Source organism: Tripterygium wilfordii, chromosome 12, assembly GCF_013401445.1.
Source record: "Tripterygium wilfordii isolate XIE 37 chromosome 12, ASM1340144v1, whole genome shotgun sequence".
In the NCBI taxonomy this organism is placed as follows: Eukaryota; Viridiplantae; Streptophyta; class Magnoliopsida; order Celastrales; family Celastraceae; genus Tripterygium; species Tripterygium wilfordii.
In genome coordinates, this window is record NC_052243.1 from 8815851 (window position 1) to 8887383 (window position 71533).

At 35.6% G+C, this 71533-nt stretch overlaps 7 protein-coding genes and 2 long non-coding RNA genes across 14 annotated transcripts in view; 5 read left to right on the plus strand and 4 right to left on the minus strand.

Annotated features, from left to right (window-relative positions):
* Nucleotides 1-5432: 5432 nt before the first annotated feature.
* LOC120010526 lies at nucleotides 5433-5981 on the minus strand. Its single transcript, XM_038861315.1, has one exon. The coding sequence runs from the start codon at nucleotides 5979-5981 to the stop codon at nucleotides 5433-5435; it is 549 nt and encodes a 182-aa protein (XP_038717243.1).
* A 5584-nt stretch (nucleotides 5982-11565) lies between these two features.
* LOC120011069 lies at nucleotides 11566-13521 on the plus strand. 3 transcript variants are annotated; one of them, XR_005470981.1, is made up of 3 exons: nucleotides 11566-12629; nucleotides 12791-13303; nucleotides 13496-13521. It is a non-coding gene; the product is annotated as an uncharacterized LOC120011069 (long non-coding RNA). The 3 variants fall into 3 exon arrangements; XR_005470982.1 differs by having other exon boundaries at nucleotides 13504-13518; XR_005470980.1 differs by lacking the exon at nucleotides 13496-13521 and having other exon boundaries at nucleotides 11573-12629; nucleotides 12791-12902; nucleotides 13114-13284.
* A 100-nt stretch (nucleotides 13522-13621) lies between these two features.
* Nucleotides 13622-14894, plus strand: LOC120011068. 3 transcript variants are annotated; one of them, XR_005470979.1, is made up of 3 exons: nucleotides 13624-13731; nucleotides 13929-14398; nucleotides 14616-14894. It is a non-coding gene; the product is annotated as an uncharacterized LOC120011068 (long non-coding RNA). The 3 variants fall into 3 exon arrangements; XR_005470978.1 differs by having other exon boundaries at nucleotides 13622-13731; nucleotides 13981-14894; XR_005470977.1 differs by having other exon boundaries at nucleotides 13929-14894.
* Nucleotides 14895-18260: 3366 nt separating this feature from the next.
* Nucleotides 18261-21639, plus strand: LOC120011067 (protein NRT1/ PTR FAMILY 5.6-like). Its single transcript, XM_038862099.1, has 4 exons — nucleotides 18261-18674; nucleotides 19666-19883; nucleotides 19977-20524; nucleotides 20600-21639. The coding sequence occupies exons 1-4, from the start codon at nucleotides 18539-18541 to the stop codon at nucleotides 21465-21467; spliced, it is 1770 nt and encodes a 589-aa protein (XP_038718027.1). The 5' UTR covers nucleotides 18261-18538; the 3' UTR covers nucleotides 21468-21639.
* Nucleotides 21640-22045: 406 nt separating this feature from the next.
* Nucleotides 22046-23831, minus strand: LOC120011295 (E3 ubiquitin-protein ligase rnf8-A-like). Of its 2 annotated transcripts, none has more exons than XM_038862379.1 (6): nucleotides 23568-23831; nucleotides 23409-23482; nucleotides 23172-23314; nucleotides 23026-23075; nucleotides 22755-22829; nucleotides 22046-22665 (listed from the first exon to the last, which is right to left on the minus strand). In XM_038862379.1, the coding sequence occupies exons 1-6, from the start codon at nucleotides 23780-23782 to the stop codon at nucleotides 22182-22184; spliced, it is 1041 nt and encodes a 346-aa protein (XP_038718307.1). In that variant the 5' UTR covers nucleotides 23783-23831; the 3' UTR covers nucleotides 22046-22181. The 2 variants fall into 2 exon arrangements, with proteins under 2 accessions (XP_038718307.1, XP_038718306.1); XM_038862378.1 differs by having other exon boundaries at nucleotides 23409-23491; nucleotides 23568-23828.
* A 983-nt stretch (nucleotides 23832-24814) lies between these two features.
* Nucleotides 24815-27638, plus strand: LOC120010527 (protein FAR-RED IMPAIRED RESPONSE 1-like). The gene is made up of 6 exons (XM_038861316.1): nucleotides 24815-24906; nucleotides 25453-25543; nucleotides 25626-25682; nucleotides 26063-26636; nucleotides 26756-27175; nucleotides 27361-27638. Exons 1-6 carry the CDS (start codon nucleotides 24815-24817, stop codon nucleotides 27636-27638), a joined length of 1512 nt encoding a protein of 503 aa, XP_038717244.1.
* Nucleotides 27639-48676: 21038 nt separating this feature from the next.
* LOC120010528 (secreted RxLR effector protein 161-like) lies at nucleotides 48677-49174 on the plus strand. Its single transcript, XM_038861317.1, has one exon. It carries the CDS (start codon nucleotides 48677-48679, stop codon nucleotides 49172-49174), a length of 498 nt encoding a protein of 165 aa, XP_038717245.1.
* Nucleotides 49175-56992: 7818 nt separating this feature from the next.
* On the minus strand, nucleotides 56993-65410 carry LOC120011486 (AUGMIN subunit 6). Its single transcript, XM_038862611.1, has 13 exons — nucleotides 65133-65410; nucleotides 64985-65041; nucleotides 64790-64884; nucleotides 64131-64281; nucleotides 63072-63197; nucleotides 62816-62972; nucleotides 61808-61868; nucleotides 61395-61716; nucleotides 60135-60260; nucleotides 59302-59463; nucleotides 58820-59072; nucleotides 58191-58664; nucleotides 56993-57592 (listed from the first exon to the last, which is right to left on the minus strand). Exons 1-13 carry the CDS (start codon nucleotides 65346-65348, stop codon nucleotides 57552-57554), a joined length of 2241 nt encoding a protein of 746 aa, XP_038718539.1. The 5' UTR covers nucleotides 65349-65410; the 3' UTR covers nucleotides 56993-57551.
* A 3964-nt stretch (nucleotides 65411-69374) lies between these two features.
* Nucleotides 69375-71533, minus strand: part of LOC120010169 (prohibitin-3, mitochondrial) — a 2765-nt gene continuing 606 nt past the window's right edge. The window contains exons 2-3 of the mRNA XM_038860880.1: nucleotides 70714-71254; nucleotides 69375-69630 (exon numbers count right to left, since the gene is read on the minus strand). Of these exons, the coding sequence (XP_038716808.1) occupies nucleotides 70718-71254 (537 nt within the window). The 3' untranslated portion in view covers nucleotides 69375-69630; nucleotides 70714-70717. The remainder of the gene's footprint in view (nucleotides 69631-70713; nucleotides 71255-71533) is intronic.

Sequence of the window (71533 nt, forward strand, 5' to 3'; positions counted from 1 at the left end):
TTTAAAAATGTGGCTTAAGATCTCTCTCACTTTCTCACCACAAACATGAAGAAACTAAAATTTAATTAATTTGGTTATTCACATTATAAGATGAACCCACTAAGCATCTATGCTTAGCTAATATACATATAGGTTTAATGCCTTGAATATATTTTATAGAATGCACAATGAGGAGTGGAGTTTTTAGTCTATATTTAATTGTTAGAATAGTTGGAAAGGTAGATATTAAAATTTTAACAATTAGAGCTAAATGGGCCATTAACAATGGTAATGATTTAAGCTTTTACTAATTGCATCAATTGTCATTTTTGTCAAGTTGCTTAATGTAATAATTATATGCATCAAATCATGATATGCAGCACAAATCTCACAGCGCGGGCATAATCTAATCTCTAAACTAGCACGAGTAAAACATTGGAGGCCACAATAAAACTCATATATATTGGAAATAAAAATACCCCACACTACTAAGGGCTTGCATGGATTGAAAAATGAAGATGAGAGTACGTGCGTTCTTTCTCAAGAACTATTAGTCAGATTATATGGAAATATGCGGAATATAAAACAACAAATAAAACATGAAATTAATGAGGAAATCCATCTGAAAAAAAAAATTCTTGAGTCTATCAAGTGACCAACCTTCGAAATAGTTCACTATGTGAATAAGATTACAAAGGTTTTATCCTCACTAGAAAAACACCTTAGTGCATTTATGATTCAGAGTTTGTTTGGATAAGTATAGCAAGTACGTTCGCTTCACGTGCTTTGGCACCTAGCAAAGACTTTAGCTGAGAAGATGTCATATGGTCGCCCGCCAACAAATGATCCACTGCTCCAATAGCTATATCATGCCAACACTCTTCCTTAATTGGATTGCATATGCAACGGAGATTTCGAAGCAACAAACGACATGAACCTGTTTATGCAAAAACTTTCGATACACTTCACAACAGCTCTCGATCAACATATATAGGGATAAGTATGGATTTGGCCCCTCTACTTTACATCTTGGATAAAAAAAGCCCCTGAACTTTATTTTGGATCAAACAAGCTTATGTGGACTGTAATATCTTATGTGGCTTTGACTTTTTTTTTTTAAAAAAAAATCATGTGTAAATGACATGTCACTTAAATCAAAATACCTATTAATTTTTTTTTAAAAAAACTTAAATCAAAAAACATGCCAAACAAAAAATTATAAATTAAAATTTAAAAACCCTCAATATTTTCCCCCCACTCTACTTCCTCCTCCTCCCTCCGTCACTTGTGTTTGCACGTGGCAGCATAAAAAATTCAACTTTAAAATTAGCAATTCTTCTCAATCAATTTTCAATCCCAAAGAAACCACTTAAATTTCAAGGAACTAAAGGAATTACAGTTTGGCTGAGTGTATGGTTTGTGTAGTTGAATAGAGAGATCTTCGATCTATAGAAATTGTTTGCAAATATTGACTACAAATATATGTTGCAGGTTTGAAGAATCAAGAGAAATGGGGGAGAGAAGAAGAAAGAGAAAGCATAGATGGGAGAAGAAGAAAAAGACGTTAGACAGAGATTGAATGGAGAAGTCTCTGCAAATTAGAACTCTGCACAATATATATATTACACCAGACAACGGTCACAATGATGCGACCTCATAAATGTAAAAATATAAAGAATAATAAAAATATTATTTGGTTTTAAGTGAAACGGTGAGTATAGGCAGTTGACTAAATATCAGACTTTGACATTAACTATGGTAAGTTAACATCAGTTAACAAAAGTGTAAAGCCAGGCGCGAATTAGGTCACGCACGGGATCGCAGCGGGAAACCCAAATTCTCTGAACTTCGTTGTCTTCAATCCATCATCAACCCATTATCTTCAACCTTCTATATCTCTGATCTTAACACCCCCTTGCAAGCTGAACATGATTTTCGATCAAGTTCAGCTTGGAGAGGAGATGTTGGATTCGATGAGCGGGAAGAGACTTTGTAAGGAGATCAGCCGGCTGATCAACAGACTTCAGGTAAGCTAATTTGATCATCCCTTGTTGAACTTTCTCTCTAGTATAGTGTAGATCGAGTTCAATATGCTTCGTTCGCTCATGAAAAACCGGGTTAGTAGCTATATGCAGGGCTGCCTGATTGTCACCGTAGAGCTCCATAGGATATTTTGTTTTGATCTTTAATTCCTTGAATAAGTTGTGAATCCAAGCCAGTTCAGCTGTTGCAGAAGCCATGGCTCTGCACTCAGCTTCGGCTGATGACCTAGAAACAGTTTTCTGCTTCTTTGATTTCCATGCAATGAGTGCTTCCCCAATTTTAACTATGTATCCAGTCACCGAGCGTCTCGTGTTTAAGCAAGATGCCCAGTCAGAATCGCAGTAAGCTTTGACCTGCAAAATGTTAGTGGCAGGATAGAAAAGGCCTTTTACAAGAGTGCATTTGACATATCTGACAATTCTTATAGCTGCATGCATATGGGTGTCTGTAGGATGTTGCATGTATTGACTTAAATTATTTACTGCATAGCTAATATCAGGTCTTGTTATTGTAAGATACATTAATCTACCTATTAATCTCCTATACTACATAGGTTCATCTAAAGGTGTTCCTTGCTGTGAAGTTAATTTGATATTTGTGTCTATTGGGGTATTATTCTGTTTTACATTCATTAGATTTGCATCTTTAAGCAAGTCCAGGGCATATTTTCTTTGGCTTATTGTTAAACCCATGTCTCTGTAATGAACTTCTATTCCTAGAAAATATTTCAAGGGACCTAAATCCTTGATCTTAAAGCAAGAACCTATGTATGTTTTAACCTTGTTTATTAGATCAAGATTATTTCCACCTATGGCCATGTCATCCACATATAGTAATAGAATTAATGTGTCATTTTTGTTGTTAAAATAAAACATAGAGTAATCTGCTCTACTTTGAGTGAAACCAAATTCAATCAAAGCTTTTCTACATTTTTCATTCCATTGTCTTGAAGCTTGCTTCAAGCCATAAATTGATCTTTTCAATTTGCAAACTTGATTTTATTTTGAGTTTCATATCCTGGAGGAAGTTTCATGTAAACTTCCTCTTCTAGATCTCCATTAAGAAAAGCATTATGAACATCCAAATGGTGTATATGCCATTTGTTCATTGCTGCCAATGCTAAAAACAGCCTTACTGTGGTGATTTTGACTACAGAAGCAAAGGTTTCCTTGTAGTCAAAATCCTCACTTTGACTAAAACCTTGTGCCACTAAACGAGCTTTATATCTTTCAATGGTGTCATTAGGATTGTATTTTATTTTGTATATCCATTTACACCCTATAGCTTTTCTATCTTTAGGTAGAGTTGTTAATTCCCATGTATTATTGTCCTTTAAAGCTTGCAATTCATTATTCATGGCTATACACCAATTCTTATCTTTGAGAGCTTCTTTATATTTTGTAGGTTCTTGGTGACTGTTAATTGCAGCAGTAAAATGTATGTCAAAGGCTGTGCAATGATCATGATGTAAAGATGAAGCTACAGAATCACAATAATAGCTAGACAAATAAGAAGGTCTTTTTCTAATTCTTTTATTTTGGTTGTTGTCACTCTCCTTATCTTCAACAGTAGATTGTGTTTCACTACTGTTATTAATAGTATCATTGTGATTGTCATTCTCTTGACGTGGAGAATGTTCTGTATTGTGTTGTTTCTTGAAAGGAAATTCATCTTCAAGAAAATGCACATCTCTAGAAATAAAAACCTCTTGTGTTTTTAAATCCAGCATTTTGTAACCTTTAGTACCTATGGGATATCCCAAAAAAATATAGGGAATTGCTCTGGGCTGAAATTTAGAACTAACATATCTATTATTTTTGGCAAGATAGTAACAACCAAAGACTCTAAACTCTTCATAATCAAGGGCTTTGTTATATAGAATTTCATATGGTGATTTTTTGTCTAAGATTCTACTAGGAATTCTATTAGCAATATATACTGCAGTTTGTATGCAATATGTCCAGAAACTTTCAGGTAATCCACTGTGGATTCTGAGAGTTCTTGCAATGTTCAATAAGTGTTGATGTTTCCTTTCCACCACTCCATTTTGTTGTGGTGTGTAAGGACAAGATTTTTGATGCACTATTCCTTCTAAATTATAGTAGTCTTGCATGCTGAATTCCTTTCCATTATCTGTTCTTAGTACTTTTATGGTTTTGTTAAATTGTGTCTTCACATATGTGATAAATTTTTTAATATGTATTCTTGTCTCATCCTTAGAGTGCATTAAAAAAATCCATGTCATTCTTGAGTAATCATCCACTATTGTTAAGAAGTATTTATAGTTCTCCAATGACGTAGTTGAATTAGGACCCCAAATATCCATATGGACCAAATCAAAAGTTTCATTAGATTTTGTAGTACTAATACAAAAGGATTTTCTTTTCATTTTCCCTAGATGACATTCAACACAGTTATGAATGTTTTGATCCACTGGGAATGGTAAGAGCTTGGATACACTTTCTGATGGATGTCCAAGTCTCTTATGCCATAATCTAGCATCTACTACTAAATTTACACTCCCAAAATGCCCTAAGTGTCTTCTGACATCTTCATTGAACAAGTAAAGTCCTCTAAATGTGATTCCCAGCTCTCTTCAATGTGGCTGCTTCCTGCAATACACATTGATTTTCTGTAAATATTAATTCACATTTATTTTCTTTAGTTAGTTTGCTCACTGAAAATAAGTTAAAGTTAAAACTAGGTACACATAAGACCCCCCTTAGTAGTATGTTATCAGTAAGTTTTACTTGTCCTATGTGTGTTATTTTGTGTTTATCACCATTAGGCAGTGTAACATATGCATCAATGACTATATGAGATGAATCAAATAATGCATGATCACAAATAATATGATCTGAAGCTCCACTATCAATTATCCATTTACTAGCAGTTTGTTTAGAATTAGAAATTCGATTACCTACTACTACTGCTGCAGTAGCCATTGTATGTTGGTTCTCTGTTGAGCTTTCTCCATGGTTGACCTTGGCCTTGAAAAAGTCTATTATTTGTTCATATTGTTCATTTGAAAGCTCAACAGCAGCTGGTTGATCATTGATGTTGCTGTCCACCTGATTTGCTGAATAGGACTTGTTGTTTGACTGATTTGACTTGAACCTTTTTGATGAGTTAGGAGGGAAGCCATGTATTTTGTAGCATTTGTCTATTGTATGCCCCTCCTTTTTGCAGTAGTTGCAAGTCAAGTTCTCCCTGTTGGTTGGCAATGGCCTTGATCTATTATCAGAGTCCCTCTTTTGCCTGTCTGTGTTCCTTGGTTGGTTGTTTCTGTGATTTGGTTTGAAGCTCTGATTTTGAGTAGCATCACAAGCAGTAAATTTCTTGATTGCCATGGCAATTGCATCTTCTGAGATAGGATTCTGATTTGCAGTAACTTTCTGCTTCCTTTCTTCTTAAAGCAGGGCATTGTAAGCTTTATTTGCCTCAGGTACAGGCTTCATCATGAGTAGCTGGCTACTAATATGGCTGTAAGTATCATTCAACCCCATCAAAAACTGCATTAACCTTTCCTTGTCCCTCTTCACCCGTAGTAACTTGTATGTGTTGCATGAACAATTTCCACACTTATTACAAGCAGGAATTTGTTCATATTCTTGTAACTCATCCCACAGTGCCTTCAATTTGGTGTAGTATTCTGTCAAAGACAGATTTTTTTGCTTGATATTTGTTAGCTCTCTATAAATTTCAAAGACTCTGGTCTCATTGACCACTGAGTATGTATCCTTGAGGTCCAGCCATACCTCTCTTGCTGTCTTCCAAGATGAAATGCTTCCCAGAATTTGTGGAGAGACAGAGTTTGTTATCCATGTCTTTATCAAGCTATTTGCTTGATTCCATGATTCGTAGAGGGGATCCTCTGCTTCTGAAACAGGCAGTGTTCCATTTACAAAGCCTTGCTTGTTTCTTGCCCCTAGGGCATTGAGAAAATTGTTACTCCACATGTGGTAATTTGTGCTAGTTCATTCAAGAGATATTAACTTGCTGATGGAAAAATCACTAGGTAGAAAATTATAGGGATTTGAGAATGGATTCTGTATCAAAGGGTTTTGTATATATGGATGTTAAGGTATGGTGGGGTGAGTAGAGAAAATTGGTGGTGGGGTGGGTAAAAGGGGTTGTGAATAGATCTGTGATGTTGGCAATGTCTGTCCTTCACATGACAGTGTTGTAGCAGGAGGATTTGAAATTAGTGGAGGCAATGTTGCCTGATGATTTCCCTCAAATGGCACTGTAGCCACTGGAATGTTTGATGTCAATGGAGGTAAGGTATGAATCCCCCTCATAAAATTTGTGGCCTCAGATATAGCTGTGGACACCAATGTAGAAGTGGGTGTGATAACACCTGAAGAAGCTGGTGGAATAACACCAGTATGATCATGCTCCGATACCATGTTTGCAAATATTGACTACAAATATATGTTGCAGGTTTGAAGAATCAAGAGAAATGGGGGAGAGAAGAAGAAAGAGAAAGCATAGATGAGAGAAGAAGAAAAAGACGTTAGACAGAGATTGAATGGAGAAGTCTCTGCAAATTAGAACTCTGCACAATATATATATTACACCAGACAACGGTCATAATGATGTGACCTCATAAATGTAAAAATATAAAGAATAATAAAAATATTATTTGGTTTTAAGTGAAACGGTGAGTATAGGCAGCTGACTAAATATCAAACTTTGACATTAACTATGGTAAGTTAACATCAGTTAACAAAAGTGTAAACCCAGGCGCGAATTAGGTCACGCACGGGATCGCAGCGGGAAACCCAAATTCTCTGAACTTCGTTGTCTTCAATCCATCATCAACCCATTATCTTCAACCTTCTATATCTCTGATCTTAACAGAAATCAATGTCCAAACAAGTCCGTTGTCGGGTTAATATCGTGATTTTCCAAAAAAGTATATGGATCCTTTTCGAAGAAGAACAAGTCCACTAACATCGTGATTTTTCTGGCACAGACCTACCTATCTCTCCTGTGTATTTGATTGTGCTTTCTAGGCGAGAGGTGGTCCGATTTGAAGAAAGCCTTTTTGCAGATCTCGCCAAAGATGGAGCTGGACATTCTTCGCGCCGGAGAAGATGAATGTTGTTTATTATTTTTTCATTTTCAAAATCATAAATTAAAAATTGTCACGTGTCACAAATTGATAAGTGACATCCACATATACACCACATAGGAAATGAAAAAATTGAAAAAAAAAATCACTTAACGGCCACGTCAGCATTTTTAACGATTCTTGGACGGAATGACTAACATGTACCATTCTGATAAGTGCAGGGGCTTATTTGACCCAAAAAAAAGTTCAAGGGTTTTTTTGATCCAAAATGTAAAGTACAACGGCTAAATCCATACTTATCCCATATATATATAAGTCTTGACTTGTTTTAAGAGATATATTCAAGAAGCAGTTGTGATAAAAATAAACTCAACCCTCAGGACATCTAATTTAATCCAACTCTTATTTTTTAGATTCTATCTCATAGTATTTTATCCCATTCCAAATCTTAGATAAAGTATATCTAATTAAAGACAATTCTTAACAAGACTCTTAATATAATATCGCAGCCATACAAGAGATAAAACACTTTTTATCCACATCACAGTTGAGCTTGAAACACAAATGTGTGTTTGGATCTAATTCAAAATTATGACTGGAGTAACCTACCTTAGGTTTACATATCAATGTAGGCTTCATCAAGATACATCACAGCACAGAAACACAGAAAACACAAGTATATAATCAACCAGTCAATCTGACCACTCAAACTATCATGCACTAATAGGTTAAAAACCAACAAAAGAGTTAAGTAGAGTTAAAGGTGGGAGAGTTAAGTGAGAGGAGAGTTATGGGAGGAGGACTATCTTTACTTACCCATAGTTGGATAGAAGGTATAGTCAATGAGAATTAAGGATAGTAAAATATATGAGTTACAAAAATACCCATATTAAAGTTGAAATGATTGAAAAAAAATTTGAATGACTTAGGAAATAATAAACAAAGTTTTTTCTCACCTCACAAACTCCCAAATTGGAGAGTACAAAATACTGAGTTTGAGAGTTAAGTGAATAAATACTTCCTCCCTCCTTCACCCCACTTAACTCTCTCATTCAATCCAAGCAATGTGAAGTTACTCTTTCCTACTTAATCGTCCATGCTTAACTCTCCAAAATATCAGGTCTGCCTAGATTATTAGGAAGGTGAGTTAAGGAAGAGAGAGTTACGGGAGGAGGACTATCTTTACTCGGCCTCACTTGGATAGAAAGTAGAGTTAAGGAGTGATCAATTACATAAGTGAAAAACTTTTATGGATGCTTTTTAAATAATAAACAAACTTTTGGAGGTTACAAAATGTTGAGTAAAAGAGTTAAAGTAGGGGAAAAATTCTCCCTCCTTCACCCCAATTAATTCTCTCATATAATCCAAGAAATGTGAAGTTACTACTTCTTCCTTAACCCTACTCGTTTAACTCTCTAAAACATCAATCCAAGCAAGCCCTAAGACTCTATATGTATTGAAAGATGAAGACTTAAGTAGAGTTAAGAAGGAAGTTAAAGAAGAGGGAGTCATGGGAGGGGACTATCTTTGCTAACCGTTATTTAGATAGAATGTAAAATTAATGAGTTAAGAGATGTGAGTTATAAAAATACCCTTAAAGTTGAAATGAGTGAAAAAAATATTATGGATGATATAAGAAATAATAAACAAAATTTTCTCTCGCCTCACAAACCCCCAAATTGGGGGTGCAAAATGTTTAGTTAGAGAGTTAAGTGAAGTGGAACGTCCTCTCTTACTTCACCCCACTTAACTCGCTCTCTCTTAGAATTCAAGGAAACGTTACTCCTCCCTCCTTAACCCTACTCAATTAACTCTCTAAAATATCGATCCAATCTAGTCCTAAGTGAAAAAATAAAAAACAAAGCTTATCAGACTCAGTAGAACAACCTCTAGAGTTTCTTTGTATTTATCACACATAATCATACCACTATCAATGAACTTATACATTTACATACATACATACATCAACAAGAATTATCCATCCAACATCCACAACAAGAGTGCCTACTAGGCTAACAATCACAACAAAACCCACTAGACTAATCAATAAAAAGACCCACTAGGCCATCATCAGCAACAACAAAGACCCATTAGGCCATTCAATAATAACAAGGCGCACTAGGTCATCCAACAGCAATAAGGCCCACTAGGCCATCAACATCACCAATAATAACCATCGACAAGCTCTACAAATACCTCAATCAAACAAAAAGTATTCTTATTTAATTTAATCATAAATTTTTCACTGGAGGCCAATAAATATAGAACCCCTACCTCGATAGTAATATGAAATTGAGCTACGCGTCTACAAATTCTCCTCGTTCCCTTATAAAATATCGGTTTATTGCGGGTTATCAAATCTTCTAATCTATTAAACTGTTTAAAATAATTTTCTGGTGTCCTAATTATTCTAATAATTTATCCGGCCTAAATTGACCCACTAGGTGGTAGACCCACTTATAAAACTAATTAAACATCCTAGTAGGGGTGTCAAAAAAACTTAACCGACCAACCGATTGGCCGATTCTAATGTTAATGTGTTAGAGAAAAACAAATCGATTTTGTAGATGAAAAATCGATTGTTTGGTCGGTCTTTGAATTTTATACAAAATCGATCGGTTAAAATCAACCGACCATTATTAATTATATATTTATTAAATTACATATATATGTATATGTTTAATATTTATAGTTAGCTTAAGTTAAAAAGTTATTGGCTATATTTGATTATTTGTACTTAAGTAGTTAACTTATAGTCTTATATTTAGTTCTTAGTTTTAATAATTTCTTTACTGTTTTGTTATTACTGTATTTGTTAGAATGATTTGGACTTTACAAGTAAAAGTGTGATTAATATTTGTTTTGTTTGAGCTTTTTGCCTTTTAGTTTTTAGGGATCTGTAACACATTTAGGTCCTTTTTGAAAGAGATTGATAAAAGGTTGAAAATGCCACTTTTATAAAGGCTTGGTAAAAAACCGCCTAAATCGACTATAACCAAATGGTCGGTTATGACCAAAGTTTCTAGAAAACCGTCGGTCATCGATTATTAGAAACAAAAAAACCCAAAATTTCTGCCCTTGTGAAAATATTGTCAAAAACCGATCATCAACTTTACAATTCTGGTCAACCTTCTTAAAATCTATTCAATGGGTCAATTTATTTAAGATGGCTAAATTAAACAACGTGGGTCAAAATATTTAAACGAAAACACTACACTTCCTTACACTTTTGGTCCATAAGTATCTTTACACTTGCCACATAGATAAATAGGCAATAAAAAATTTCCATCAAGCCCATGCAAGAAATGTATATTGAACTTACCTAGATCCTCGTTTCGAAAAAGTTGAATTTCTTTATTTTTCTCTCTCCTACTTATCTTCATCTCATATTTACTTTTTTCTCTCTCATCCACGAGAGCCATGACAATGCCTACATAAATGTGTAAGTATGACCACAATAATATAATTAGAAATTATGAATGTGTAATTCTGAATTGAAATAATATAATTATCCTCTATTGTTTTGTAATCATCCAGATTGTTTATGATATATAATTAAAACAATATAATGTGTAATTATAAATTTCTCCAGTGTAATTGGACTGCAAACAATGTAATTACATATATATTGCCAAGGGCATCAAAACAAAAAAAAAAAGGATTCACATTGATATTTTTATGTTATGAACTCAGTCTTTTCGATGATTCAATATATTGTCATATAATTCTGAGAAGACAATTTTTAATTATGACATTAGAGTAATATATTATGAACTATGTCATTAAACTACTATAATATAATTATAAATTATCAATGTGTAATTACGCATTGGAATAATGCAATTATCACTGTTGTTTTGTAATTAAAAATTATCAATGTAATTACGTAATGGAATAATATAATTAAAAAATTTAATGTGTATTTATGCATTGGAATAATGTAATTATTTACTTTGAATAGAGTTTTGAATGTCCAGAGAAAGAGGAGAGCACCCCAACCAACTCTGAAGCGAAAACAACACAAACACCAAAGATAAACAAACCTACAACATGAAAGACCCCAAACACCAAAGCCATAACATGGAATACCCCAAACAAACAAACCCAAAAACATGGAAAGCCCTAAACAACAGCCACAGTAGCTGAAGCCGCCCTCACTAGCGGCCCACAAACCTAAACAAATCAACTTATGAAGATATAACTGTCTCATTTTATACAGCTCCTAATTACATTGTTTTGGTTGATAATTACACAGTATATGACCTTGATTACATTGTTTAGGTTGATAATTACACAATATCTGGCCTCCAATTTACAAATCGATTCCCAAACAAAATCAAATTTTTGTAAACAAAATCAAGGTCTTCACCCTACAAAATCAAGGTCTTCACTCTTCTCAGTGATAATCCTAAACAAAATCAATTTTTTTTGCGCTCTTTCCCTTGCTTTAAAAGGTCTCACATTTATAAATCTTCAAGACCACCACCAACCTCCACTAGTGTTTCTCCACGGCTTCCTCATCACCATCTAACAGTAGTGTCATCCTCTTCCTCGTCACCAAATTTACGGCGTTGTCTGCAGAAGATGAAGAGAGAGAGGTTGCGGGTGGAGAGTGGTTGGAGAGAGAGAAAGGCTGCAGATGGAGATTGATTGGATAGAGGGAAGGGAAAGAAGGAGAGAAGCGAGAACGACGTGAGAGAAGTGAGAGAAACTGATCCATTTTTTTTCTTGATTTTTGTTTGGTTTGAAATTGTCATGTCACAGTTTAATGTGTCATGCCACATGTGCTTATGTACACTTAGGGATGTGTGTTTAAGTATGACTAGTGCTATCGACATTTAAATGGGCATTGTACGCATTGGGTTCAAACACTTAACTAACGGTCAAAATCCAAATTTTAGTCCATGGATTAAAATAAGTCAAAGCCCACCCAATATTAACCTATTATTATATATAAATATGTTTTTAATGAAAAATCAAATTTATTATAGACTCTAAAAACTGAAGATTTCGCGCGATACTACGGTGAGTCCGACCCCTTTTATCTACTCGCGAGAGTAGTTAGTTTGTTGTGGGGTCCTTCGTGACCAAAATGACATCGTTTTGGTGCCGTTTCCATTCTGTTTCTAACGAAACCGACGTCGTTTTCAATTATTTTTTACCAAAAGCTTGAATAAGACAAAAGAAAACGATCAAAAGCTTCACGGATGCTCGATCTATAGGTGCATGTATCTGCTTTTCATGTATTTGTACGGGTGAACGACGTGGTTTCCACATTTCCTCAAGCTCTCTCTTCTCTCCTTTCCTTTCGCTTTCTTCTTTGGCCAGATCAGATTATCGATTTTGAGGGTTGATGCACGAGTGTACGCCGGAGCTGGGCTTCATCATCGAGAGGCTTCAGGTGATAATTTCGGAATTAGATTTCTTTGTGGCAGGTAGCTTACCAAAGTCTCTGGATCTAATCGATTTCGATCTAATCGGTTTGTGGGTGTGCGGCGGAGGGAGGGTTTGATCATCGTTGTTCTTGGAGGTGAGTGGGGACTCGACCATGCCATTAATTTCTCAAATCGTTGCTTAGTTGTTGTCCCTTTTTGTCTAAATTCGTAGATGTAGACGAGATTGAGTGGTTATTGTGATATTTGGACTGCTTTTGTGATATTATTGGTGGATTTTTTTGTTTTTGTGTGATAGATCTTCTCTACAGTAGCATAGGGGAATCAAGTATGATCCAGGAGGAGAAGTTGTTATTCGCTGCTGCTTTAGAGAATTCGGCAAACCAAAAATTTGTTCTGCTCTCTGACAGGTTGGTTTTCTTCGCAACTTCTTTGATTTAGTTTGCAAGATTAAGCCATCGCAACAATATTTTTGAAATTAAGGCTTCTTAATGCCATAAGATTGTTATATTTCATCAATAATGATTTAGTATCGTAACTCCATTTGGTGTTCTGCCTTAACAAATTTTAGCTGTTTTGTTTGTAAAACTAATTTTTCCATTGCATTTGTCATCAAATCAGCTAAGGTGCTGTGAATTTTTCATCATGGCCTATCTCTGTTCTTGGTTGGGTTTTGTGGGTCGGTGTTCAAATTCCTATTGATTGTGCTTCTTTGTGTGCTTGCTGAGAAGGAAATCTTAAAGCCAAAAGATCAACCACAGAGTGCACTACGAAAAATCACTTAGCAATTCACGAAAACAAAATCACCCAGGTAAGCTTCTGAATTTATTGGTGTTGTATTGGTTCTTTATTTTGCTTCATTATTTTTTTGCTCTGCTTTTTGGCCCGCTGAGATCTTCATCTCTGATTTTCTGAGACCATGACTTTCTATTGTTTTGATACTTTTTTCATCTATCTAATTTTGTTTCATGTTCTACTGGGGACTTCACTCTTCTTATTGGAGATTGGTAGAAGACTAATCACTCGGTAGGTTCAAAATATTGTCTGTCTGTCTTTGATAGTCTGTCACGTGTTTGTTGCAATGCTTAAGAGAAAAATTACAAATTGATAAGGAATGATGTTTTATCGTTGCATATATTGAAGGCTATATATTAGTCATATGAAAATCACATGCTTCCTTCCCTTGATGATGTCCTGATTAAAGTGACGGCAGCGCTGAATCTTTCACTTTTCAACAAGGTATGATACAAACTTCTCACACTTGAAGGTTTTCTGATTGTCATGAACACGTTTGCCTTTTTTGTGCATTGTTTTTCTATGCATGTCCCTATACATATGTAGCTCTAACTGTGACACCTTCCCTCTCATTCTATTGTTGTTGAACATTTTTAATCCTAGCCACTCTACTCATTCTTTTGTTGTTCAACATTTTTTAGTTGCCTTATTCACGAAGATGGGCCTTTCTCATTGCCTCATCGGTTTGTGTAGGCAGTCAGGCTTCTACATGTTTGGAGGAGATGGTTCCAGCACATGATCTGTTCAGAATTCCCCATTTATGCACCTTCGAAGGTAGGTTGAGAATTCATGTCTGTGATCTGAATGTTGACTATACCGATGATGCTTTGGATGCTTGGAGTTGACATCTTGTGTGCTTTTGTTCATCTCAGGTGAGTCTCAATGTTGTTGTGTTGTTGTCATTGGATGCATTTACTGTGTCTTTTGGAATTTTGCAGGACTGATATGCTTCTTTGGTTAGAAGGAGGTATGTTTGTTATCGTTCCTGCATGATGATTTCTTTCCTCCCTGTTTTGAAATCAACATTATACACACACAATAAATCTAAGAGCTGGTACAGATGATGGAAATTAAGCTTCGCAAGAAACCGATTCTGCAAAAATTGTTTCAAGTAATTTCATCCTTGCTCATTCAAATGATTGACCAATTATATTCGTTCAATGCATTTCGTATATCCTGAAATTTTGTGAAAAGATGACAAAAATGAGATCTCTATGCTGTAAAAAGGAGTTAGATGAATTTTCGACTTTCTTCTGCAAAAAGGTTTTGTTCCTGGACTTTCATAATGGATCATTAAAATCTGTTATTTCTTTTCTTTGCTTTTGCAGAAGATCAATTCATTTTTTCCAGCAAATGTGAAGCCATGGGAATTTCAAGTATTGTGAGGGTAGAAGATTTTGATGACAGCTAACTTTATCTTTGTAACTTTGTATATTATATCAAGATGATTCACATATCGATCCAAAAATCTCTAAACTTGCCCCTCACTAACCTCTTTTACATGTCTTCACTTCAGGACAAATTTTGGTTTTGATTTCTTTATCAAAGAAGCAGGTCTTCAGCTGAAGCAATGAACTTTTAAAATAATAATTTCTTAGTTTTAATTGCAATTACGTTGAATTCAATGCATATAACTTCTGTCTCTGCATTTTAGTTGATAAAATCAGCTCTTCAGAACCTTACTATTGAAATTTCAAGTTCAACTATGTTCTCATGCCAACAGTAGACAGGAATTTAGCACATTCACTCGATCAAACAAGAGTATGACATCTCTCCTTTTCATATCAACAACAAATGACAATGTGAAAGACAACATTGAAACACCCCCCAACAACTCGTGGGTCCCATCTAGTATAATATATTAACAAAAGTTATACCGGGTCAAACGCGTTGGCAATCGGGTAAAAAATGATCGTCTACTCCCGGTAGCTATTACGACCCAAGAAGGGCTGGGTTAGGTGCTACTTGCTCCGGTGAATCTAGTGGTGGTGTCCGTTTACCGAAAAGATGTCGGAGGTGTCCAGATCGTGCGTTTGAAGCTACGGTGGGACGCTGCTTTGTGAGAAGATTCTAGTTGCTACAGTGGTCCATAGAGTTTGTTGAGGGTCGGGTTGTGATCGGGTTGTGCTTGTGCTTCATTTGGGACCAACGGCGGCACAGACCGTGATTGAACATCGAAGAGGCCATAGATGGCCATGAGAAGGGTCTGCATTGGGAGGAAGAGGGAAGGAGATTTCTTTTTGTGCACGAATCTCTATAGAATGGTATAATTTTATAAGGGTTAATTATACTTTTAGTCACCGAAAGATCGGCTTTATTCATATTTAGCACCGAAATATTTTTTTGTTACAAAGTGATCACCTATTGTTTCAAAATGAGACAATTAGAGGATTCGGTCAGGTTTGCTACAGTAATGGGTAGATTCCCGTTGACGTGGCATCCATTCAACATATTTGCGTCAACATCTACTTATGTGGCAACAAAAGAAAAATTAATAAATGCTTATATGGCGACAAATATGAAATTTCAGTTAGATTTTTAAAAATAAAATTAAAAACCTGGCATTAAAAAAAATTTCTCTACAAAAGAAGTCGATGAAGATGACAACATCTGCTCCAGCAACTCTAAAATGATCTAGATTTGCCAATTCATCCTTCTTCATCCCTCCAGCTAGTTCAAACATCTCCTATTTCCGGCCGGCAACTCTCAATGCGGTGGGCGTGGTCTTTCTAAATCAACGGTGCACAAAGTTGCGGATTCATGGTCTAATTCTGATCGACATGGCCTTGTTAGTCTGCTTTGGTCATTCCAACATCACTGTCAATGTAATTGCCCTAATAGACATGGCTTTGGTTGGGTATCGAATCTTGTCACTAATCAAACTCATATCAAATTCTCGTCCTACACTACCACATTCTCGGATACACGCCCAAATCTCAAAGAAAACCCTAAATCTAATCAATCTTTTGCTGAATAAAGTCCACCACCAATTACTCACCTTAACCAGTTAAACAAAACTACCCCTGATTCAACAACGCAACGCGAGATTTGCATAGTTTGTTGACGACGGCTTGGCCCTTACGCTTCGATAGAGACTTGCAACAAGATTTACTTTTAGTCTTGAAGATTTACAAATGTAAGTGATGCCAAAGCCAGTTCTTGATCTTTTTCCGTTTTGAGTCTGGTAGTAAGAGAGAAAGTAAATTTTAGAGAGAGAAGAGAGGGAGGAGAGGTAGAAGAAGAGTGCAGTGCAGTGGTGGTGTTCGTTGAACTACGGTAAGGGAGAGAGATTCACTAGAGAGGACAAATGGGGAAGGGTATGTTGGGGATTTTATAGATTTATGTGGTAATATGTAAGAATTAACTCATTTTTTATTAATGTCCAAGTCACATGCCAAATAAGCATTTTTGACCAATAATTATAGAGTTAATGCCACATCAGTAGGTATCCTGACCGAAATAGTGTTCAATCTGCCTGCGTGATTGAAATATCTCATTTTGAATTAATGGGTGATGACTTTGTAGCAAACAATCTTTCGATGCTAAAAATGAACGACGCCTATCTTTCAGTGACAAAAAGTATCATTAACCCAATTTTATAATATATATATTTTGATTAATTCTTTTTATATCAAACCCGATTCTCTATTGTCTCTATTGTGATCTTTCATTTAATCACGTCACTCTGTTAGTTTACTATTCTGTACACGTCTTCAAATTATTTACAACTATGCCACCAACATATTTAATAAACTACCATCTGGTTCACAGCGTGACCAGACCTTATGTGCTATGGCAATTTGGGTCCTTTGGTGCACTAGAAACTCTATTATTCATGATGGCATTACAATTGACTCGGACGCTCTAGTGATAAAGGTTCGTAACTTCTCAACTGAATTTCTTTCATGCCAGTCCAATCGGTGTTTTGGCCCTTTGCCAACTCCCTCTTCTTCGCTGAATAGAAGGTGGGAAGCGCCTACTTTGGGCAGCCTCAAGCTTAATATAGATGACGCCATTTTTAAAGAGACGGATGAGATTGGCGCGGGAGCAATATTGCGAAATGATAGAGGAGAGCCTGTGTTGTGCTTGTCTAAGAGGCTGCCTGGGAGGGTTGACCCTGCTTTTGCTGAGTTACTCGCAGTTATTGCTGCCCTGAGATGTTTGGTGAATGAGGATTGGCTGGATTTCAGTTTAGAACTTGACTCAACTACTATTGTTCAAGCACTGACATCTGAGGAGTATTTAGAGTCTCGAATGGGTGTTTTTGTGAGGGAGGCGAAGTCTCTTATGGTTAGGCTGGTGTCATCATATTCCTAGAGCTTGTAATTATGTAGCTTACTATCTAACTAGAGGGGCTAAGAATCGATGAAGGAAATCTATTTGGCGAAATGGCTGTCCGCTGGAAGTCGAATCCCTGGTTAGCCAGGATTGTCTTCATCTCATGTAATTTCTTCTGGTTTTAATCGGTTTCTCTCAAAAAAAAAAAAACTTCAATTCCAATATAAACTCGATGTTTACTACTCTCAAGCCTAAATTTCCACAATTTTAATTTTTTATATCTCCACTTAATTTTTTTAATATTATGATATCTCTAAATTATCGAGCTTCACTTTAATGTACCAAGGTCTAATGACCTCGAGAAACATGTCAAATTAATTTAGCCTAATTTCAAGTATTTTCTGGATCACACTCTACTACAGCAACGGAATCCAGAACGAAGCTTATCAAACTCAACAGAACAACCTCTAGGGTTTCTTTGTATGGATTTCCACCAGTGGAAGTGTGGAATACTTGATAGAAAAAAATACAGACATTAAACTTAAGCAAAAACAGTATTAACGAAAAGACCACACAGCCGTTAAAGTAGAAGACAAAACAGGACATAGTTAAAGACGATGTGTTACACAATAGTGCAATTCTTCCAACTACACTGCAGCTATGTGTACGTACAGACTAAAAACTAACCCACAAGAGTCGTATGTCAGCTTTTTGCTGCGTATTATACCCCATAACATTGTAATTGACATGGATGCTATTCCCATGTACACGAAGTTCCTATGACATTTTTGAGTGGAAGGGATTGACTGATTTCTCAACCTCAATAATTACTAAGAGGATCAATGAATAAAACATTTTTGGGTCCACAAAGCAGATCCCCCACCCCTCTCTCCCATATAAAGAGGGTACAAACCAAAGCGCTCTCTCCACAACCAAAACCTGCAGCATCCGCAGCGCTATTGAAGATCATATTATGGATATAGAAAGGGGAGCAGTAGCCAGAGAGATTGATGAGGAGAAATGGGTTTATGATTCTTCAGTGGATCATAAAGGAAGAGTTCCTCGTCGAGCTTCCACTGGTGTGTGGAAAGCCTCGTTCTTTATCATTGGTAAGTCACCATGAAAATCTATCAACTACCCTTTTATATATTGTTCTCTTCTTACCATCTATCTCTACTTTAACACCACAAAGTCTTAAGCATATCTATCTTTATGTGTTTCTATGATCCTGCCCTGCCTGTTTTTTTACCTTAAAAACTGTGTCCGAAACCCTGAAAGGCTGAAACTAAATCCATCACAATGATCACAAGTCCCTTGTCTTTGCATAAAGTTTGTTTGTTGTTATGTCTTTTAACAGAATAAGACGAAGTTTGAGAGATTATTGTCATATTTTGGAATCTAGCTTAGCTAAGGTCCAAGGGATGGCCCACTACAGCACCTTGCAGGTTAGTGCTACCCAGTAATGGGTTATCCTGTTAAGATTCAGAGAATCGAAAGTTAAAAAAGACATTAAATAATTGCCCTTAATTAATTCATATATAGCTCGATTAGATGCCTAAACCATGACATATTGTCTTTAGTAATCCTTTATTTGTTCTTGAATAGGGTGGACACTACACTACATGTGAAAGTGATACTAGTGGTGTTGAAATCTAGCTAGCTTTGACTCATTTTTCGAAACTAAGGGCTCCAAGGCCTAGCTTGATGTTGATATATGAAGAGCCTTTGAAGGTATTGGGCCCTACTGTTTCACCTTTTGGGCTTCAATAAAAAGATGCCATATCCACAAAACGGCCCACTTCGAATCTCTTATGTTGCTTTTAATTAATACCAACAAAAATTTGAGAAGCAAAATTTTGTGCTAGAACCCAACAACAGTAATCGTATGAAACACCCGAGGCACTCGTTAGATAAGAATAATGTGTATTATCCTGACGACCAGGGTTCGAACCCTCTCTCCCGTTTCAAAAAAAAAAAATAGTAGTTGTATGAAAAACTGAAAAGACATTAACATGGCATACCTACACAAAGTGGAGGTTCAACTATTAAGTATTTTTGACTGACTAACGACCATGATATTGTGGTTGAACTGATGAACAGCAATCGAGTTCAGTGAGAGACTGAGTTACTTTGGAATTGCGACTAGCTTAATCATTTACCTGACTAAAATAATGCACCAAGATCTCAAGGCAGCTGCAGAGAGTGTCAACTACTGGACTGGTGTGGCTACATTGATGCCCTTAATTGGTGGTTTCGTAGCCGATGCTTACTTGGGTCGATTCTCAACGGTTCTTTTCTCATCAATTCTCTACCTCATGGTATATAATCTCATTTTTCAACTCTAAACTGTTACGTTCAATTCTGTTAATTCACAATCTTGTCTCTCTTTCTTTGTTAATGTTGGAAAACAGGGTTTAATTATGTTAACAATGTCATGGTTTGTACCGAGCCTTAAGCCTTGTGACGGTGGTGATGTTTGTCGTGAACCGAGGAAGGTTCATGAAGTCGTTTTCTTTCTTGCAATCTACTTGATCTCTGTTGGAACTGGAGGGCATAAACCTTGTTTGGAGAGTTTTGGAGCAGATCAATTCGACGAGAATCACCCAGAAGAGAGAAAGAAAAAGATGTCATACTTCAATTGGTGGAACATTGGACTATGTGCAGGACTTCTACTTGCTGTGACTGTAATAGTTTATGTGCAAGACCATGCGAGCTGGGGCATCGCAGACATCATTTTCACCACAGTCATGGCTATTTCTTTGATTATCTTTGTTCTCGGAAGGCCGATTTACAGATACCGAAAACCAACTGGAAGCCCTTTAACACCATTGTTTCAGGTTCTTGTAGCTGCCATTGCAAAAAGAAACTTTCCTTCTCCTTCCAATCCAGCTGAATTACATGAAGAGTACAAGTCGCAGAAGACACAAGGAAGACTTCTCTGCCACACTGATAAACTTAAGTAAGTTTTGCCAAAACTCCCAATTTGATCGCAAATTATATGTTCTTAAAATGTCCTGGTATGCTTGTGCACTAGGTTTCTAGACAAAGCGGCTATTGTAGAAGAGAAGGGAAGCTCAGTTGAGAAACAGAGTCCATGGAGACTCTCAACAGTGACAAGAGTGGAGGAAATGAAGCTTATTCTCAATATGATCCCAATATGGCTCGGTACTTTACCATTTGGAATTTGTGTGGCACAAGGCACTACATTCTTCATCAAACAGGGCACCACTCTGAACAGAAAGATTGGTAATGATTTCCTGCTTCCCCCTGCTTCAATCTACGCTCTGGCTGCCATTGGAATGATAACTTCTGTCGCCATTTACGAAAAAATCTTAGTACCCTTACTAAGAAAAGTAACGGGGAACGAACGAGGAATCAAAATGCTCCAGAGGATTGGAATTGGGATGCTATTCTCAATCACTACGATGATCGTTGCTGCTTTGGTTGAGAAAAAGAGACTTAATGTTGTATCAAAGAATCCCACAACAGCTTCAACTTCCATGAGTGTCTTCTGGTTGGCTCCACAATTTATCATCATTGGTGTGGGAGATGGGTTTACTTTGGTAGGCTTACAAGAGTACTTCTATGATCAAGTTCCAGATTCGATGAGAAGCTTAGGCATTGCCTTCTACCTTAGTGTGATTGGGGCTGCAAACTTCCTTAGTAGTCTCTTGATAACAGTTGTTGATCGAGTTACTGAAAAGAGTGGCCAGAGTTGGTTTGGGAAGGATTTGAATAGTAGTCGCTTGGACAATTTCTACTGGCTATTAGCAGGCATAGCTGCAGTCAATTTGTGCATCTATGTGCCAATTGCTCAGCGATATTCTTACAAGAATGTGCAGAACGTAGCCATCGCTGATTGCCATGACGGTGACAGAGCTGCAGCTGCTTCAATGGCTTGAAGCTTATACATAATCATTATCATATCAATAAAATTATGTCTTCGTGTTTCCCTAATTTCCTTTAGCACTAAAAGCCTGGTTTCTCATACTACACTTAGCAGATACTTCCTAGCTCTTTGTTGACATCGCCTTTGCGGCGCAAATAGTAATCCAAGCTTTGTAATAATCTAAATCAAACTGCATTTTTGCGATCCCTGTGAATTGACATATTCATAATCAGGTATACTTACTTGCAATCTGCCAAAAAGATACATTATGGTGTGCACTCTGCACATAATCAGCAGCCAGAAAACCTTCAATAACATCTAAAAAGTAGTAATTAAGATTATGGTATGCACTCTACTCTGCAAATAGTGTGATTCAACCACCTAAATGATGCCCGCATAAAACTACTCAATTACATCTCTCACATGATCTCACATAGTATTAGCCACATAAGTTTGCATTTGAAAGAAGCGTCATACCTAATTAACGACTAGAAACTGTAAAGCATAACATTAGGTCGTTCTCAGGGGATTCGCGAGGGCTTTTTGCAGCAAATTATTCAATTTGTAACACACAGCAATAGGAGCTTAATCTTAAAAAAGTTATGTATCCTTAATTATGTAAATTGTAAGGACACTTTACATCTCAACTGACACCAGACATGCTCTTACAATATCAATAAGAAGTTGTATATGGAAACAACTTCTCTGTATCAGCAGCATGAACATCCTATACAGCCCGTCCTCGTGCACGAATATTGATGGCTCTGGATGCCATTGCTCTCAAGTTTGCTCGAGCTAAAGTGAGAGAGTTCCCAGATATGCCACTGGTTTCCCTAAAAGCCCCCATGAATTCCTCTCTCTGCAACCTTAATGCCAATGCAGCATCCTCATTTTGACTCAGCGCTGGCGCCCCTCTTCTCCTTCTTGTTGTTGTGCTTCCATCTCTGCCCACCAAACGTCCAAGATCTTCTCTTTGCAGTCTTTCTGCCAGTGCAGCATCATTGTCATCTTGATTTGATGATAGTCCTCTTCTTCTTCTCACACTTACATCTCTGCGATTGCTTGATGATGGAGATGGTCTAATATTGCTGTCACTTTCAGCTTCTCTGCTATTTAAGGCCCCCGCAGCCTTCCTTGCTTCAACTTCTTGAGGAAACAGTAGTTGAATCGTGTTCCATAGAACAGTGTTTACTTTACAAGACCTTCCATTGCTGCAAATTTAAACAAGACTTTCAAGAGCTTCCCAACAGTATTTATTCTTTGTTACATTGAAATTACTTGAGCCAAATTACAATGTTACCTAATAAGCTGCCTGCACTTTGGACATCTCTTTCCACATTTATCAGCAGCAGATCTCAAGCATTTCTTACAGAAACTACATCAAAATAGAACTACTCAGCCGCTAATGCATCATGTATTTGTCTTCAAATAAAAGACAGCAAGTACTTAAAAGCAGGATAATTAGTGGTCTAACAACTGATAACGTTGGCAAACAAATGCACTACTACAAAAGTGATTTGATCGCAGTTGATGAGCAGTAAAGGAACCCCAAACCCAGATAATGTTCTTACCTGTGTCCGCAAGGAGTGGTGCTAGGCTCAAAGCAGATCTCCAAACAAATCTGCGAACCACATTAAACCCATTTAGGAGTTGGAAGAAAACCACAACCCAATAAAGACAAAATCATTGAATGATAGAGACAATAATACTCTCTTACCGCGCAAGAAAGCTCCTCTCTAAGTTTATCCATACATGGAAGAGCTGGATTGGAGCAAGAAACAACCGAATCCTGTGATTTCAATTCATTTTCTCGAATTTTCTTCTTTTCTTCAATTTCAACAACCTTCTTTTGTTCACTCTCTGCAAAAAAGAAATCGAAAGTAGATGAGTTTCCATTCCTTACCGGCTTTCAAGATTTTCGAGAACAAGAAAACAGAAGAAACAAAATCAATACCTTCCTTGGCAGTTTCTTTTTCATCCAGATCAAGCACCAGTATTGGAATCGAAATGGGGCTCCTTCTATGAGCCCTGCGTTTCCTGAACAGATCAATCAAATAAATTTCCGTAAAATAAACTTAAATATTACAAATGTAAGGTGATTTTTATGTGATACCTTCTTGAATTGGTGGAGGGTGGAGTCTTGAACTGCAGATCGGACCTCTTCTTGACCTTATTCCGATCCGGTGTGTCTTCAACAACGAGACTAGCTACAAGAATGGCCTCCTCGTCCCAACCAGCCATGGCAGCCACTGATTTGAATCTCGGGCTGAATAAGTTTTCCCCATTTTGTGCTAGGTCTGGCTGCTTCTTGTGTTCTTCTTTCGCCATTTCTTTCCTGTGTGTTTGGGAAAAAGAAGAAACGAAATAGTATCAGTCTCTGATCCATTCAACGGTCAAATATTTGAAATGGTTTATGTGGCCACTTTCTCCAACGGCTATAATTCGGGGTCTCTCTATTTGGTATGAATTAATACGTTATATTATAGGAACCAAGGGAAACAAATGAATAAAATATAATAAATAAATCTGAGTGATTATTCCTTTCTCAAAATTATTAATATTTTCGATTATCTATGGGAATTTCTAACTAGACGCGTGGTAGCGTATACAAAATTACAATTTTAAAGGAGAAATTTTATTTATACCACATAAAGTACTAAGTGTACATTATTTTTTTATTTACATATATGTCGATGCAAAAATCCGCACGACTTTATACATTAGTACCTGATGTTAAGGTGTGACGCGAATGGTGAACCTATGTACCTACAAGACAAGAACCGACAGCCCTTCATGGCCTGAGGACCCTCCGACGCTCAAGTTAGAAATCTTTTAAGAGAGAGAAAGCAAGGAGCTTCAAGTGGATTTATAATGAGTACCTCATTCATACTCCTGAAGTTCTTTATATAGTTGTTGAGGAGTTCTTTCCTGTTAGGATTTTCTTATCCCAAATTTGGTTTGAACTGTTATTTGAAATTTGAGTTAACGATTCCTCTTCATCTTATGGTTTGAATTTAAATCATTTGGATTTGAACCTTCTTGGATTGATGTGAGGAAGCTTCTCTGTAGCTATCCTCATGTATGAAATCTTTTTTGTTGGTCTTCATTTGCCACTTGTGTATTGATTCAGCATAGGGATTTTTATCCATCCACAATTTATATCCCTGTTTGGAATGACAAATATACCCTTTATTAAAAATAAATATTAAATATGTATTTACATATTAAACTAGAAACTTATAAATTTGCACACAAATCCTCTAAAAAAAGATAATTCTATAGGTCAAAAACTTTTCAAAGCAAGATTTATCGAAGAAGTGTTGAAGATGGAATATAACGAGATATAAAAGGATTATACGAATGACTATCATCTTCAACAACTGGAAAAAAAAAAAAAAACCCATTTTCGATAATGCAAAGAATGGTCGTGGTGTAGAGATAAGAGTTTTAGGGTTTGTTTCATATATGGTACGATCAACAAATACCCTCTGATTATTTGTCTAATATGATTTTAGAGCATGTCCAACGCGGTCCCTCAAAAGGAAGGAAAAGTCATTTTGAGGGGGAAAATGACATACATACATAATCTTTAGTGTACATAATACACATAATCTATGTGGCATGCCAACTAGGCATGTCACATAGATGTTTTACACAAACCCTAAAGCCCACATGGTTTTCCCGCTTATCTCTCCTTAGAGTACCACTCTTTTCTAGACTGCACGATACCCACTCTCATGTGTTACCCACTCTCACACGTTACAGCCTTCTCTCATCTTGTTGAGTTTACGATACCTTTGACGAGTTATTCTCCGACTCCGACTAGAAGCTTCTTTGTGTCTCTCTCTTCTCCGACTCCAGCTAGAAGCATCTTTGTCTCTCTCTCTTTTCTAACGCTGACTAGAAGAATATTGGTTTCTCTCTCTGTTCCAACTCATGCGCCTTCCTTGTGTTACTCCCGACGACTTATGAGTTATGAGTTTCCCTAATTGTTCCAGGTTCATATTCTCTTATTCAAAGTCTTTTATGAACACTGTTGTTTATGTTTTGGATCTGAATGTTTTTCTGTTGGATGTGATAGATGTTGATGTTATTCTTTGTTGATTTGTTGTAACTGAACTAGATGTGGTTGAATCCCATGTTATTCCTTTTACATTTGTTGTGTCTGAAGTATTATTTGACAATGTTGGTGATGAACAATTGTTGTTCCTTTAAGATGTCTTTCATGGTAGGACTTTATCAATGGACATACCCATTTTTGTAATGTCATTTACTTATTACATTATGTTTGAAAGCGTATTTGTTAACCAGTTCTTAATGCATTACGAATAATCAGTGTATTCAAACCAGTTATTCGTTGTATAGAGATTTTCCTTGTTAAATAGATTGGTCTTACTTTGATGGTGGGACTTTATCATTGGGATACAAATTTTTATCATGCCAGTAGCTTATTATATTAGGGTTTTGAAAGTGTATTTGTTACCCAGTTTTTAATGCATTACGAATAACCATTGTATTACTGAATTTATATTTTTTCCTAACAAATATATGTTTCAATATTCTTTTTGCAGTGAAGATATGGTTTGACTTGATGATATTGATAGTCAGATCAATATCAATCAACTTGATTGTGTTAATGATTGTGTTGAGACTGGTACAGAGATTGTTGGATCGAATGTGCCAGTAATAGGAATGATGTTTGAATCGGTTGATGAGATGTTTAAATTTTACAAGAAATGTTGTCAAGTAAATGGGTTTTCAGTCAAGAGGAGGTCATTAACGAAGGATGCAAATGGTGATTACAAATATATGATATTTTCATGCAGGAGGTCGAATAAATTTGTATCACGTTCGAAGAATCCAGTCAATCATCGTGGTTATAATAAGAATGAGTGCAAGGCGAGGCGTGTTGGCAGACTTTCTGTTGATGGGAAATGGAAGATTACATTGTTTGAAGATGTCCACAACCACGATTTAAGTCCTAGTCATTCCAGATTCTTCACGTGCAACAGGGAAATAAATCCGTCTATGAAAAGACAACTAGAGATTGATGATATTGCTGGAATTCGACCGAACAAGAGTTTCAATTCATTTGTCATTGGTGCCGATGGTCATGATAATATTCAATTTCTGGAGAGAGATATTAGAAACCTTCTTGCTAGGACTAGGCGTTTGCACCTTGGTGAATGAGATGCTAATGTCGTACATGATTAATTTCTTAAAATGCAAGCTAATAATCAGGGGTTTTTTTCATTGATAGATTGGGATGATAATGGGCGTTTAAGGAACTTTTTTGGGCAGATCCGCGCAGTAGGGCAACCTATCATGAATTTGGTGATGTCATTACATTTGATACGACATACCTAACTAACAACTATGACATGCCATTTGCCCCCTTTGTTGGTGTCAATCACCATGGGCATTCAATACTTCTTGGTTGTGGTTTGATCTCTAGTGAGGACACTAAAACCTTCGTTTGGTTATTTAGGACATGGTTAGAGTGCATGGGTGGTGTTGCTCCTCATGGTATAATCACTGACCAGGATAGGGCAATGAAGAATGCGATTGAAATTGTCTTCCCAAACACAAAGCATAGATTATGTTTATGGCATATCATGAAGAAGGTGCCTAAGAAATTTGGTTCACATAGAGAATATGAATCCATCAAGCGAATGTTGGCCGAAGCTGTTTATGACTCCCATAGCATCGACGAATTTCAATGTACATTTTTTTAAAAAAATTTCTTTATGCTTACTGGCAATAATTTTTTTTTATTACATTTGTTAGTTATGAGTTTATGTATGTCAGTGCCTTGAATACACTATATAATTCATAGTGTAATTAATTAATTACAACGTGAACATCAAATTTATTTATATAGCTGACAATTCTTTGTTTTGTCTTAGATAAATGTAGTCTGCTTATTTATCTACATAATCTGGATGGTAATTCTTGGCTGGAGAATATGTACTTGGAGAAAGAAAAGTGGGTTCCTATCTACGTCAAAAAATATTTTTGCGCGGGGACGTCAACAACTGGTCAGAGCGAGAGCATGAATGTTTTCTTTGACGGTTATGTGAACTCAAAGACAACGTTGAAACAATTTGTCGAGCAATATGGTAATGCTTTGCGGAAGAAAATTGAGAAGGAATGTCAGGCGGATTTTGACTCATCCCACAAGTAGTTAGTGTGTGTTACAAAATACGAAATGGAAATTCAAATGCAAAAAGCAGTGACTCACTCGAAGTTTTTGGAGTTTCAGAAGGAATTGAGTGGGATGATGTATCGCGGTGTCAAATCAATGTGTACCGTTGATTTAGGGACACAATACATTCTATAAGAAGACATTTTTTATGGTGAAGGTAGCAAGAAGAAAGTTATGTTTACTGTAATGTATGATGGATTTAACGTTGGGTGTTCTTGTTTGAACTTTGAGTTTAGGGGAATTTTGTGCAGGCATGCTATAACTGTCCTTCTGGCAAATGATGAGTATTTACTTCCTGCATCAGTTCTTCAATATCTAATGATCCGATAATCAAAAGAGGGAAAGGACGCCTACGCAGTGTGATGAAGAATAAGGTTTTTAAGAGGAATTATGGTGGTAGCACGAGCAACGCAGCTGGAGGATCTGGGACAAATGAAGATCTAGGGTGTTAAGTGTTGTTATCATTCCAGTAGCTAAATATATTATGTTTTAGTAGTGTTTTTGTATCACTGTTTTTAATGCATTATGAATTAACAATGTAATTCTCGATTGTTATCATTCCAGTATCTAAATACATTATGTTTTTAGTAGTGTTTTTGTATTACTGTTTTTAATGCATTATGAATTAACAGTTTATTTAACATATCTATCCGTGGTAGTAACTTATTACATTATGTTTCGGTAGTATGTTTATCCACTTGTCAATTAATTAACAGTGTATTTAGATCACGATAGTGATAGCGTTCAAGTTTGTCTTGTTAAATTCATGGTTTTTCCTTTTTATGTCAATGATTTATTAAAATCTAATATGATAGTGTATATTATTCGTTTTTATGACCCAGTTGAATTTGTTCCCTAGTTTCTTCATGGAAGTTGAATTCGTTATTATTACACTACGATTATTATAATTTATTTGACTTTATTACTGTAGTTTGGTTTCTGGGTTCCATTTGTGTTTGTAAATCAAATATTCATCACACTACGAGGTTTGTAATGTATTTATTGTGTATGGACAAATCTATAACTACCATGCATTTGTGCATATGAGGTTTAGTAATGTGTGTCTATTCATCTCACATTTGTTAATGCATTATGAGATAACCATATATTTACCTACAAAAATGCTTCAATCGATGTGGGGAGAAATATACATAGATTGTCATTTCAAGTTATAAGTCTCACTTGACTTTTAAGCATCCAAACATCAACAAAATTATAATGGTTCAAGTAACATGGTGAGTTTAACAAGTCTTCCCTTCCCAATTACATAACTAAAGAAATGCCTTGCTCATCATTTCCACTTTTTTGTAGTGATCCACATCCCATGAATATCAACCATCATTTAAAAAGTTATGAATGTATTTTGCCCTCAGTTGGTAGATGTCTGTACATTGCACACTTTGTGTCCATAACATATTCTTTGCTCAGAGAAGGCTCCAGTGTCTTGCAATCATCAATATTGCTAATTGTCAACTCCTTCCCATGGACATTTCTTTTCGGCTTTTTCTTTTTCACCTCACACTCAAAGTCCGAATCTTCATTTGGTATGCGTTCCTTTTTTTTAATACCCTTTACCATTGAGTTAGGGGTATATTTAGTCTTCAAACTTCGAGTTTGCTCCTGGTCAGCTATTTCCTTCATTGCTTCTACCCTTTTCTCATTCATTTCATCTTCATTGAACACTAATTGAGCTATGATATTATCATAGATTGTATCCTCTTATGCAGCCTCTTCTTTTTCTAATAATTCACTGTCAGGAATGACAAATTGGTCATCACGTGACTGCCATTTGTCATTAACTTCAACGATCTCCAATGTATTTCGCACCGCATCTTTCAGCATTTGAATCTCATCATTAAGCTGAACATTTGTGGCAATCACTCTATCCAATTCAACTTGCAGCTATTGATTTTTTCTTTGTTCATTATCCTTCTCAACCCGGAGCAATTCAAGAGCATACATTTTAGACTTCAACTCTTCCTCCAATTCTTGTATTTTTTGGGATGCATCAATTGATTGATGTCCTCCTGAATTTGTTTCAACATCATCTTCACTGCCATCGTCAAATTCAGATGATGGATCACTGTGAACTGAACTTGTCACGCCCTTCTCTCCTAAGGTATACAAAGTGTACCTATTCCCACAAGAACGTGACCGACAGGGGACCCCATCCCCCGTACCAAGCCTTAATCCAATATATAAACCTAATAAAGTATATAAAATGAAAACAACTCCTGAGACATATAAAATAGTCTCTCCAAAATACCATACATACACTCACCAAAACCATCGTAGTATCTATACAACAACGAAAATAAGAAGACATGTCTACCTGAGATCAAACTGAGTAAATACGTAATATATACAAAATACAATACCCAAAGTCCTCACACTCGGCTAAAGAAACAACTCGAGACTACACACCAGCTCATGCGTCTTGCCACTGACCATCGTCACCTATATCCAACTCACCTGAAAGGGAAATAAGAAGAGGGGTGAGCCAAGAAACTCAGTAGGGCATAGAAAGGGAACACCGATATCCAGAAATAAGAAAATCAAGGAATTTGATGCATAATATGAAATACAATTAATATGTAACTATCAGTAATCCAATCAAGTAACATGACAGTCGATAAGGATATACAACACCGTAACCACAAACACCAGTCTCCGGTAATCCATAATCCATAATCCACCCTTGGACCCACCCTAATCCCCGTTGGGTGTCTCCTAGTCCAGGTCCACATCGAAACTGGATGAGGATCCGATATCCTAATAGCATAGCCTACACCAGAGAGCATCCCCTGTGATGCACCTCACCTCAGACGGTCTACAGGTACGTACCCAGTTTATTGTATAATCCATTATAATCCAATATATTAAGCTCCTATATGGGCCCCACAGTCTACATCAACCATCTCCAATCACCTCACTCCTAAAAACATACCAACAATGATAATCAACAGAGAATACGTGTAAAACATACAAACAGGTCGCATTTTCACCCCCGGAAACCGATAAAACCAAAATATAATAAGAGTCCGTGAAACCGAAACCCTAGAACCACACGCGAGAGACACGGAAACCCCTACCTGGAAATCAAGATACTGATCGATACTTTTTATTGCAAGAAATACTTGCAACTCAATACCGACGGGTTTATCCCACTCGCAAGTGTACGTGCCGAAAGACAGTAAATGGTGAATGGGGTCGAATCCACGAGGACTGTATTAACTACCAACTATAACTACTGACAATAATGTAAAATAAATATTAACTACTTCAAATAGCAACTAATAATAAAATTGAACTAAATATCAATGGATGAGAACTAGCTTGGGTTTGGCTTGCCAATTACCTCCACCTGTGCACACAGATTAATATGCAATCACACAATTTAAAAGTCTAACAATGTCAATTGAAAGGCCTTGGTCCAGCTGCAGTCAATTAGATTTCCCTAAACAACGATCCTGACTTTGGTCCAGTTGCAAGATCTTTTCTTATCAAAGGAGTCTTGGTTGGTCTATCCTAAGAGTTTCCTAAGACAAGCATAAGCACTAGGAAATCGACAGTTGCACAATCTAGGATAATGGTCTATTACCCAATCAATTATGTGCTATGTTCCCAAAACTTGGATCTTACGCAAGTTCTTGTTACTTCGTCAAACACCGGGTCATGGTCAGCCGAATATGTTTAACTAACAATTCCTAAAATTATGATGTTGATCAGGCATGCATAACAATAAGAAATAAGCAATCAATCCAGAGAACAAAGAATTAAACTTAGTCTGATTGTCAATTAAATCTGTGCACAAGGTTTATGGTAGAAGTATTACCAAACCCTAGCTAGAAAAGAATTTAGCTACACATAGTCATAATAAAAACCATAAAGATACTCATTAACAATGTTCAAATCAATGGAAGAGTGGAGATTTGCTGAAGAATTGATTCGCCGAACTTGATATTTCTTCTCCTCCCTCTTGCCGTCACACTCTCTCCAATAGTAGCCCTCAATCGTGCAGCCCCCAAAAGTTGTCTTCAACTAGGCATATTACTGCTTATATAGTGCTTAGCAAACCCTAAACTGGCCCAATTGTCCTTGCCACATCAGCAACTTAATCACACAAGTCTGATTCCCGCGATCCGCAGCCTCAACAGGTTGCGCAACAGGTCACAAATCCAGTCCAATGCCAGCTTTATCCTCCAGTAATACCTGTTCATAAAAGTAACAATATGGGCAGTATTTTTGCACTAAACATAATAGAAAAATAGTAATTTTAAGCCCATAAAAATAGGTGTATTTTACACCCAACATATACAAATACCAAGCACGCGTCCCTGATTAACCCCTGACTCTGAAAGTCAACCCACTCCGAATCTCAACCGGGGTCACCGTCTACATCGAAAAACACGATATATGAACATATAGTTAAAATACGTTCGGTCAACTACGGTCAATGGTCAACAGTGGTAAACCGGGTCGACCAGAGTCAAACAATGTCAAACCAAGCCAAATGGGTCAAACCGAGTCAAATGGGTCAACTCGACCAAACTCGGCCCAAACCCATTTAACACCACCGTCGGTGATTCAGCCACCCAAATCTGTCAAATCTTACACCAAATTGAAGAGCTCGATGAGATGAACTCATAGGTACCTGAAACAAGCCAAACCGTAGCCGGAATTGGCCGGATCGACCAAAGGAAGTTCACGGTGGCCGAAACTTCAATCCTAGATTTCTCCCAAACCAGAGCTCCGTTCGATGTGATTCAAGTTGGGTTATGCTCGTCTCGTCCATACGCTCCTTTTGGTACCAAGTTCAACCATCACGGTCGCCAGAATCGGGAGATCGTTGTTGACTCGTGTGAGAGGGAGAAATAAGAGAGAGAAAATGTGAGAGAAATTCGTGAGAAAGAGGGTATTTTTGTAATTTTTATTTTTTTTATTTATACAATCTTTTACTTTCAAAAACACTCATCTTTCAAAAACTCCCCTTAATAAAATGTTTCAATTAACTTTAAAAATTCATAATAAATCCAATTTAAATCCGATTTGAGTGATTCTCATGCCAAAAATTTTCTTTTTAAATCCGTCATTTATTAAAAATATTTTCATAGTTTTATCTTGATTTAATTTTTATTCTCCCCAAATCCCGATTCACGATCACCGAGGTTCACTCCACCTCGATCAACGCGTTAAAGTACTATGAACAGTGTATAATTGGGTCAGGATATTACAGAACTGATGCTTGGTGTGTCTGCATTAGAACCTGCTTCTAATGGCACACAATCATTCCGTAGTGCTTCTCTCTCTTTTTCATCACTGAACAATTCACCTTCAATCACCTGTTGACATATGTATATCAAATAGGTGTGCAATACATTATAATTTGATAATGTATTTAATTAATGTGAACGACAACAGTATAAATACATTATAGTTTGGTAAAGTATTTAAGTACTGTGAACCAAAACAGTATAAAATACATTATATTTTGGCAGATTATTCAAGTCCTGTGACCCAAAACAATATAAATACATTATAATTTGGTAAAGTTTTTAATTATTGTGAACCAAAACAATATAAATACATTATAATTTGATAGATTAATTAAGTTCTGTAAACTAAAACAATATAAATACATTATCACTTTGTCAAGTATTTAATACTGTTAACCAAAAATCATACAAATCCACTATACACTAGGCAATGTAATTATAAACTGTCAAATACATTATAATTTGATAGATTAATTAAGTTATGTAAACTAAAACAGTATAAATACATTATCACTTTGTAAAGTATTTAATACTGTTAACCAAAAATCATACAAACTGTTTTTACATAATTAACAAACCTTCCCCCCCACCACAGTGCGTATATACTGTTTTTTGAAGTTCTTTCGCCATCCACTTACGTCCCACTTTACAAACCTTGGGAACACGCCAGACTTTGCGGGGGTGAAAACAGTTGTGTGTTCACAAAACCAATACTGCATGCAAATACACATAAACTGTCACCGTAAATACTCATCAATTGGTACTCGCACAAAGTAGTTATTACTTACCGAGATCAAAGTCGCACAACCTGTAACTTTTTCTGTTTCTTTTCGGTACTTCTTAATTGATTGCAGGATGTTCTCTAAGATTGCATGCGACCAATTCCATTTGTTCATGTCCTCGACCACATCAACAAATTTTATGAAAGCCCGTGGTAAGGCATCTGCTCTTGTTGAAAAGAAGAGAGTAAGACATGTGTATAGCACAAACAAACGTGCGACATCTTTTGCGTCATCGTCTGTATCCCCTAGAAAAGCATTGTCAATTGCTTGCTTTATATTGGGTGATCTCATCATATCAATTCCCTTAAACCTCCGATTCATAAATTCACAATCATCGGGCTTCTTACTTCGGTCTATCTTCAATGGAATATCTCCAGACACTACTCCAAAGATCAAAGAAACATCATTCTCTTGTACGATCAAATCATGTTTCTTGGTATTTATTTCCATATGATCCTCCTTCTTGAACACATTGTACAAGTTTCAAAAAGGTGTCACTTGCAAAAACTTTTTATGAATATTCTTCAATCGGACGCTTCTTAATAGTGTCGTTATCCCTTGCAGATTAGATCGGCACTGTAATTTGGCCATACTGAAACAAAAAAAATGGTAGTAGTTACATTATGCATACAACACTTGACCCAATACATTATGCAAAATGGTAATGTATTATACATTTCATTATAATAACAACTAAACAGAACCATTCAAGCCAAACAAATGCATTACTAAAAAAAAAGTGTAATCAAATATTTGGTGGAACCAATAAATCACCAATCCAAGACATCATGATGAGGAGCAGTCCAACAAACAATAATGTCTTGAATTTTGTTGCTTTGCAACGATAGCAGACAAAAGGGTTGTAATTGCATTGCATTAAAAAATCAACAGTTAAGCGCAATATGCAAACCTTCTTCATTCAGCATGACAGATTTCTCTAACTATAATAAAGGATAACCATTTCAATTTATAAGAACATGACTTTAATGCTAAATACACTGTATGATAAATACACTATATCACAACCGAACAAACAAACTATAACAACCTAACCCCACACTAAATATCTAAATATACTACCATCATTATTATAACCAACCAAAATGGCAGTGTAATCAACGATTTATTCTACCCGCAAAATGATTTTGTAATTATCTACCCAAAACAAAATGGTAGTGTAATCAAAGATTTGCTCTTGATACAAAATGTAACCCATAAAAAACCAAACTAAACCATTCAATAATGGGCAGCGTAGGTTCAAGTAATTGCAAACTTCATGTCCAATAATTCAAAACTAAAAATTTCAGTCAATAGAATGACCAGATAAAACAACATAAAAATGGCAAATACATTCTTTAAAAACAAATGGAACTCTCAAAGTTCATAAATTTACCTTGTATGTGTATTGCTAGTCGGTATTAAGCCAACACAAGCAAGAGCAACCCAGAAATCTGTCCTTCTTCGAAGCGAATTCGAAAATACTATCTATTTCGACAGCGGTTGTCTAGTCAATCATCGTCGGCGACAAAAAGTGGTTCTCGGAGGTGTTAACACGGTCGGAGTGGTTGAGAGCAAATTGGGAGGATAATGGAAGCTTCTCATGTACGTCTTCAACGAGGTTTGAGTGTTTTTATCTTGGAAATCGGAAAATAATCTACAAATATTATTATACTTTTCTTATTTTGAATTTCAAAATTACCCAGTCAGCCTCCTAGTCAGCATGCCATGTCATTATGTATCTCTATGTATACCAAATCTATGTATGACTATCATAACCGTTTTGAGGGATTACTTTATAGAAACACTCAATCCAACCAGTCCCTCATACAATCCCTCAAATTAAAAAAATCCCAAACTTCTCCTCAAACTTGGAGAGATTCCAACCTCCCCCAAACTATTATTTTATTATTTTCTCTTTCCTCCCTCCCCTCATCTTCTCTTTCCTCTCTACCCACTTTATTTATTCTATTTTTAGGTTTATCTAATCTAATAAAATAATTAAAATCAAAAGACTTTAATAGGGTAATATTTATTTTTTAAATTTTTTTAAAAAATAATATTAAAAAATCTTTATTTAGGATATATATTTATTAATATTATTTTATAATTAATATTAAATTAAGATATTGTTAATATTAAAGTAATATTATTTGTATTTGTAATTATAATAATAAGTTAAAGTGGAAGGTAGTGAAAGGTGGTTATGTTGAAAAAATAAAATATTTGATGTGATGTGATGTTAGAATAGGGGATGTGATTGGAGTGTTAAAATAAAGATCCTCTAAAATAGATTTTTGATTAAAATAGGGGAGAGGATGTCCCTCAAAATGATGTTTCGAGTTGGACTTGCTCTTATGAATCTAAATCGACACAAGGCACCAATACATTTGACAAAAAAGGGTTTCAATTTGGGTTATTGTAGTTTTTTGTTCGTCTAAAACTTTGTCTGGGTTGTAGTTTTCTTGTTGATCAGGTTTCTTACTGATTGTTTCCATCCTTCGCCACAGTAGGGTTATGTGTCAGTGATAATTGTTTTTTTCTACGTGGCTTCATTGAATCTATCAGATATGCTGAATGTAATTCACTTAGCTTGGTGCTATAAGGAATTTGTTATGTTGACTTTCCAGTAGGTTGTTCAACTATCAAATAGATGTTAACTTTAGTGTCTAGAGAATGTGTTTATTGTTGGAATTATTAGTGGAGCACCCAAGATGTGTTTATTTTCTGATAAAATTCCATAAGGATTAGTTATTATAGACAAGACTCAAGTCTCCTAATGTGGTTTCAAGTGAGCTTATAACAATTCAATCAAATTCAAAAAGTGATTTGAATACTAATCCTATGTGAGCTCTATCCTTAAGTCTCTATATAGGACTAGTGAAGAGATTAAACGTATGCTTTTTACAAGCACATTAGCCAAGAATTGGATACTTCCAATTCTTCAACAAAGGAGAGATCAAACACTTGTGAGTGTTAGAGCTAACCTTTTTCTAGGTCGTTTGGGTATTTCCGCTAGGGGTGTGCAAAACCCATTTAAAACCCAACCAACCCATACCCCAACCCATGTCAACGAGGGTTAGATATGGGACATATATATCTAATCCATACTTAAAATGGGTCAGGTGAGGGTTGTGTTTTTTTAAACCCATTTTGACCCAACCCAACCCCATTTAGAATTAAATGACATAATTTATACTTATATAAATATACTAATATATGAATATATTATATGTTATACTAAGACCTATCCACATTAATCACAACCCTTAGCTATTAAATGTACTACAAAATTTTTTATATTGATCCTTTGTTTTTTATATTAATCCTTAATTCATTAACTTAAATTAATTGCTTGCTCTATGGATTGAAACCACCCAACCCAACCTAAAATGAGGTCGATTGAGGGTTGAAGGAACCCTCACCTGAACCTATGCGGGTCAGATGAGATCTCTCTCCAAACTTGACCCAACCCAACCCAACCCATGTGCACCCCTACTTCTCACTGCGTATATGTACGCTATCTACATCGATATCGAAGCTATAGTCACAATCGCATGCAAAATACCTGTAAAAAAATGATATTAGTATGCATGTACAAGATCTCTTTCTTTTAAAAACCTAATATATGCATGTTTTTTGGTTGATTCGTTGTATATGTTTCAAATGGATTTGAATTTACATGAAATTTTGGATGTGGGATCTTATACATGTTTAGAATAAGTCTTGAAAATTTCGTGATGTTATATGCTTTGAAGAGGCCTATCCTAGCAATAGTGACCTGAAACTTATTTTGAACACAACTTTTTACATAGACAAAAGTATGCTACGATTTTTGTATGTATAGAAAGTTTATCAAATTATCTTTCGAACGATATATTATTTGCCTAATTTGGATTAGTGGTTTAAAATTTATGGCATTTCAAAGTTTTTTGGACCTGATTGAAATATTTTTAAAAAAACTAGATTATGGTGTAAAAACTGTGCAGAGTTATTAAAATTCACTATTGGGAGTGAAGCTTGTATTATACCGCCCCACTTCCTGTCGTGTTTTGACCGATGTAAGGCCATTACCATGATCGAAATAATATGGCCGACGGGATCAAAAAAAATTCATTAGAAAAACAACCCTAGATGGCGGCACATTGGTTGCAGCCACCACCAACGTCTACACGCGTGTAGACTCTCTCTGATATGCAGTATGATTGGTGGATCCGGACTAAATTCTGGGTTGACCCGCTTGCGTTTGGGTTGGAATGAATAGGTTTTGGGGTACATTTTTGGATTGGGCCACACATTTCGAGCCGTAATTCTAGACTGACCTGCGTGTCTCAAGCCTAGCATCTAGAATGGACCAGAAATTGATTTGGCCCAAATAGATACCAGATTTAATTCTAATTATTAGAGTTAATGTTTTTAATTTTTCTATGATTTATAAGCCACTGTATATATTTTATGTAGTAATTTGCCAATAAAATATATGTTTTAAATTTGTTTAAACTCTTGCACTTTTTCTAAAAGTATTTATTTTTAAAATTTTGGGACTATTTAAGCTAGGGGTTGATGTGGGGTTGAGATTTGATACTCGTCAATTGAAATTTTTTTGCAAAGCATATAAAGAATACTATAATTGGATTTTTAGTAAAATTGAAAAGTGAACTCCTCGTCATCATCTTAGTAAGATGATGAACTTGACGAAGAGATTGATCTTAACAGTGGATTTGATAGTGATGACTCGATTAGATAGTCATAAACATTGAATCTTATCTCGAAATCATCAATATATCTTCGGATGTGGACATCATGGCCAGGGGCATGCATGATGGGCCTGGGGCAGCTGACATGGACAAACCAATGTTGGATATAAAGCCTCAAGATAATCTGAAGGATTTATTGATTTTAGTGGTGATTCTTATCATTTTAGGGAGCATCTAGAATTATTAGAAAGCAATCTCAATTTTAGTCATTTAATTCATTTAAGACTTTCTATAATTTTTATTATTTGGATATTATTTTATAATATTTCTATATTGTTGTATTTAAGTTGGAGCAATATGGTTGAAGTATGCTACTTAAAATTGATTATATACAAGTATATATATTGTTTCTCTTGGCATGTGTTATACTACTATGTAGTATGTTTTGGCTTGAAATATGAAACAATAATGTGTGACAATATACGTACTTGACTCTAAGTGTGAATTATTTTCTTTTAGAAGAGTTATGGCTACTTCAAAAATTAGTGTCACTGACCTGAATAAAGGTGATAAGCTGACTCACAAGAATTATGACATTTGGCATCGTAAGATTGAATATTTGCTTGAGGAGCAAGATAATCTTGAAATTGTGACTCAACCAATGGTGGAACCTCCACAAGGTACCATGGCGCAACATAGACGGGACCAAGAAGCTATTCAGCTTTCAAGCACAAGGATTGTATTGTTCGCATTTTGATGCTAAGTAGCATGCGAAATGACCTAATGTTTCGTTTTGAAAAGCATAGGTCGGCGAAGGTTGTATGGGATACCATGAAGCTGCAATTTGGGGGTACTACTACCACCAGATTGTGCCAATTCACCCTCAACTTTGAAAGGTTTGTGAAGCGTCCATATACAATTATGAGGCAACATCTTACCATGATGGCTAACATGATTAGCGAGTAGGGGGAGGCTGAGCACGTGTTGACAAATAAGCAACAAGTGCAAGTTGTGATTCGTTCCTTGCCATCCTCATGGGAACATATGGGGGTAAATCTTACCCACAATGAAAGCATTATCATTTTTTATGATGTTTCTAGACATGTTGAGCTGGAAGATGACCATCTTACAACTATTAAGCCCAAATCTAGGCGAATGTGGCCCAAACCAATAAATGCAAAGGAGGCTATAAGGGTAAGGGTAAGGGTAAGGGCCCAAAGAAAACTAAGTATGATGTGCAAGAGCCAAAGAACCGAACCACAAGCATGGTGGAAAGAAGAAAGACAAGGCAGAAATGACTTGTTTTAAATGTGACAAGTTAGGTGACTTTGCTCATGAATTTCCCGAGGTGAAGGTGAGTAATGACCATTCTATCCTTTCTCAATTATTTGTAACTAGTAGTTTGATGTTGGTTGAAACTATTCATTATTGGATTGTAGACTCAGCAGCAACGTACCACATAGCTCAGGATAGATTGGACTTTGTAGATTATCGTGGCATTTCAAAGGGGAGCCGTAGGATTTACATGAGAAAAGACACTTATGTTGAAGTGTTGGGGATTGGTACTTACAAATTGAAACTGTAAGGAGGAAGCACCCTTTACATCCATGATGTCTTATATGCCCCTACAGATGGAATCTACTCTCTATTCTAGTTCTTCTCAATTTGGGTTTTCGTTTCAAATTTAAAGTTGGTTGTGCTAAGTTTTTCCTGGACAAAGTATTTTATGGTTTTGGTTTTGGTTTTTTACTTAATGGTTTAATGTTTTGGACACTGTTAATAATGCGAATGATAATTCTGCATCTTTTGTTGCTACATATGCTAATGTTTCTAATAGTAGTATGTTATGGCATGCTAGATTATGAGACATTGGGCAATTTAGACTTAATCGTCTAGCTAAAGAATGTCTATTGGGCCCATTAGCCAAATGTGAAAATTATTTGGTTGGAAAAGCAAAAGGATTGACATTTGGAAAAGCAAAAAGAGCCAATTATCTTTTACAATTAATTAATTCATATATCTGTGGTTCAATGAATATGAGGGCAAGACATGAAGCCTCATATTTCATCATTTTTATAGATGACTACGCGCAATATGGTCATATCTATTTGGTCTCTCATAAATTCGATGCACTAGAATGCTTCACTAAATATATGATAATGGTAGAGAATGAATTAGACAAGAGCATAAAGGCTCTAAGGACCGATCGTAGAGGTGAGTATCTATAAAAACAATTCAAGGAATTATGTGATAAAAAGGGTATAGATAGACAGCTAATTGTTGCCTATACCCCGCAACAAAATGGCGTTGCCAAAAGAAGGAACATAACCCTTTTGGACATGGTTAGATCAATGATGGCGCAAGCAAATCTACAAATTTCATATTGGAGAGATGTATTGTTGACTACAGCCTATGTACTTAACCATATGCCATCGAAATCTGTCACATCAACACCTTATGAGTAATAGACAAGTGAAAATCCCAAATTGAGGCATTTGCGTCCTTGGAGTGTTGCAGCCTACATTCATACTCCTACTTCTAAATTTTGAAAGTTGGGGACCGAGGAAAGAAATGTATCTTTTATAAGGTACTGTGAAAATTCCAAGGGTTATGTCTTCATTGGTGAAGACAATGATGGTAGGGTGTCGGAAATTGAGTAATGAGATGTCACATTCTTAGAAAATGAATTCCCTACTCAAGGGGTGGTTGAGAAGGATTTTTAGTTCTATCACTCTAAAAAGATACTAACAATGGCGCAAGTAGTTGCCCAATTGAGGAAAATGAGGAAATACCACAACCTCTTGGGGACAGTAGGAGTGACATTATACCCGAAGATGTTCAAGAGGAGCATAATCAAGTTAAATCTCAATCTCGTAGGAATGTGCGTGAACTTGTCCCTCGTCGTCGGTTTGAGATTGAAGAGGAGACATTCATGATAACTCTACTAGATATTGAGGATAAGCCAAAGTCAATTAAAGACGCTTTCTCCAGTCCTAGATCTAAGGAATGAATGGATGCAACGAAAGATGAGATGAAGTCAGTGGAACAAAACCGTGTTTGGGACTTGATTAATCTTCCACTGAACCGAAAAGCTATTGGGAATAAATGGATTCTCAAAATCAAGGGTAAGGCTGATGGGACCATAGATTGATATAAGGCTAGATTAGTTGCAAATAGCTACAATCAAAAAGAGGGAATAGACTATGAAGAGACTTTCTCACTGGTTGTGAGGATCGCTTCGATTCACCTCATCCTCGCAATTGGAGCACAAATGGATTTGGATTTGTTCCAAATGGATGTAAAAACTACATTTTTAAATGGAGAATTAAATGAGGAGATCTATATGGATCAACCCTTTGGTTTTTTAGGTCAAGTGTAACACCTTGTCCAAAAAAGTGAAAATGAGAAAATTTAATAAATAAAATTGAGGAATTTAATTGCGGAAATTTCGGTTCAACGGGTATGAATCGAATTTAAAACGGATTCAAAATCAAATTTAAAATGTAGTAAAAAAAAATTAAAATTGTAATGGCAAAATCGTGAATAAGTCATTGGTAATTTTGTAAATAAAACATTCAATGAGACATATTGGTAAATTTGTTGATTGGTAATTTTGTAAATATCACTACTGACAAGGGAATATTCAAAACTTATTTGAGTGTCACTTTTGTAAATAAGGTGTCATTATATGGTAAATGATTGAAATGGTGAGGGTGAAATGGCCACTTGACAGCAATAAAATGTTAATAAAAAATAAAAGAAATAAGATTTTGCAAAAAATGCTCAACCCATTCTCTCTTTTGTTCCCGGCACGCACACCACGACCACGACGGAACTTTGTCGTCCTGCCACCATTGGTCCCAAAAGAACCCCCAAGTCCCAAGCAATAAAACCCAACCCTTCTTGTTCGACGAAATGCCATATAATGGCCGGAAAACCCACTTCAAGTAACGGAGGAGCCGCCGCTTTGCATCGTCGATCCAGTCAAATCCAATCACTATTCAGCTTGTCATCGCCACAATTCACCTCACCGGACTGAGAAGCACTTAGCCCAACCAACTTCTGGCCGAAACAATCCCGGATGTTTGAAATCCAACGTTGACCCGACATTGACCCGGCTGTACTTTAGTTTTCCGATGACCGCGAAGCTTGATTCCAACTTATTTCTCTGCTTTGAACAAGTTGACGATATTTTTTACTCCATACGGACAACTTTGGAACACCTAGGAAAATATATCGTAATATGTGATAATTCCATATATTCTCTCGTTTTATTACTCTCTAAACTTAGTTTTTGTTGGAGGATTGGCTTTAAAAATGATTTATTACTTTGTTTTCCTTATTTTCAGTTTTCTCGAGCACTTGGATGGTTTTTTATGGAAAACGATCGATTTTGAATATTTTGAAGAACCGTAAATTGAAGAATAAAGCTAAGATCTTGAAGAATATTGGAGAATATTTTTAGAATTTTTAGTGAATCCAATTGACCCAGATTTGGGAGACAAGTTGACATGAAGTGTGTTTACTGTAGAACTGCGCTATCTGTGAAGAAGAAGTGAGTTTAGAAGATTCCACATAATTTTTTGAGAGATGTATAAGTATCCCTAGAAAGCTAAGACATCAAGATTCAATTTAAATATTTTTTGAGATTTTTCTGAAGGACGGACCATGGGAAAAACATGTAAGACATCTAACAGTCCAGTTTCCTAATCAAAGAAGAAGTCAACCTCTTTCTTTTTTGTTGGGTTTATTGTTTTGGAAATGGATAAGTATCACAGAAACCCCTTAACTTACCAAAAAATGTCAATTCAACCCTCAAATTTTTTTTTATACCAAATTAACCCCTAAACTTAAAACAATGGTCCACATTAACGCTTTTGTATATTTTCCGTCAAAAATTACTGACTTGGACAATATTATATGACATGACTTTTGTGTACACATGTGACATAAATTTTAAAAAAATAAAACACTTATTAAAAATAAAAAAATCCCTCTATCTCTTTCTCCCTCCCTCCCTCCCTCCCTTCAATCTCCACCACCAACCACCACCTCCCACTACTATCATCATCAATCTTGACTTGGTCTGGTTCCAAGAACCTAAGATCTGAACCCAATCACAGAGCCTTGACATGGTTTGGTCCAAAAACCCTAAGATTTGAACCCAATCACATAGTAGAGTCGCCTTCCCGACCGGCACCACTGCAACCACCACAAGACAAATCGAAATCAAAAAGGCACAAGCACAAACAGATCGAAATCAAAAGGCACAAGCACAAACAGATCAAGAACTTGAGAAAGTTGTTACAATCTCCAAAGAGCTAAAACCTACCCAGATCACAAAGATATAAAGCAAATTGTTTGAATAGAAAATGGGGCTAGCCTTTCTTGACCAGCTTTGTCCCAAATCTGGGCCTTTATAACCTTGCCATCAACGTTCAAGCCGCGAGTAGCGAACTCAACACCAAAAGCAGGTTGGACTTGCGAATTGTTTGAGGGGTTTTGCACAAAAATTGTTTGAAAGAAGAAAAAAGATGAGGGACTCTCGGGGTAAGAGACCAAATAGCAATTTGGGTCTAATCTAGCTAGGGTTTAGATAGAGCCTAAGATCCATTTCGATTAGTGAATTTCCCATTTTTGATTCATAGCTCCGATCCTGAAAATCCCGTAAATGGATATCCTTAGCCTCGCCGGAGACGAAGGTAAGGCAGTTTTTCATAGAAACTATTTATTTTTTTAATCATAAGTAAAATAATGTGTCAACATTTCATTGACCAATGCCACATGTCTGCCACATCACATATCATTAAAAGATTAAAAAAATACACATAATCAATTAATGGCCACATCATCTCCGTTATGACGGAAAAATGCTAGAAGGGCTAGTGTGAACCGTTATTTGAAGTTCAGGGGCTCTTTTGACACGAAAAAAAGTTTGAGAGCTGAATTGACCCTTTTTGGTAAGTTGAGTGACTTCTTTAATACTTATCCCTTTTGTAAACCAAAGGTAACGTGGGGTTTCCTTGGAGTTTTAGTATTTGTTTTAGAGGAAGTTTGAGTTTTGAAAGAGGTTATTTAAGGAGGACTTCATAGATTCTCATAGACGTTCAGATACTCGGACACTCACCCGACTTTTCTAGGGTGTTCTCCACCCTTTCTTGTGGTTTTCATTCATGACTATGTGTAACTAAATACTTTTGCTAGGGCGTGATGAAGTCTTAATATGATTTTCTAGTTTGTTTATTACTCTTATCTTTGATTGCTCTTTTGATGTTAAATTTCTAATCACCGTGCTATATACTTGTTTGATTGCTTGGATGATTGGCCACCAACTAAGTTTTCGATTAAGTCATTTGATGCAAGTTCACGTAGATACCATAAAGGGTTTGGGATCAATTTCTTGTAATTAGGAATTAGGAACGCTTAGGGTAGATACCATACTCCTAGGATTTACAAGGCATATTAATGAATTCTTGGACATCTTACATGTTCATATTTGAGTTAGGTACCATAACCAAATTACATGTTAAGATAAATGAATTAGCCTAGATACCATAGATAATTCATGTCTTAGTGGATTCATCAACAACATCGATTGAGTAGATTAAAGGTGAGGTGATCAACAACTTGAGAAGATTATTAAGATGGATTCATTGTCCTAGTGCTTCCATAAATTTGCTTTCATAACCAAAATCCACAAGTTTGTGTTTTCTTTACTTAGTTATTTAATTTCATTGCTTGCTATCTACAATCAACCATCTCTCAAGAATTGTTTCTTTTTGCTAAGTCTGGTACATTAGTTAATCGTATTGTTTGTCCAATCCTTATGGTTCGACCTCGTTATTGCATAAGCTATTATATTACGGTCTTGTACACTTGACAGTATTTTAATTTGGGATTTTTGTTTGCTTATTTTGAGTGATCGAAAATTGCTATCAATATGCGTATACTTAAGGTATACGTGCAGGTATAATACGAAACTAGAATATAGTTTTAGTTAATAGGAGGAAATAATGTGTTTATTATTCTAAATAGATCATCATTATAAGTTAAAAAAAATATTTAGCTAATAATAGTTAGTTTATAAAAATGTATTTTTTATTTAAATAGATTTATTGCCTGTTTTGTGGAGCATCACGGAAAGCGGGCCCCCGAGCGGCGCCGCTCCACCAAACGATGAAAATTCACTAACAGAACCGCTGGCAAAGAAGCTCCTAATAGGAGCTTCTTCATGAGCGGAAATAGGTTTTTTTTCAAAAAACAATGGGGTCCACGTGGTCCCCACTTGTTTAATGATTTAATAATAGAGCACCGTACACATTGACATGAGGCCCATCCAACCATGATAATTTTTTTTCTCTCTTTTAAAAATTAGTGGGCTACTATTTGTAATAAGAGTTCATAATTATTAGAATAATTATTTTATAAACATTTATAATTTTATTAACTTCAATAAATTAATTTTAATTTTAATTCATTAACATTTATAGTTCAGATAATCATTTTAATTTTAATTGTAAAAATATTTATAATTTAAAATTAATTTTAATAAGATACTTAAAATTAACTTTAATAATAGATTATATTTATTAAATTACATTTAATTATAAAAATCATAAAATGTAATATTATAATTATTTTAACAGTAAATTTAATATTGAAATAAAATAATTAAAATTTAAAATACAAATAAACTATTTATACCTTAAGATTTTTAATTTTATAGGTGTTTAATTTTAATACATAATGATAAATCAAAAAATACAATAAATGTAACAAAATTTATTTGATTAATTAAAAAAATACTTCAAATTAATTTCAAATATAAATTATATTTGATTAATTAAATTAATACTTCAAATTAATTTTAATAATAATATATTTATTAGATTAATTTTAATATAAAAATAAAAAACTAATATTATAATACTTTATTTCAACAGTTTTTCCGCTGACGTCAATTTTTAGTTCACCAAACACTTCACAACATATTTCACAGCTTTAAGCTCAGCATATTTTTTACAGCATTTCCACTAGCATTGAAAATCAATTTTTTCGCTATGCCAAACGGAGCCTTACTAAACTTAGAATAGTTTACTAGAGTTGTCTAGAGTAACCGTTTACCAAGGTTGACTAGATGTATTTTGGTAATTCGTAAAAAAGGTAAAATGGTAATTTTAGTTCCAAGGGTAAAATGATAATTTGGACTAGTTGGGAATTATGATTGTTTATTAACCAATATGATACTGGTATATGTGATCAAGAAATGGGGCTCGACACTATAGGCGGCTAGTTATTTTGTGCACCACTATCGAGCTAGATGATTTCTTATTTTTGGGCTCTTAAACTTCAATATCGTTGTTAGTGCTTATTCTTGAGGTTTTAATCCTGGTTGAAATCACTCTTTGCATGCCATAAGTATTCCTTGAATGAATTGCCTTTAACCATTATTCGAGCTTTGGTGTTTTGAATGGTTCATGGTATATGTTTCTTGGACTTCTAATTTATTTGATTCCTATTCCTTGGTGTATTTTGATCATTAATATTATTGGACTCTTTCTATGGAATAAATTCATATCCCTTGGCATATTCTTAATTTGCATATTCTTGAACCCTTTTTCAATATGTCCTTGGCCTTTCTCTTGGAAATTGTCATTTCCCCAGTTGATATTCATTCTTGATTTCTTCTTCGGAAGAAAGTGTCACATGCATTCATGGTTTGAAATGGTATATGGGTTTATAAACCTTTGCATCGAATAATTACATACGGTTTTATATATATGTACCAATGCTATATTTAGTTAAATATACTTATAATATTTGGTATTCTAAAATTTGCATGGATTGGACAAATGAGAGGTTGATGTGGAAATGTTTTAAACTCTAGAAAAAGAGGCATGCATCATGGATTTAAATGATATTTTGTATTGAAATTGTGGATTGGATAAGTTCGACTCAATCGGTAACTCATGCCTAATTGAGCTGAGCTATAGGGAATAGGCCGAGGAACCGAAGCCACGATGGTCTAAGATTGAGCAAAGCTCTTGGCCCAAGATTCTTTAGTCAGAAGTAGGCTATTGAAACTATACACTCTAATACCTAAGGTAAGGCTCCGGATGTCCTGCTAGGTGTATTTATAGCCTAGTTAAGTAATAACTAGTGATCGATGTCCGATGAAAGATCGGTAGAGGATCGCAGTAAGGCTAAAGAAGGGTTGACTGTTGAGGTTATTATTATTATCCTCGGTGACTAGTGATGGTTGGAATATATTTATTTTATTTAAATAATTACATTAGTTTGTGAGCATACCTTGATGAAACATTACATCATTTTGTCGCATGGGCATCGTTTGTGGATTGTCATATCCGGTTTATTCCTGTTGTCCTCGGGTTCTACTTTTATTTCTCTTCTGACACAAGTCACTAGCTTTATATATTCTACTAGGCATTTGGCTCACCATATTCTTTTTCTTGTTCTTGTTTACCTTTGTTTTCAGGTGAGCAAGTTGATGAGTAGATGCCGGGTGAGTGAGGCGGCGTAGTTCATTTTGTGCATATTTGCACTCTGAATTTCTAGTAAAATTACTTTGTCTATTAGGATGTTGGTAATTCCGTTGTCATACATATTATGGATTTGCATATTAAACTATGCTTTTGAGGAACTTTCTGAGCCACTTTTAGGCATCCTTTCATATTTGGGATGGGTTCGACATGTTTGCGCCATTGCTATGCAATGTTGAGCCACGTCCACCGTTTGATCCCGGAGTATTTTTGTCATTTCCTCGTGCCCCCTTTCCCCCTATGGAAGTCAGGACGTGACATCAAGGGCCAAGAGTGCAAAGTATGCAAGCTCAAAATGTCCATTTATGGTCTATAAAACAAGCATCTAAGCAATGGAATCTCAAATTTCATCAAGCCATCTTAAAAAATGAATTCATTATGATAGAAGATGATCATTGTGTGTATGTTAAGACATCCAAGAATCACATCGTCATTCTATCCTTGTATGTGGATGATATTTTGTTGGCTGGGAACGACAACGAATTGATAGCAACTACCAAAGGATGGTTGACATCAAACTTTGAAATAAAAGATATGGGTGATGTCGGTTATGTGTTAGGCATGAAAATTGTGAGGGATCTTTCGACAATATTTTTGGTTTTATCCTAAGAAACTTGCATCAAAAGGGTGTTAGAATGATTCAATATACATAAGTACAAACCCATTGACACTCCTTGTGAGAAGAATGTGAGCCTTAGTAAAAATATGGAGCCTAAGACTCCAGTAGAAAAGGAAAGAATGTCCAGGGTACCATATGCCGGTGCCATTGGTCGTTTGATATACGCAATAATGTGTACTAAACCAGATATCATCTATGTTGTTGGGCTAGTAAGTCAATTTAATCAAACCCAGGACTTGAGCTGGAAAGAAGTGAAAATGATATTAAGATACTTAAAAGGAATGATGAACTATATCCTAGTTTATAGAGGGAAGGATTTGTGGTTGTTTGGATATTTTGATATTGACAGTGGAGGCGATGTACACGAACGTAAATCCACATTAGGATATGCTTTTATACTTAATGGAGGAGCTATCTCATGGAAAAGTAAGAAGCAAACTTGTCATGCCTTATCAATAATAGAGGCTGAGTACATTACATGTTGCTTAGCAGTCCAAGAGGTTGTTTGGCTAAGAAGGTTCTATAATATTTGTCAGTTGTTGAGTCAGCATCAGAACCTATCAAAATTTGGTGTGACAATATGACTGCACTAGCATATGCTAAGGATCCTAAGTATCATGGAAGGCCAAACAGATTCAAATAAAATATCACTATGTCAGAGAAATGATTGCACAAAAGGAGGTGGTCCTAAAAGTTAGGGACTCTTTTTTGTCACATGTTAAGTCCCTAAGATTATGTAAGATGTGATTGTTTGTTATGATGGTCCATTATTTTTCACAAACTCATGTGTATGATTATTTTTTTGAGAATGTTATTCAAATTTATCACTTTATGGATTTGTGAAAAAGTAAGTATAATATTATTAAGATGTCAATAAGCAAGATTGACTCACTCACATGAGCAATCACCTTTCTCGTAGTGGGAGCAAATAAAGATGAGATAAATTTGAATCTTGACACTAGAAGCGACTAGTGTGCGATAGAGTGATCATGATTCAAATATAGATTGTCTTAATAAATGCTAAGATGAAATTTTTAAGAATCTACACGATAGATTCATAATTTATCATGAGCCTATAAATATAGCCAAGTACGAAATTCTTTTGACTCTGGTAATAGCGAGCAAAATTTAAAATTTCAAGTTGGGCGCCAAAGGAAGTAGGTGACTAAACTTGGACTTGTATGGTGTAATTTGAGAATAGACATACACTTTTGGTTCAAAACGAACGAGCGAAACTCCACCATAATATGCATTTCATACTACATGTGCTAGTGATCAATTGGAAGATAAGCGAATTAATCTTTGCGTCCTCATCATGTGAGTTCGAAGATTTCTTATTCTATAATTGTACCCTTAGTTGACTTCAGATTATGTCATGAAGCTATAAAACAGTGATCGCTACTTTAACATGTATATAATGGCCATGTAATGATGCGACCTAACAAATCATAGTTTCCCGCCTCTCTCTCCTCAAATTAAATAAGGAAATTGAAAAATTAAAATCATATGGGCTTCATTGTTTCCCGCCTCTCCCCTCTACCTCATTGTACTTGTTCCTTGCCTCTCCAGCTTTTTTGTTGTCTCTCCTCATCTCTCTTATTTCTTCCCTCTCTCTTTTTAGCTTTCGTGTTCTCTCTCCTCATAGCTCTATTCTCACCTGAACTACTCACATGGCATATTTGTTATCCGACCATCATTCGTAACGCAACTGGTCCCAAAAGAACCACAAAAAGGTAAGGAACAAAATCCAACAAATCCCGACGAGTTTTGTTAATCATAGTTGCCAGACAATACAACCACCTTTAGAGGAAACCGACACCACCAATGGACTCATCTCGACAAGAAGTATCTAATCCACCCATTTTCTGGCCGAAGAGATCGCTGGAATGGGTACAGTGGCTTATTAACACTGAAAATGTAATTAATTAAGTACACTAACAACGTAATTAAGTACGTAAGCTTATGCTTCTCTTTTTTTTTTGTTCCTTTTTGCTGTAACCTTTTGACATCCTCAAATGAATAAGTGTATTTGAAGCTGAAAGATTCTGAATCTTTTATTACATTTCAAATACATATTTTAGTGATTGTAATAATTACAAACAGCTACAAGAATTACTCGTTAACTAGTTTGCACTGCCAAGCCTAGACAATATAGAAAGAATGTTATAGGGAAACATACTTGTTACAATATGCCTTCATAGTTAATGTCCCCACCGTATATATCTGCATCGCATATGAAAACCGAAAAATGTAACAAGCAACTACCAGGTATAATAACAATTAGTGACTTATAACATCCACAATGGAACTAATTACATTGCAATTGTAATAATCCAATGGTGATTTTAATAAAAAAAAAATGAAAACATAGTGATTTTACACAGCAAGGCCTTGACAGAGGAAATTTAATAGAGTTTGTCGCAGAATCTATTTTGCCATACATCATCAACAGCTCCCCCATGGCCAAAGATGGTAATTTTATCATTCGGCTACCACCACTTCCAAAAGAACCCCAAATTGAGCAGGATTGGAACGCAATCGAGCTCAGCCTCTAACGATTGCTTAGGCAACCAAAATCACGTCATGAAGTTTCAATACCGAGGGAAAAACTAGCTCGATCCGGCCATTTTCGATGACTGTTCCTCAGCATTGGAGCATCTCGTGGAGAGGGAGAGAGGAGAAAGAGGACATGTTATGGATGAGTAGAGAGAGAGAATATTTGAGAGATAAAAGAGAGAGATAACAAATTTTTTTGAAATTTTTTGATTTTGAAATTTTTTTAAATTGCAATGTTGGAATGTCTAGTTGGTATGCCACCTAGTTATGGACATGTTATGGATGCACAATTTATGAACATGTAGTGCTTTTGATTTTAAAGATATGAGAAGACCTAGATGAGTAGAGCTCGATAGCTCTAAAGGGTGATCTTGATTTGAGCTAAAAGCCTAATGATCACTACACACTAAGATTGGATTTGTAGACAAAGAGAGAAAGAAAGCTCATGAATAAGTGAGAAAACAGGATCAATGATGGTAGAAATGAAGGAAGATTATCGAAATTTGGCATGATTTCTCAACCTAAATCGAAACTGTAGTGATACATGTCCATAGAAAATAAATTCATAATGATCCATAACTAGGTGGCATTCCACCTAGACAAGTCCACATGGCAAATTCAAAATTCAAAAATCAAATCACTAAAATCACTCTTATCTCTCTTGGGATTTCAATTCTCTCTCTCCCTCTCCTCTCTCTTACGCGACATTCTCTCTCCCTCTATCATGGTCAATGACGAATCTCCACCGTCCGGCCACTAATTTGACCTCCACTACAGCCAAAAAGAAGAGTCCAGCCCCTAGAAGCAAAGATCTGCCACCACTTGCTATCAACAGTCTCTGGTTTTGTCGAAAATCCACAGTGAAGTCGCAGGTAACCGCAAGACAAAATGCCCTAATCCAGTTGATTTTAGTGTTAGTTTTGGCAACTCGAAACCACCAATTGACTCCCCTAGATGAGAAGCAAATAGCCCAGCCTGACTTGACTTTTATGGGTATTTGAGATTTCGGTCTGGGTTTTCATGGGTTTTTAAGATCTTCGTCTGGGTTTTCATGGGTGTTGTAATAATGTTGTTGTGAACTCACTGGTATGGATGGAAATGAATTTTAGATGAAATTTTTATGGGATTTTATGCTCTGCCTTCTTATTACCCTTTGAATGTAATTAGTTACGCTGTCAATGTAATAAGCCACTGGTGAGTAAACTTGGCAATGCTGGCTTATTTAGTTTGGCAAGTGTTTATTACACGTTATATGTAAATGTTACGCTATCAATGTAATAACTTATGAGAGAAAAGCGTGAAAACATTATACATATTTTTTCATTTTTTTCATTTTAATCTAGGTGGCATGTTCAGTTGGCATGTCACCTAGATTATGAACAATTCAGCTCTATAATATCCATAATCTAGGTGGCATGCCAACTAAGCATGCCACCTAGATATAATTTTAGAAAACCCTAAAAATTAAGACTTGATTCCTGCTTCTCTCACCTGAATTCGCGCTTCTCTCTCTTAGATTTTCATAAACTTGGTTTTACTTTTTGGATTGTACTTTTTTTCCTCTCTCCAACTTTTGTTACAGGGAAAGGTTCTATCTTCATCTCTCTCTCATCTAACTCAAACTTACCACTATCACATGGCATGTTTGTCATTCGACCACCGTTTGTGACGCGATTGGTCCCAAAGGAACCACGAAGAGATGACGAGCAAAACCCAACAAACCCCTAAGAGTTTCATCCACCATAGTTGCTAGAATCATGCTCGGAAGTATGCGACCATTGCGAGTATGATTCGAACAATCCGACAACCTTTGAAAGAAACTGACACCGTTAATGAACTTATCTCTACAAGGAGTATCTATCCCACCGTTTGTTTGGTCGAAAATATCGTCCGAATCCAATGAATTTAGGAATTGAATGTGTCCATTCGCGATAGTGTAATAAGACATTGTGTTCATTCGAGACAATGTAATAAGACACTATGTCCATTTAGGACAGTTTAATCACAGTGCAATTATGCTCTATGACTATGAATATGCATAAGAGCAGAAGTGCTGGCCAAAGGTGGCATCGTAGATAAAGGTGAAGATGTTGGTTGATGTGATGTGTTCTTTGTGTAGAAAAGGCATTTGCAATATTATACAAATTATAATTACACTATTGTTAAGACAGTGTAATTAGTTTTAAGTGCATGTGAAAACTATTATTCTTCATTGACATTTTGTAATGACAATTTATTATTGTATGTCATAACATAATTGACATTGTAAATGCACTAAGCTGCCATTATAATATGGTATCTCAATGGTATAATGTAATTGCATAGTGCAATTAGACAGTGTAACAATGTGATTACATGATTTAAGAGGTTCAAGAACAAATTATGATTTACGAAGTTGACTCATCGAAACCTTACCCATTTTGCTATTTAAAGACAACTAGGTCAACTTGTCTTCTATGTGTGTGTGTGCGCGCGCGCTTCTCATGTGTTCTGTTTTGATATTTTAAAATACAGTACTTTACTATAGTGTGCATATCACAGTGTATTTGGTTCCAGTGGTTTATTATACCTATATTTCTGTAGTGTATTTAGTTACAGTGGTATATCGCACTTTAATCACCGAAAGTGTAATAAACATTCTGTTATGAGAAAAACCATGCTTCAAAAGATATTCATTCCATGTTCACTTGATAAATGCATAATATTTTATAGTTGTTTAACCATCATACATAACAAATGAACGCATTCGAAATGTCTTATAGTTTCTTGAATAATAAAAGTTAACAAAATTGACAACGTCTTTGAGCGTTCGCTTCTTTGTGTATTTGATTTTGGCCATCCTAAGAAAAAGGTTCAGTTACATTATGCACTAGTGCACGACGACCTTCAAACAAACAAATTAGGTTGTGCAAAATGAGAGGGTATCGAAATGCAAAAATGCATTTGAAAAATAATTACATATCAAAATGTCAGTGTATTGAACAAGTGCATTATGCATAATTTACAAGGTGCCAAATACGATATGCATTGTGCATACTTTCCAATGTATTGACCTACATGTTCAAGTGAAAAGGGCTTGCATAACCAATTACACTTTCATACTGTAAGGGTGCGTTTGGTAAGAGGGTAAGAATTTGGGGGTATAATTTATTACCCATGTAAAAATTACAAGGGTAATAATAATTATGGAGAATAAGTGTTACCCTTGTTTGGTAAAGAAGGGTAAAATTTACCAAAATATTCATTACTCTTGTTTGTTAGGACTATACATTACTGGTGTAATACAATTACCCTTGTTTGTTATTATTGTAATGAACCAAACTAGAAAAAAGTGAGATTATGTTTTTTATTGTTACGACTATCATGTACCAAAATTTTAAAAATATAGATACATATGCATATATATACACACACGGCCAGACATATATATATATATATATATATAATAACAATTGTTAACAATTTCAACAAAATAATCTGATAACATTCAATCCATGACGAAGACGTAACACAAGAATAGGGGTCATCATTTGGCCCGCGGGCCTAGGTCGGAGCTTGGCCCTGCCCAATCCCTTGGGCGGGCATGGGCTCCATTTTTTGGGTCAGCCCAACCCGAAGCCAGACACCTCAGGCCAATTTTGGCTCAGCCCGAGCCCGACCCAAGCCCGACATTATTTATTTTTGTATATATTTATATTTATAATATGTATGTATATATATAATACACACACATACACAGACAGTGCATGCACTGTCTGTGTATATGTATATATATATATATACACATACAGTGCATATGTATATATTTATATGTGTGTCTATATGTATATGTGTATATACATATATATATACACACATATACACACACACATACATATATATATATATACATATATATCTGTGTATATATATATATATACATATACATATGTATGTGTGTGTGTATATGTATATACATATATATATACATATATATATGTATATATATATATATATGTGTGTGTATATGTGTGTATATATATATGTATATATATACACAGACAGTGCATATATATATATATATATATATGTATATATACAGATAGTGCATATGTGTATATATCTATATATATATATATATATATATATATATATATATGTATGTGTGTGTATATGTGTGTATATATATATGTATATATATACACAGACAGTGCATATGTGTGTGTGTAGATATATATGTGTATATACACACAGACAGTGCATATGTGAGTGTGTGTGTATATATATATATGTGTGTGTATATGTGTGTGCGTGTCTGTGTATATATATACATATATATAATATATAATATATATGTGTATATATAATTTATGGGCTTTTAGAATTTTTTATTTAAAGGGGTAATAGGTTGGAGTAAAACTTCTCATTACTTTTTATTACCCAGGTCCCCCCACTAGTAAACTTTATGTGTAAAAAATAAGCTCAATTACTAAAATTTATTACAGGAGTAAAAATTATACTGACATAACAAACACAAGTAAACTTAAAATTTAATTACCCTTGTAACTATTACACCCCATTATCCTCGTACCAAACGCACCATAAGTGTATTTAGCAACTGTATTGTTTAAAATTTACACTATTGCGAATACATTATGCAATATTGCAAGGCCTACAAACAAATCAATTATATTGTGCATACTTTCATTGTATTACACTTTCAAACTGACAGTGTATGCTTTCAACCAAAAAAGGCTTCTACACCCCATTACACTATCAAACTGATAGAGTATATAGCCCCTGCTTTGTGTAAAATTATAGATTGTCAGGATCCATTATGCAATAGTGCAAGGTCTACAAAAACACGAATTACATTTTTACAAACGATAGTGCAACACCAATCTTCCCCAACAAACCTAATTACATTGGTCTTACATTTAAACCCATGGACAACAACAGTAAATATGTGATAATTACTTTTTTTTTTTCATAGTGTAATTAATTTTGAACAATGTAATAACGCACTAGAACATACCTTCGATGTGGGTCTCCATTTGTCGATGGTCGTTTCAGTTGACGAAGGGCTGGGCTAGGTGCTCCTCACCTAAGGGAGTTCATTAGTGGTGTCGGGTTGCCAAATCGACTCTGAAATCAGCTAGATCGATGCTTTTTGTCTTGTAGTTACTCGCAACTTCATGGTGGATTTTCATCAAAATCAGCGATTATCGACGATAAGTGATGGTTGGGCTTTGCTCATGGGGGTCGGGCGCTTCTTTTGACAGCAACGGTGGTCAGATTGGTGGCCAGAAGACGGAGATCCATCGTTGACCATGAGAGAGGGAGAGAGAAGTCGCGTGAGGGAGGAAAGGGAGAGACAGATGAGAGAGAAAATTAGAATTCCAAGAGAGAGATGAGCGATTTTAGGGGTTTAATTTTCGAATTTTGAATTGACTTCGTCACCTGTTTACATGGCTTGTCATGTCATTATGGACACTTATGGACATTAAACTTATGTATGACTACCACTACCGTTTTTGAAATCGAAATGTATTTACCTAATTTGTAATTTTCTCTGTTTGATTTTGTTTTCTTTTTACAATAATTCACGGTGTCCTTTTTATGTAAAAAAAATATCATATGTAATGACATAGTGGCTTTCCGGTTGTCATGTCCACAAAATTGGGTAAACTATTACTCGAATAGTGAGATTGGGACAGATTTTGAGTTGCTTTATGAAACATCGAGGATAGAAATGAGAAATTTTATACTTGAATGATAGAAATGAGAAAAGCGGAATACTTCAAGAGCATTTTATATAATTTAGCCAAAATATAGAGCATCCTTAATCTAAATCAATATCAATGAATAACAAATTAAAAAACAAAAATTTCTTCTATAAAAATATAAATACAAATTTCCACAACCTTTGTAATTCTTTCTCCTTCCATCTATTGAGAGATACACAAATAAATCTCAAGTACTACATATTTGTCACATACAAATATCTCAGTCCAAAAAAAAATAAAAAATCAGCCGTGACGGTTACCGGAAGCATGGTATTATAACAATGCAGGCATCCACTGAACAATTGCAAGAATACTATTTGCTATAATTTCAGTTAGAAACCTCATGTACCGAAGTTCTCTCCTAACATTCGTTGATACGACTCCATTCAAGAGAAATTCTGGGGATTCCCGCCTCGCAGCCAAGTTTCCATAAGATATCATTGATCTAACTTTAGTGGTCAAAGTGTGAACAGAGCACTGCTGTTTTGTTCATATTTCCTCCACAAGAAGCTACCAACGGTGCAAAAAAGTAGGGCTGGAAGGCAATGAACTGGAATAACAATACATGCAAACAGCCTGTCGTACAAATTACAAAATGTTCATCGTGTTCGGCAGATGAGCACATGCCCAGACGTGAACTTCAATGCTCCATCAAAGCAGTTTCAGTTTCTGACAAAGGAGCTGCAATCATAGAGTACAATGATAAGCCCAGACTTGTACATTTTACTCTTCATCAAAGCAGTTTCAGTGATGACAGTGGAGTTTTGGAGGATAAAAACATACTTCCGTCTTAATGTGTGTGTGTGTATCGCACAAAGGAGCCACAAGCTTTAGCCAACCATGATATTGGCAGAGAACAGTATCTGGTGGAGAAATGGTAAACATATACATGGTATGGAAATAGAAATTCTCTAGCCAAACTTGGCCAGGCATACGACTGGCTAACAAGGGATGAGACTCATAAATAGGTTATACAGTATTGCAAATCTTGAATGAACACCAAATTTACCTAGAGTCACCTAGCCTAAACAAAAATGAGGCACCTAATTATGCTGATGACCAATAAACCCCCTTGAAATGAGCCAAGAAATTAGGCTCTAAAGGATCATATTCAAATCGAATGGGTATGTAAACAACTCTCATGACAAGACTTTGCAGTGGCAGGGTCAGGGAAAGACATGATTATATGCAGACCTCTCTCCCACATAATTTAGAGAGGCAATTATCATGCATATATCTAATGCTTATAAAACATACTTGGTGGCTACAGTAAACATACCAAGTAAATCCTCGTAAGAATCTGCTAACAGGGCTGTGTCCATCAGCAAAGGAGGTGAGAAGACCTGATCCTGGCTTTCCTCAACCTCAAAAAATGACCTTTGTGCATCAGAAACTGTACCGTTGGAGCGAGCAACTGACAGAAATCCATTCACTTGGTCATATTCGTGAAGTGAATTAAAATCATTCAAACCATCTGGTAAATCGTCATGCTTGCTCGGAACATGACCATGAGAAGAATGATTCTCTAGCAATGAAGCATCTGTTTGAAATACCGATAATCTTTTACTCCTTGAAGATATCTTGCTTTCAGGGACCAGATGAGAAAACCCAGCTGTCGAAAGAGATGCAAAAAAGTGCTCAGAACCTTCATCAGAATTAATATCTGTAGACGATTCCAAATTACAGGATTGCATGGACAATGCTGCCTCTCTTACAGACCTCTTTAGGTTCTGAACATAAGAATTGTCATCATCTACAAAAGCAAAAAAACAATAATAATCTCAATTTAACTCGAATAAATACCAAACACTTTCATTTTTATGTTACAACTGGAAAATTAAGTTAAAAAAGACCTAAAGTGTATACATGGCAGAAGATCATAACAAGGGACAAGGAATATGACAAAACCTTGTGGTGGATTATCTAGTCGATTATCTGATAAAGGCTGGTCAGAAGAGTTTCTTGCTGATATATTTTCTAACTGGTTGCTGTGTGCAGCTAATGTTTGTCGTTTTAGCATGTTTCCACCCTTCCCAGATGAACTTGGAGTCGAACTAAATAACTGTGGGAGCTTCAGAGCTGGGGGACTGGCCAAAACCTTGTCAAGCATAACATTTGACATTTTTGAAGTAACCTCAGCCACATCTTCTGTGCTACTCTCCTAAAAGTTCATAAAGGATTAATAAAAAGTTAGCAGTTCAACAAATGCTTTCTCTAAAGTTGAGCATATTGAAGTAGGTATCCAACATAATGTTTCACACTCATTTGCTACCAGCATCTTTACAATCTGCTGTACAGACAGAATGGTATCACTCCTCTTCTTCCACGGACGTCCTAGTCGTGAACTTGACAAAATAGGGCAATTACCACAAAAGGAAAAGAGAAATTACCAATGTCCTTCCACTGCTGTGAGCTTCTATAGGTGAGGTTGCTCGACCATGGTGTTTAGTGAGAGGAGGTATGTTAGAGGGTATACGATTCACTTTCTCCGTACACTCAGCTATTGAGGTTTGTATCATTGGTGCAACTTCCTTCAATTGGTTAATAAGCACCTGCAAATGATCATATTCAAATGCAAAATGTCAAATAAATCTTGAACATGACATCTGTTAAGTCATCATCAATGCCTAACATGACATCTGAATAATCCAAATCATAATTAAGGTCCTTGAAAAAGCATCCTAGACACAAATTAGATTATAACAAAATTCCAGTCATCACATTGATTGAAGGGAAAAGGTCATTTATCCTCACCCAGCCCTTTTTGTGGAAAGTTTGTCAATTCTTAATCATCTCTTAATAAATTTCCATCAAAAGTAGTGTTTCTTCTAAGACAAAAGTTCTACAAAATTTTATAAAGCTTTCAGGAGAAACAAAAAAAAAAAAGATATCAACCCTGTAGTTTGCCTGATCTGCTTCAAAAAAGGGATTGAAAGGCCTTGCCTTGCTTTTTGAATAAAATCTAGAAGGGGGCTTGGGCATAATAATGACATGATAGCCAGAAGGAAAAAATGATGCATTGATAATGTCATGATATCCAACATCAGTACGAGGTGAAAAGTGTACGCAACATATATGAGAAAATGTCAGAGAAAAAGATTTAAGCCAAAAAAAATTTTAAAAAAATAATAGAAAAGAAAGAAAGACGTAGGAAATAAAATTTTCAAATTATGCAATACATTCTCCCATTAGAATAACCAGCCGGTGTATGAGTCATGTTTACCTGAAAACTAGCCAGGTGCTGCTGATGTTCAGCAAGAGTTGCAGCTAAAGACTCTGCATGGCCACTTGTGTCACCATCATGTGCACTTCGTAATATATCAGGACCCTGTCCATCGTTAGCTTTAGCCTACAAAAGAGTTAAAGTATAATAGCACCTCATTATGTCAACAAGGATAAGGCAATCAAGCAGTCCACGCTACTTCTCTTTGCCCCAAAAGAGGTTCTATCTATGCTATTAAGTATTGAGGATGATATTCTTTGCATGGATACTTGTCAAATATGGCACAACAAAATATAAATCTTTTAGGTATAAAAGAATTTTCTATATGTTAACCCGTGCTTTAATTTGCAAGAAATTAAAATAAAGAGAAAATACCCCCATAAGGCAATCTTGCTGACCATGAGTGAAATTATAACAGAAAAACGTAACGGCTTCACCAACAGAACAGAAGCATAAAAACTCAATTTTAGATATAAGACTCTCGGTTCAACAGAGTTACGCAAAAAATGAACCAACTTAAACATATGTTTATGATATATTATAAAGTATAAACAATAAGATGAGAGCAAATGTATCACAGATAAAGAACAAAACAAGCTTAAACAAAAGATACATAACAAAACAAGTCCACCAATATTAAGTTCACTTTCTTAATGCCAAAACACATATATTATGAAATATGAATTAACATGGATTACAAAAATAAGATTGTATATTAGTTGACAACATCTGCTACAGTGTTTCAATTTATCTGTAAACAAGGATGTGATTTGCACCATCATTTTCCAATGTATAAGTTGATACATTTAGTACAAAATAATTTGCAAGGTCAACCCCAAGGATGCTCACAATCTGGGTGAATAATAATGTCAGTCTAATAGTTCCAATTGCTTCAATCTAGTTCCAAGAACAATTCAGCCTCATTTTTAGAACAAAAGAATGAAGCAGCTTCAACACTGCTTTAACTCATTTAAATTATTACCAAGCCCTCATATTTATCTTCATATAATGCAAGTGAAATCACCATCATAGAGACATCTAGGAACTGAAACATACATAGACAAAATTATATTTCAAGATAAGTACCAACTCGGTGTGACATGCTGCATGGATTTAAAAATTTTCACATATGCTATCAAGAAAAGCTGCTCATTGTGTTGAACTCAAGCCTTCAGGCGTTAAGTAGCTCCATAGCAACATCCAATATTATATTATGTTCCACAAATTGAATATCTTTAGACTATAAAATGAATGGCATACCAGATAAAGTGACTGTTTATGAACGCGTTGCAATGCATGAGTCCAACGTCTGATAATTTCTGCTACATCCACAGTGGGGTTAACTCTTCCGCCTCTATCATCCACTAGCGAAAGTGTATCATCATTTACTTGCAAATGAGATGAATCTACATTGTTCTTCAGTTTTACCCTATTTACAGACAGATATGATCCATAACTAAGCTCTTTGTCTTCCAAAAGAGTTGAATCTAGATCAGTAGGCTGTGCAGACAGGGCATCTATGTAAGGAACCTGAGAACTCTGATCCATAGCCGCAAGCAAAGATGAACCAGAGATACGATATCTGTACAAGAACATTATACATGGAAGATAGATGTGTCATTGACATCTACAGCACGCAATACGATACATCATACATGTTGGCGGTATATTACCTATGCTCTCTATGAGCGATCAAATCCTCGATTGGCCCGGAAGCAAGAACTTCATGTTGACCTGGGGACAGAAGTATTAAATATGGGGATGGTCTATTCGAGTTTTGGTGAAAAAGGATAAATAGGCCACCATTAAATGTTGAGTCATCAAGTAGATTTGATAGCTAATATTTTCACCAAACTTAAGAAGAAAACAAGCAATAACATTTGAGCAACGAAAATCCACAAAATGATAATATATATGAGCAATTAACATCAGATAAGTGAAGAAAGCACCAGATGAGTAATTCATGAAGAGAAGAAACAAAAACTCAATTGTTAATTTATGTGACTCCACTTGAACTATGCAAGAGGAAATGGACAAAAGTAATTTAACTTAAGATTGACAAACCCACTGAAACGAACTAAAGCAAGAAAGTGAACTATTCATTTGAAGCTACAAACAGACAATATTATGGAACCATTTGAACGATTTCTCTCCGTTTTCAACTTTAAACTATAATAACCAAGAACAAAATGCGACACTAATCCAGCAATGAGCCATCATCAACTAATTTACAACACAACATGAAGGGAAAACTGGAGAAATCCTGCTAATTTACACTGTTGCAAAACCGTAACAAGAGGAGATTGAGCTTATAAGATAAAGGCTATAATAATCATTAACTAAATTCTGTAAGAGTCCAGAAGGCATGGCCAACCCAAACTCACATGTGTTGGCATAGCAACATTTTACAGCCAGAGAAACAATGTATTGCTTTAATCATCAGTAAACTACAAAGACAGCAATATAAGTCCATTACGTTGCAGGAAAGGAAAGAAAGGGTAAATCATTTTCTGTTCAAAGTCACCTTATCACAGCACAGAAGTGAACTTGATATTAATTTATATGGCAAAGAAATTAAGGCATTATATTTGAAGAATAGAAGACATCATGCCCGCAAAATAATTCCCAACTAACCTTGCCTCCCTAGTTCAAGAAAAATTAACCGTGATAATTTCACTTACTTTTGCGAGCCAATATAGACTCCCACAAGCGAGTTGCCTTAGAAACTAAATGGGAATTCTGACTCGAACTTGATACAAGATCATCCCACTGTTCCCCTTCCAACTTTACTTTGTTTCTCAAGTCGTGTAATTTTTCCAACTCTTGCTGCAAATAAGCCTGAGATCGAAGTACCCATCAATAAATGAAGAAAAATCAAAAGTAGCTCAAATTAAGATGATATTAGTTATGTTCAATGAAAATGAGTCACCACTTTACCTCTTCGGCACAAAGACCACGAAACTCTGCAGTCATTTCATGAGCCAAATTTGACCACATAGTCTGTCTCTGTACTGCCATTTCTGCAATTTTAAGGAATCTCCTTCGTTCTAGCGCTATTCTAGCCTGTTCAAGATGGAATTTGCATCAGCTATGTTACCCTTAGTGGAGCAGTTCAAGAAATCGGTGCTGAAGGGAGGGCAAGCAAAAGAGCAAATTACAAAAATTATTCTCTTCATAATCTGCAGGGCTCGCAGTACCTCACAACATACAAAATTTAGAAGACAAGCACCAAAGATCATGATGGCCAATGTCATATACTAGTGGACCTATTGCTAACAGATTTGCACTCAAGGAACCATTATTTAATTGCATATCATGTTCCAGGATAAAGTAAAGCATTATCCTGAAATAAGTGTAGATTTCCTAGGAAATACTTTCGAATATATGTCATCTAACCATCAACTTCATAAACTCTAGATTTTCAACCAATCCTTCATGATGTGACTCAAATTCATTTTCACTTTCAGTAGGTAAATTACTAAAAATTTCAAGTATCAAAACCTAGAAAAGCAAGCATTAAGCAAGAAAAAAAACATGGGCCTCTACATTTAGAGAGGAAGTTGTATCTATCTCTATCATGTGAGTGTCCTTGGTGGTTGCTGATGCAGTGGAAGAGATCCAAGTTTAGCTCTGAATCTCAAATTTTAAAAATAATAGTGAATTAATATAGAAGGGCTTTGAAGTAATAGAAACCAAATGACATTGTAAAGATGTACATGATAGCAAACCATTTCTGATTGGTTGAGTGAATTTGAACACTTGACAAATATTTGATCTCAGACATAGTATAAAACCTGGATTGTAAGCCTTGAATTGGTGGAACATGATGTTTTACTGGTCCAAATATAGGGATCCCACAGGTAAAGTGTGAATGTGAACATGACCATAGCTAAGAAATTTCAATAATTTGGAGATCAACCTTTGTGCCCTTGACCAACTTGAAACATAACTCTATATCTTTGAACAAACATTTACGCGGTTTTAAATTCACATTACCTTTGTTATGGGAAGGAGAGTGGCTGCATGCGAGAAGGCAACATCTGTCAATGAAGCAGGCAGGGGGTTTGAAGCTACATCAGATGCAAATGTCCGTCGATGAACCTCTCGCAAAGCATGCAATGAAAGCTGCCACAAAAGTTCAACAAATCTGCAGCGAAAGCAGTTCTTCTCCATAAGCAAGACTAATTCTACACAAACCCCGAAACCCCCAACCACAACAATGAAATATCTGCAAATTAATTTCTAGCATTCTCATAAAAATGGCGATCGACATCATTTTTGGTAGAAGACTAGAAGTGCAGAATATTGCAACAACACTAAAAGATTGACAGATTTCAGAATATCACCCTCTTCTGGGGTTGCCAAAAAATAAAGGGAAAAGGGAAAGATTTCAAAAATATTAAATAGAACATTTTGAAAATAAACTTCATGTAAGTGATTTCCACATAACCATTTGGCCTAATAGAAGAAGCAAACGGTCAACAGAATAAAAAAAGAAAAAAGATATAGTATGGTACCCATATCCTAGTGTCCATAATTTTACTAATATTCCTGAGCAACCAAAAGCAGCTGTATCTAAAATTCAAGAACTATAGCAGCCTTTTAGAGCAAAAACAAAGACAAGACAATTATTGAGCATGGTATCTGCAACCAACCTTGGTCCACAGCAGGTAGCAAGCGATGAAACCCTCGAATTGCTTCTGGGAAGCGCCCCCTGCGACTCGAGCTCACTAATTATCGCTTGCACTACCTAATCCACAACACTCCACAATAAATATTCCCTAATCCAAGACCAAATAACAAAAAACGAAAACAACGAAAAATTGATTGCAAACCAAATAGATTATTACCTTACGAAAATCTCGCGATTGCGCCGAGTCGAAAATCGGCCACACCTTATCGAAGTCCTGAGAGATCTCAAAATTAGACAAGCAGAACGGATCGAAGTTAATCAAACACTAACTATACATGCACACACAATTATGAATAGAATATTACTTTGGCAGATTGAAAAGGACCGCGAAGGGAGGAGAGGATGAAGTAGAGAAGTTGCTCGCCCAATTTAGGGTTGGAGTGGCGGAAGAGTCCAACCCGAGGGGTCCCGTTGGATGCTCCGACACCAATGATAGCCGGATCTAGACCCAACAGCAAGCAGTTTGTGTACATTGCACTCTCGAGCTCGATCTCTCTCTCCTTCTCTCTGTCCATCGTCATCTAAACTCGCGATTTGCAATCTGTTCCTCCTCTACTTGTCGTTGTTTGTTCTTTCAATTTTGAAAATGAAGGTCCCTCTGAAATCTGTTATTTATGAAATTGATGGACATATTTTTTAATTATGAAAATGTTTGGGGTAACTTTTTTGAATCTTTATTATGGATAATGGGGCCCCTGACAGGTTATTGCCGAATGAAGGAATTTGAAATGGGGAGGGATACTACTAAAATGCACACCACCTACTGTTGCCAGCCGGCTTGAATGAAGTGTCGTCGTCTTTATTCACGATTAGCCATTAGGGAGTGCACTGGTCCTATATCAGATTATCAGGGGCACCCAAAAAAAATAATTTAATTTTTTTAAAAAAAAATCAAAAATTTGTTGTATCTATTATGAAGAATCTAATGGCATTTTTTCCCTTCCAAAAATATTTGAAGTCATGAAAATTCTACACCCATCGTCGTTCGATTTTCGATCACGATGAATTTATCTTTGTTTCGAACAAAAACATATATCGTTGGATTTATCATTTTTCTAAATATTTTTGATGCACCAAATGGTGAGCATTGGTCCAATGGAGCAAGAATTTTCAAAAACATTTGGAACATTTCATTTATGAGCCGAAGAGTTATTTTTCATTTTCAAGTAGTCTTCAATCGATTACTTATCAATCAATATTCGATTGATTGGTCTGAGGTTTTTTAGTATAATTACTAATATATCCTTCATCCAAGTGTTATAGACCAATAATAACTTCATTAAAAGCATTATACAAATAAGTCCCTAAATTAAAATTTAATGAACCATTAAGTACTATTAAAAATTTATAAGGCGATTTTAGCCTTTACTCGGTTTTAACCATTAAATACTTTTTGCTCTTTAAACAAACTTCAAAATATTTTATTCTCAAAATACATATCGAAATAGGAAAAAATGGTCAAACAAAGCAATGATTTAAAACAAGAGAACTTCATACTTTTACGCATTAGTTAATTATATAGGAATCATAAAATTTCACTCATAATAAATTATATTAAGCGTATAAGAATGTACATATGAAATTTCATAAAAAACAAAATACATATGATCACTCAAACAAGTATCATCACTGTTCTAAAAATAGTGAAATTTCACTACTCTTTTTCTGGAACTTTCTATCAAGATCTTCGATTTTCATGGTAACATCTCGTTGGTTGTGCATCTTATTCAAGGAGGATGTGGATGCTATTGGAAGTTGTGGCAACATCCACTTTGCAGGTCTTCAAGCTTCATGCTTCAATATGTAGGAACATGGCTAACGACAATTATTTTGTTGATGCTTTTGCATGAAAGATCGTGTAAAAATGTGTTCTTCTCTGATGTGCACGACAAACATGACTTAGGCTTTGTGGTGTTGTGTTTTAGCTGGAAACATACTTGAGAGAAATTAGGAATGTTTAGTTAACAGAACCTTATTTCTCCTGTACTCTCTTTGAGATAATCTCGCTGGAATTTTGGTTATTTCTTAACAAACCAATTTTGAAAAGAATAAACAATTTAGACAAAAATTCTCTGATTTGTAGCCTTTTGGACACTGACTTTCAATCAATCCTGACTTCTAGGAACTAACTCCTATACTTCAGGTCAACAATCAATTAAAAGCTTGCAAAATAAACAAATGTTAATATAAAAAATCTCCTGCCTTCGCCACGTGTCACCAAGAGATTGGTTGTTCTTTGCACGCCGTGGGACCCATCTTGACATGTGTCAGTTGGCGTGTGGAGGTCAATTCCGATATAAACAACAAGTCTATAAAAATACTAAAACGTGTAAAAAGTTGTACTATCGCGTATCTGGGCTTCAAGTTGGGATTGTTTTCAGTGGCGAAGCCACGTATAGTCCCCCCTCAAATTTTTTTAAAAATACACATATATATACTAAATAACAAAAAAGACCCCCCTGAATTTTTAATTTTGACCCCCTTGCTATAAAAAATTATGTTCATGGTTGAAATAATAAGATATGTAGCAATTATTACTTATCATATTCTATAAATAGTTGATTTTTAGTGTTATTTTTCGTATTTTCGAAGATATAATTAATAGATAATCAAAAAAAAATTTGGGGGTGCTGTCCCGGACCCTGTTTAACTTCGCCCCTGATTGTTTTAGTATTTAAAGTGTTTTGTAGGGTTGTTTTTTATGCATATTTTTTGTTATTTTATGTCATTCTAGGGATGAAAGGGTAATTTTACCTGTTCAATTATTTTATTGCTTTTTGGTTTTCTTTGCCATTATTTTATTATTTTATTGCATTTTTTTTTTGTTATTAGGTAGAAAGACGTAAATGTTGTGTTGATAACCTTGTTTTGCTCTCAAAAATCTGGTGTTAGGTGAGGATTTTCAGGTGATTGCTGTTCCTTTAAGGAATTATATGGGACAACTGATAAGTATAATAGCTTTTCTTTGCAGAAATATATGATTAATTACACACTCAAGGACTCCTGCCTTTATGGTGAATATAAATCTGAGAATCAGTTTTATTTCTAATTTTTTGTATTTATTTATTATTTCCCAGTTGGTTTGTGTGTCAACGCATCTGCTTTTGAGTAAAATTATCAAGCAAACATGCAACGAAGTGGGACTGAAAGTATCATAAATCCACACTCCCATATATATATATATATTAACTATATTGTTCATTTTCGGATTTTTGTTTCCATAAATACATCGGATTACCCTCCATGTGCTAGGAAGTAGGATAAGCCCAACTCACTAAGCCCATAAAAAGGCATAGCTGAGTGTAAGGGAGGAACTTTACTAATAGTTACCACTCAGGTTGGATCTTGACGTGGTATATTTTTGTCTTTAACAGGGAGTCAGAAATATTTGAGCAATAAGTGTTAATGAAACTGAATTAATTAACAACTTGAACAACAGTTGCAATAATTGGAGTAACAATGATGATGGCTAAGAATAACAGGGTTTGTTGTCTATAGTTATGTCAGTGGCGGAGATAGGCGGGTGGAGTGGGGTCAAGTGACCCCACTCAATTTTTTTTAAAAAAAAATTAATATATGTAATATTTTATTTGTTATTTGTCTAATTGTAATATGTTTGTTTTTATGACTATGATTATTTGGGTGATTTTAACTAATATCATTTTGTCCTCTTAATAGGTTATTTTGGTATATAATTGTTTATCATTATAGAAAGTGCGACCCCAGTGACAATCCATCCCAACTCCGCCACTGGTTATGTAGTAACTAGTTTATCTTTCTAAGTTTTGCGATTGTGTCCACTTGGGAATAAAAATCTGGTGTGGTTTGAAGCAATGAATAAATTGTATCAAGCCATGTATAATGCTTTGAAATGCTTACAACTACAAGAAACTGCCTCTTTTGCGATAGAAATTATTTGCGTCGCTAATTTTCTTATTTGCGTTGGAAATTCTTAGATTTTCCGTCACAAACGTTTACCAGAAAAAAAGGACCAGTTAGTGACGGTTGCTTCATGCAGAATTTTTTTCTCTCCATATGGTATTTTAGGGCAATTTTCATGCTACGTAACTTCTTTTGTGTATGTTTTCAAAATATCAGCTGCAGAAAGGATTTTGTTCCAACGCTTACATCATTCTCTGTGTGGTTGCTTCACGCAGAATGAGACAAATTGCACGGGAGTCACCGGTGTCACTAGTTCAGAAGTAACACACGGGATAAGTTTTTTTTTTTTTTATACAACCATAGTCCTATTGCCAAAATTCCAGAGGCCATACAACTCGAGGAATCTCCATATTGGCATTTCTTGTTCAAGACTCGCAGAGACTGCCATTGTAATTGTAGGAAAACTAACCTTGAATATAATGTGATGCATTCTTCCAAAGGTTATGTAGAACTCCAGCCACAATATGGGTAAAGGGAGTCAAAACCTTGCCAAAACACATAAAAAGTCACCATTCACAACACCATAACCAAAAGGGGCAGAATAACAACAGAATAAATGAAAGTAGCCCAACGTACCAACAGCAAAAATGGATGAAGAGAAGGCATGCAGAAAACTAATTAATATGATCATATCAAGTGCAACACATACTCTGTATTAACATTGGAATTCCGAAATAACTGAACGGGAGTTATTAATAGACGAAACGTTCACATCATCGACTTCCTAGACTTCAAATTCTTGATCCTAGATGATATATTGCCCCAGCCAAAAAAAAAATAAAATGTTTTCCCCAGTAATGACAGAAATACTACTCCAGCAATTCACACTTCCATTTTATGAATTCTCTCATCCCAGAATACCTGCAAAGAAGAAGAAAAATATCAACTTACAACACAAACCATTATTATGATCTAAGAATGAAAATCTAAGTGCAAAACGATTAAGTTAAGCCGAAAAGAAATTCCTCCAAAAGTCTTGCAGTTGCAGAACCAATCACTCTATCCCAATAAATTTTCAATTGAACTGGAGAGTTCATCATGCACCCAATTGCAGAAGTGAGAAAGAAATGAACCGGCCTGACAACTTGACCCAGCACTGTAAATGCTAAGAGTTAATAAAATGAACAAGGTCATGTTTCCCCCGCGCACATTTGCAAGTAAGAGATGGAGAAGCAGGACACCTTGAAGTTATATTTCCCTCATACTCAAGCAGTTATCATTGTTTTGTCCCTTTAGGGATACCCAATAAAAAGTAATATCTTGGCTTGTTTTCAATGATAAATGAATTCAAAAGGATTTGAGTTGACTGCCAGGTTATGAAGCATCCAGAACAAAAGCTAAAAAGAAATCAAGTCTAATACAATAAATATTAAATAATATTTATTCAGTGACAAGAACCTTCCTCGACGCCATTGCTCTTAGGAGTTCATTTTGGAGCTATTTCCTAGTTTCCATTGTGAGACACTGAGACTTCTACTTCATTCACTCCAAATAAGCAACAAAGTCTCCAAAAATCTCAGTCAGCCATGTACAATATATGAGAAGGCAGTTAGTTGAGTGATTGACTGCTTCCTCCACAATTTTACATAAGGGGCTTCTTGTGAATTCGATGCAGATTTATTTTTTGCGTTTCTTTTATTCAAATTGTCAAAGTATTTGCAAACATCCAAGCTCATTGAGCCTCAAATACAATTTCCACATTATCATGAAGTCTAGATACTACATAGCAGAACTGAAAATGTTATATTAATATCATACTCAATACCACACCATCATAAATAATAGAAACTTGTAAATAAATATCAATATATCATACCACCAAATCATGTAGCAAACAAAATCCAAGTAACATTAATAAAAATTATTATTGCATATTTCAAATAGGTGACCTAAAATCCGATTCCAGTGGCAAGTTTCACACATGAAAAGCAAAACAAAACTTACCCATTCAACGGCCAACCATGCCTGGATTGAGACCCAGAAGCATTTGCTGCCCACCAGGGATGTATGCCACATTGGGTGACTTGGCAAGAGTTGCAGCAATCTCCCTTGATGCCTCGATCCTCCTCAACTCAATCAGCCCCATACCTGCCTTGGTAGTCGCATCAGATATTAGTCTTGCAGATTCACTCTCACCTTCAGCCCTAATAACAGCTGCCCTCCGTTCTTGGTCAGCCTTCATCACTACAAACTTGGACCTTTCTGCCTCCTGCTGTGCCACCTGCTTCTGCTCCACAGCCCTTGAGAACTCAACCCCATAAGACAGATGAGTGATAGCCACATCATCCAGCACAATGTTGAAGTCCTTAGCACGCTTCATCAGAGAATCCCTAACCAGGGCAGACACATGTGGCCTGTCTGTCAGAAGCTGGTCGGCATTAAACTGTGCAACGACTGCCTTCAATACCTCATTGCCGATAGAAGGAAGCACCTTCTCATCGTACTCAAGACCAAGGTGTTGGAATATGTAGGGCAAGCGTGAAACCTTCAAACCACAAAGTCAAAGATTCAATAAATTCCAGAGTAACCATTCAATACTATATACTACCCTAGACACACCAAAAAAAAAAGACAAAAGGATATGACATGGCTAAAACAACAAGGAAAATCTGCACATACAAAGAAAAACGTATCTGAAAATGAAATGAAAAAGGAAGTCATCCTATAAATTTCAGTGTAACCTTTCAATTCTATTCTCAGGCATATAGGAAAAACAAAATCTATAATCATTGGCTAAAACTAAGAGCGAACAAAATTTCAGCGT

Excerpts from the sequence above, each read along its gene's own strand:
- LOC120010526 (XM_038861315.1), bottom strand. The coding sequence starts at position 5,981 with ATGTGGAGTAACAATTTTCTCAATGCCCTAGGGGCAAGAAACAAGCAA.
- LOC120011067 (XM_038862099.1), top strand. The coding sequence starts at position 18,539 with ATGGATATAGAAAGGGGAGCAGTAGCCAGAGAGATTGATGAGGAGAAA. Across the intron at positions 18,675-19,665 it reads AGCCTCGTTCTTTATCATTG|CAATCGAGTTCAGTGAGAGA; the intron begins GTAAGTCACCAT and ends ACTGATGAACAG. Across the intron at positions 19,884-19,976 it reads CATCAATTCTCTACCTCATG|GGTTTAATTATGTTAACAAT; the intron begins GTATATAATCTC and ends GTTGGAAAACAG.
- LOC120011295 (XM_038862378.1), bottom strand. The coding sequence starts at position 23,782 with ATGGCGAAAGAAGAACACAAGAAGCAGCCAGACCTAGCACAAAATGGG. Across the intron at positions 23,492-23,567 it reads CCCTCCACCAATTCAAGAAG|GAAACGCAGGGCTCATAGAA; the intron begins GTATCACATAAA and ends TGATCTGTTCAG. Across the intron at positions 22,666-22,754 it reads AAGTGCAGGCAGCTTATTAG|CAATGGAAGGTCTTGTAAAG; the intron begins GTAACATTGTAA and ends TTAAATTTGCAG.
- LOC120010527 (XM_038861316.1), top strand. The coding sequence starts at position 24,815 with ATGACTATCATCTTCAACAACTGGAAAAAAAAAAAAAAACCCATTTTC. Across the intron at positions 24,907-25,452 it reads GTAGAGATAAGAGTTTTAGG|GTTCATATTCTCTTATTCAA; the intron begins GTTTGTTTCATA and ends TAATTGTTCCAG. Across the intron at positions 25,683-26,062 it reads CCTTTAAGATGTCTTTCATG|ATCAATATCAATCAACTTGA; the intron begins GTAGGACTTTAT and ends ATTGATAGTCAG.
- LOC120010528 (XM_038861317.1), top strand. The coding sequence starts at position 48,677 with ATGGAGCCTAAGACTCCAGTAGAAAAGGAAAGAATGTCCAGGGTACCA.
- LOC120011486 (XM_038862611.1), bottom strand. The coding sequence starts at position 65,348 with ATGACGATGGACAGAGAGAAGGAGAGAGAGATCGAGCTCGAGAGTGCA. Across the intron at positions 60,261-61,394 it reads ATAAACAGTCACTTTATCTG|GCTAAAGCTAACGATGGACA; the intron begins GTATGCCATTCA and ends ACTCTTTTGTAG. Across the intron at positions 59,073-59,301 it reads ACAGCAGTGGAAGGACATTG|GAGAGTAGCACAGAAGATGT; the intron begins GTAATTTCTCTT and ends ATGAACTTTTAG.